The 72,089-nt window shown below is 44.4% G+C and overlaps 1 pseudogene; it reads right to left on the reverse strand.

Annotated features, from left to right (window-relative positions):
• Positions 1-27,470: 27,470 nt before the first annotated feature.
• On the reverse strand, positions 27,471-59,315 carry LOC129515166 (ATPase PAAT-like; annotated as a pseudogene).
• Positions 59,316-72,089: the final 12,774 nt, after the last annotated feature.

Genomic DNA, 72,089 nt, shown 5'->3' on the forward strand with positions numbered 1-72,089 from the left:
CAGAGGGCTAGAAATGAGGGGAGAGTAGGAGCCTGGCATCCAAGGTTGGTGAGGAGGATCTGGGACTCCTCATTCAGACTGATGCCTTCCACTTGGGATTCTCCCCAGGATTCTGCACTCATTTTTTTAATGGTTCTTCCTGCCTATAGGCATTTAATTTTCAACGTTCTCCACACTGCAGCTTTTTACCACTAGTCTGTTCACTTTTTAGCTTCCAGATTTTGTTATTTTGTCATCACTTTAGTGGAATTGCAGGGGAAAAAAGCATCATGGTTAGTCAAAATCTCCTAGATATTGATTGGTTAGAAATTTCCCTCCATTTGTTCTTACATCAGCCTCGTTAATGTGAAGAATTTTATTTATTTTTTTGAGATTTTATCTATTCGAGAGAGAGAGAGAGAGAGAGGCAGAGACACAGGCAGAGGGAGAAGCAGGCTCCATGCAGGGAACCCGATATGGGACTCGATCCAAGGTCTCCAGGATCACACCCCAGGCGGAAGGCAGTGCTAAACCACTGAGCCACCTGAACTGCCCAAGAATTTTAAAGCATAAGGGAATATCATTAATACTCTTTTTACACCTACAGTGGATTTTCTGTTTAGATTTTCTATTTGTATAAAATTTTCAAGGATCCTGGAATTTTCATAACTAATATGAAAGAGACAAAGTTGAGAGAATCCTTTACTTGCCCAAACATTTGCTCTCTCATGCACATACACCATTTGGTACGTCAGATATACACATGCCAACCCTCCAGTGCCTCATCTTTACCCTCTGTGAAATGGCCCAAGGTAAAGCAGGCAAAGCCTGCCAGGAGTGATCTCAGATGTGCAGGTGTGGTGGACCTGCCTACCTCCAAGCCCAGTCAGTCCTCCTCCTCCTTCACCTTTGACTGTTTGGCCTTCCCCCCAGGCTAGTCTCTGACCAAGAATGATTGAAGAAACCCCAGCTCAGCATCAAGTGAGTCCTCCTCACTGTGTCTCACCCTGTCCCCATCCCCAGATGTAAGAAAAGGAATAACATCCCAGTGGTTTCTTGGATACAGTGTTGATAACTGAGTCCAAGTCCCCACCTGGTAGCCTGCCTCATGTCCCAGTTTATGGAAAACTAGATCATAGCTGTGTTGCCTCAGAAGCCACAGTGTGGCCTCTCTCCAGTGCCAGCCCACTCACCCACGGAAGGGCTTCCAGATCTTACTTCCTCCTGGGAAGCCTCTCTGCAGCGGTTAACCTGTCCATGAGTTAGGACACTGTCTACTCCCAAACTTCCCTAATCAACCTGCTAATGCATGAAATTTCCTCTTCAGAAATATATTCTTTGACATGAGCCATTCAAACAAGAGCTTGAATTCATGAAACTTTTTCCATTCGATGGGGGAAAGGAGACAGTTCAGGGATGTGGAATTTGAAAGAGGAGAAGATGGAAACCAAAGCATCAACCCATCTCCTCTTCATAGCTTTATAATCAGCCCTGCCCCCTACCCTCCTCCTTCACACACTACTCATCTCAGATGATTGACCCACATGAAGCTTTGCCCAATTCCTTTCTGTGGGAATCCATAGTTGACCTTCTGTGTCACATAATCTCTTAGCCTGGGGTCTAATCCTATTTCTCCCCACATGTCTCAGTGTTAGAGTTTAATACCCTGAAGGTAGGGGTGTCCAGTTTACTGGCTTTTCATGGCTCCTATCTCAGGATAGTCTTGGCCTTTGCCAATCCATTTATCCAGCCCGTAGGTCTGAGCTCACTCTACCAAAAAGTCCACAAAGAAAGACCCCAAAAGTACGCTCATGACCACCCTTCCGCTCTGGATGGCAGCAAGGAGGTTTCTTTCTGCCATTAGTTCAGGAAAGACACCACGACTCCCTTCAAATTAACAATGTTTGGCCTCATGGGTATCACAACGTGTGACAAAAGAGAAAATATGATGAAAATGCCCAGCGCATGCCTAGCACATATTTGATGAGCAGTAGGTATTGATTCACAGACTCAATCCCCACAGCCAGAGAGCAAGAAGGAGCAAGTGGTTGAGGAAGCCTCTGGAGGCACCACCAGAAGGTGGAGCGGAGCGTCCGAGGAGGGAACCCTGCTCTGTGGAGAGTGAGGATTGTTTATTCCAGACAAGATCCTCCCATCCATTTCCATCTGCCCAAAATTCCAAAGCCTGTAAAAGCATTAAGGGCCCATCGGCCTGGAGCCAAGCTGGAGCTTCCTGACCTGAACAAGAAGGCACTCGGCCCCTGCAGGAGCGGCCAGGCCAGGGTGGCATATTTCAGCAGGCCTCCCGACCTCTGAGTAAATAAATGTGTGGAACAGATACAATAAACATTTGCTCCGGGCCTGAAATCAGATCTGCAGATTCCTCAGTCCCTCTGTGCTGGGCAGACTGTAATTACAGGATATGTTAAATTTTCTTTATAGCTCGTCCTGATGGTTGTGAGGTGACCACACCAGCCCGTACAGCGCCCCGCTCTGGTCTGCTGCCACTGGTAATGACAACCAGATGTTTGTCTGAAGTCGATCATCAATAGGGCTCTCGCCCCTGCATCAAGAAGGGCACCGTTTGCTTGGAGAAGCCATGTAAAGTGGTGATAAGCAGGAGTGACCTGCAACCTGCCGATGGAGCCGCCACTCCAGAATGAGATAAGCCATCTGACACCCTCAGAGGTGACAGGGGAGAGAGCCACTGACAAAAGCCAAACTTTACCCAGCACACGAAGTGTCTTTGGGTGTCACAGCCCTCCCCTGATGTGCCAGAGGGGGACTTCTAGAGATAGGGCAATTCAGAAAGCCATGGACATCTTTGCTGAGAATCTACAGATCTTATTCAGCTCGTGGACAACAATCCCTTGGAATTCCTGAGCCAAAGTCTTTTCCATTTAGGGGTGGTTTTCCTCTCTTGCTCAGAAATATTCACACAGAGTGTAAATCCACAAAGGTATAATCGAATCACTCCTGTTAGTAGCTAACATTGTAAATCCGAGTTCAAACTGGTAATGTAGGCACCAGTAGGTGTAATTATTAAAAGAAAGCATCCACATAAGGATTCCAGTTAACGGTATGAGATGAGCTCCCAGCATCTGTACTTTTTGATGAGATTCCCCAAGTGATTCTCATACAGAGATATGCTTTTGTAAAAAAGTGTTTAACTCCTGAATCAAACTAGTTTGGAGATGCAGAGAGAAGGAGCGTGTACAGCTCTCTCCACCACTCTTAGAACCAGAAAGGCTCTGGCAAGAGTCAACTCAGTCTGCAGCCTCTAAGCAGGGACACTGCCCCCATATGCTGCTCTAAGAAAAGGGGTCAGATCCATGTCAATGCAATTGTTTCAAGGAATCCGGGATATTTATGAGGAATGGGTTGGGTGTTCTGACAAACGAAATGCCACCAAAAAGTTTTATGTTTTCAAATGCTCCACTCGGAAACCTCTATACGAAGAATCTATTGATTCTTCTTTTCTTAATTTGAGTCTCCCTGACGCACAATGTCACATTAGTTTCAACTGTACCGCATTGTGATTTAACTTCTCCATGCTCACCACAAGCGTTGCTACCATCTAGCATCTGTTAATTCTTGAGAACTCACTGGTTTTCTCCAACTTTCTCCTCAAATTTACCATGATCATAGTCAGCACTTCCTATTACTAAATATATTTACTTTGCTTAACACGGTATTTACTTTTCCATTTGGTGCACACCTCTTTCTCACAGGTGTCTTGATTTAATTGAGTCACACATTAAACATTGTTGAGAGGATATCCGAGCCAAAATATTATTCTTAGATCCAGACAGCCCAGGGAAATTCTCAACTGAGTACTGTTCTAGAAGTACTGCTCTAATATGAAATATTCTTTTTCATATAATTAACTTCCTTTATAACAATGGTTGAGGAAAAACAACTAATGTGTCCCTCAAAAGCCAACCCAACCTCAGGGTTTAAAAAAATTTTTTTTTGTTTTTCTGGATATAATAACTGTATATAATTGTAAGAAATTAAAACAATACAAAAATTAGTTAAATAGAAAGTGAAAGTCAACCAAAAATAGACTGGAGTTAGATTTGGAGTAAGAATCAGGAGTGTCTTACACATATTACTAAGAAAAAGAAAACAAAGATTTTGCATTTTGCATCATAAAGACTTTCTCAAAAGGTAGCATCTTCATAAAGATCAAAATTCACCCTCTAATATTCCACCTTTCCCACGCCTGGACTCTTTCTCTCCCTTTTCTGCCTTATTTTTCTCCATTGCCCTTAACACTATAAAACATAGTAAATATTGTTTATTGTTATTTATTGTTTGCTTCTTCAGTGCTGTGTTATTATTCTTGTTTGCTTGTTTATTCACTGCTCTATCTCCAGCATCTAAGACAGCCCTGATACATAATAATTATTGCTCAAGAAACAGCTATTGAAAGTTGAATGAACAAATTCAATTCAGGTGCTATTACTGCTCTGAAGGCTTTGGTCACTTCCATTATTCTTGACCTTAGCTTACCAGAAAGTAACTTCCTTTCTTTGTGCTTCTGTTTCTGTATTATATCCAGACTTCTCCAGTTACATTTTTTAACACAATTACAACAAGCTGATCCTACCAAAGACCATGAGTCCCTTGAGGGTCAGAGCAAGGCCATTTATATCTTTATCCCCAGTGCTCATCTCCATACCTATCTCCTAGTTAGTGTCATAGTGAAGAGATTGTGGAAAGTAGAGCATAAATAATAAGACAGTATTTGGCATGGGATGGGATGGGATAGGGTATAACTTTGAATCCATGCCTCAGACAAAAAAAACTAAGGAGGGTTTATTTTAGCCTGATATGGAAGGTGATATAAAATTAATATGCACCAGCTCATTAAAAGCATGCTGGTTGAGGGGTGCCTGGGTGGCTCAGTCAATTAAGCATCTGCCTTCTGATTGGGTCATGATCCTGGGGTCCAAGAATTAAGCCCCGCTCAGTGGGACTCTCTGCTCAGTGGGGAGCTGCTTCACCCTCTCCTTCTGCTCCTCCCCACAACACACACACCATTTGTGCTCTTGCTCTCTTTCTCAAATAAATAAATAAAATCTTACAAAAAAAAAAAAACATGCTGGTTGAATTCCTGGGATGCTAGGGTTTCCCTGGGTTTCAAGTTCAAGCTGCTATACTTACTACTTTCCAAAAGACTTCACCAAGTGGTCAACAGGCAACAAAAAATGTGATGCATCTAGTTCAGTATTTAAAGATTTGTTAATGGGGATCCCTGGATGGCTCAGCAGTTTAGTGCTGCCTTCAGCCCAGGGCATGATACTGGAAACCCAGGATCGAGTCCCACATCGGGCTCCCAACAGGAGCCTGCTTCTCCCTCTGCCTTGTCTCTGCCTCTGTCTCTGTGTGTGTGTGGCTCACGTGAACAAATAAATAAAAATATTTTTTAAAAATAAAAAATAAAGATTCATTAAAAATGGATAAAGAAGATGCGGTATGTGCATACAATAGAATAGTATTCAGCTATGAGAAAGAAGGAAACCCTGTTATTTATGACAACATGGATGGACCCAGAGGGCATCATGCTAAGTGAAATAAGGCAAACAGAGAAAGACAAATACTGTATGGTACCCTTTGTATGGGGAATCTAAACATTCTCCAAACCTGCAGAAACAGAAGGTAGAATGGTGGTTACCAAGGACGAGGGGGTGGGGGATGTGGATGGAGAGACGCTGGTCAGGGAATACAAACTTGTAGTTAGAAGATGAATAAGTTCTGGGGATTGAAAGGAATGGTATTGTGATTGCAGTTAACAGTGCTGTTTCATATACTTGAAAGTTAGATCTTAAGTGTTCCCACTACAAAAGAGAAATGGTAATTATGTGACACTGATAGAGGTGTTAAGTAATGCTGTGGTGGGAATCATAATTCAATATATAACTTTATCAATTCAATATGTTTTACTCCTTAAATATGTGTGTGTTGATTATATCTCAATAAGGCTGGGGAAAAAATAAAGATTCATTACACTTAAAAGTCAAAGAATGTCAAGGATCCACTGAGCCCACCTACTGAATTCCTTACCCAAAACTCTCTGCACCACAAGAATGACTGCTCACTGCATGTGAATCCACCATCCACTCATCTTCAAACAATGAGTTAGAGTATAATTAAACGTACTGAGCTCCCACTTGGTGCCTTGCACTTTGGTGAATAATAATTTCAGCTACAAATGTCCATTGAACTCAGAAGCATCTGTGATGTAAGCTATTCTTTCTAGATCTCCTTAGTGGGAGTTTATCTGTTTATCTAGGATAATGATGCAAGTTTATGCTCAATTATTCATGGGCTAGTTTGCATCCTGTCTTCCAACTTCCTCTTAACAAAAAGAATCAAGCTAGGTTCAAGTACTCCTTTTTTCCCTAAGAGCTTAATTTTTTAGAGCAGTTTTAAGTTCACAGCAAAACTGAGAGGAAGTTAGAAAACTTCCCCTATACCTCTTGCCTGTACACATGCATGGCCACCTTCATTGTCAACATCATTCACCGGAGTCAAGTACTTAATAATAGCATAATGCCATTTATGGAGTACCTACCACAAGCTCTCATTCATTGTACACAATAACCAAGGTAAACAGCATTATACCCTTTTTGCTTTTGTGTAAACTGGCTTAGAGACCTTCCAAGTATTTCCAAGTATTTCCAAGATCCATGTGGCTAGAAAGTGCCTGAGATGCCATTCAAAACCAAAGTTGTCTGACTCGAAAGTTGTTTGGTTTCCTTAACTTCACCATTAAGACAATTTCTTACCTCTTTATACTTTATCTCCTGAAATCTGGTATAAGTTCACTTAAAACAGGACATTTAGCCAGAAAAAGTGCAAGTAACTGCTTACCGGGTGGGTTTTTGCACAGTCATAACAAATAAAGCACTGTTTCTGCCATTGCCGAGAAGGATTTTATGACACTGTCTCTGGTCCATCTATACATTCCACCTTTCCAGGCCTGTAGAGACACTTCTAGTCTTCTTTGTGGCTTCAGTGTTGAAACTGAAATGATCTCAATTCTGAGAACATTAGGAACACCTGCATGTCAATGAAATGCAAACATTAATCAAAACCAAATGTAAAAGATTCCAGGGTTGTGTGTCATCTGTATCATCCACACTCTGCTCCTCTCCCTCAGGAGGGATGATTGAGAGTTGATTACAAGTTCTTTTTGATGATGCTGCTAAAAACCATTTGAAAAACATCATCCCCTCTCTTCACAAGATGGATTATATTGGGCAACATGAAGTCATGATTACATTGCACTAATTTTAGCTAAGTCAGACGTCTTCGTGAAGGCATTGCTCATGCCTGTCAACCATGGCTGACTGAGTCAAAGTTCACCCAACTTTGGACAAAAGAGAAACAATCAACCACCCCCTGTCTCCGTGAAGGGGCTGCTGCCTTATCAAGAGTAAAACCAAGCCTGAGGCAGACGAGTCAGTCCATTTCTAGATCCCACAAGTTCTGCCCCCACAGCACCCCACTATCTGCTGGCTTTTCAGTAACACAGGCGTCGTAGAGAAGAGTGAAGCTACCTTATGGTCCCCCCCCCCAAACCCCTCACCCCTTCAACTAGGAACCTGGTCTCAAGAACCCGTGATGCTCATACTTGCCTCCCTCATGGTTTCAGCCTCTCCCAAATCAGAGCGGGTCTTGTTATTGCTCTTCTATGATCTGCTTTGAATTACCTTGTAATTCTAAGAAACATGTTGTAATGTTCCAAGGCAGCAATGCCCCAGGAGCTCTTCCAGAGTCTCAGGACTAGATGGGTTGTTTAGCAGTTGGATCGTTTACTTGGTGCTTTTTCTATTTTCTATTTGTTGAAGATTCTGAGAGGTTTGGAAGATGATTCCAATTACTCTGACAGTTCTAATTCCTAATCGATTTGCTATAAGGTAAGGGGACTCAAGTTATAATGCTTTGCATTATATCCTGACCTCCATATCATGATAGAGGAACCTTCAAAGCACTGAGGAATATCAGTTAAGGCTACCAACATGATGAGGTGCTGAACTGATCCACAGGTATTTCCTATGCCCTGGAGGTATTTGGTTCAATGGAAAAATGGGAGCTCCGCATTCTCACCTTCTTTCCCTAGTGACAAGAACCATGCTTTCATTCCTTCCAACTTTTCAGATCTCCTGGAAGCTAAAAGAACACTAGTGACTGGTGAGTAGATGGAATCTGAGAGGCCCTGGGACTAAGGCGACATCCAAGTCTCTGCTTTGCCATATACTGTGTGAGACACTGGCCAATGTCTCACAACTTCTTCAAGGTTCAGTTTCCTCATCTCCAGAATGAAGGTAATTGTAATAACTACCTCTCAGGCTTTGTGTGAAGCTCAAATAAGGGAATCGACACGAAGTTTCTTTGTACAACGCGAAACCAACACCGCTTGTTAGGGGCGGGGGACCTTTAAAAGCTCAATTCTAACATCACCTGTCACAGTTGGCAAGGAATTGTCATTTTCGGCATTATTTTAGAGACATAAATTAAGACCAGATGGCTCATAAAATTCCTTATGTTCTTCCAGCCAATCTGTAGCAGCACCTGCTAACAAACGAATCCAGATATTTAGAGCCAGCCTTTCAGGCCATAAGCATCCTATAAATGTGCAGCACCTATTACATGCCCACGTCTAGGCTAGATCCTCTGTGGGAGACACTGGGAGAAGCAGCTCCAGATATCAAGAGTTTTAAATCTTGTTAAACTCAATCCAATTAACTCAATCAACGAATCCACCAGCCCTCCCTGGAACATTCTACACACCCAGATCTGCCAAGGTGCCACAGGAGAGACATTCCCGCTCTATAGGAATTTGACATCTGAATCATTTCATGGCTTCCCTACCTTTAAAAAAGGGGGACAAGGAATGCCTGGGTGGCTCAGTGGTTAAGCATCTGCCTTCAGCTCAGGGCATGATCTCAGGGTCCCGGGATCGAGTCCCACATCAGGCTCCCCGCAGAGTCTGCTTCTCCCTCTTCTTATGTCTCTGCCTCTCTCTGTGTGTCTTTCATGAATAAATAAATAAAATCTTTTTTTGATGGGGGATAAGAGTTATTATAAGGCTATTAATAAGACAAGGCAGGAATCTACCTGGAAATGAGGAAGCAGGCCTCACCAAAGGTAGGCTTGAAGGTCAGTCATTACCTCAGGAGCTCTCAGGACAGACCTATATGTCACTTGGCCCTGGAGCTTGGAGGCTCTGCTCCTTATGAGGTATTATCAGTGAGACTCTCAGCCCCTGCTTCTTCTTGTTTGACCACCTTCCTGGTACTTCCCATCCCGGTAACCACTGCCGAGGGAGAGTCTGAATGGTCCTTGTCATTCCCAAGACAATGCCCACTTATGTTTCAGACAACCAGAATGCTCCAATTCATGTGGCATGGAAGTGCCCCTGGGTAAGGAAAATCCCAGATCTGCTTCCCCCAACAAGGACAGTGGATGCATTTGGTTTGCTCCAGAAGAGGCTGCGAGCCTGGCAAATACCATAACAGTCCTCCTGAGAAAATGACTTTTCTCCCTCTCTACTCCCCCATCCTTATCCCCTCAATGTAGAAAACATAGAGAGTCTGAAAACCCACCCAGTGAACTGGAATTACTGGGGGACAGTGTATAAAAGAGGCAGGAAAGGAACTCAGCCTCGAGGATGGATGACACCAGATCTCCAAAGAGATGGAGGCGTTCCAGATGGACAAACCTAGTTGAACAATGACAAAACTCCCAAAATGAGCTTCCCTACAGGCACATAACTCCCTTAAGTAGAGCAGTTAAGACTCACTGCTTCTTTTTTCAAGTTGGGAATAAAATAGCAAAGGGAAAGTGACCACTTTCATCCTGTGAAGGAGTTAATTTCTCTATTGCTAGATACTGACATATGTACTTAATAAAGCTAAAAGTCTTTTTCTAGACTCATCCACACTCCAAATTAGGCTCTCTTCATTCCGGTGGTGACTTTTCTCCCTTTCCAGTTTTGGCCTGCTGGTACAGTTCCTGAGAATAATAATAGCAAATTATAATACTAGCATTTACAGACAACCTTAGTGTCAGTTATGACATTCAGTTCTTTCTGTGTCTCATCTCATTTAATCATCATTGTACAATGCGTATTATAAAAGGAGACTCTACAAAACAAATCATTAACAAGAGAAGGAAGACCTTGCCCCACCACCAAGGAAGTAATATTTAAACCAAATTCTCAAATATCGTGTAAGAGTTCTCCTGGTAATCAAGTCTGGGAAAGACATTCCAGGCAGTGGGATTGGCATCAAAGAGATAGAAACAATCATGGGATGTTCCAGAAAAAGCAAGTGGTTCACCAACATGAGATGATAGGGTCCTTGTGGGAAGGGGTAGAGCTGGGACCAGACACGCTGGAAAAAGCCAAACTGTGGGGAGATTTGTATGTAGCGATTTTATCAAAAATCCAACAGGAATCCACTGGAGTGCCTTCACAAGATCTGCATCTTAGAAAGAAGATCTGGGGCAATGCGGAGCATAGATTCATTAAGCACGGAGACTGGAAGTCGGGGCAGCTGGCTGGGAGGCTATCACTATAATTACCCAACTGAGAGCAGACAAAGAATGGAATTGAGCCAATGATGGAGGAGGAAGAGGATCCACTGCATTCGGGAGATCTCTACCTCTAGGGCTTAGAACCCAAGAAGACTGGAAACACTACCAAACAAATGCCAATGGCACCAGGCTGTAGACGTGTGAGGCCAAGGGACAGTAACTATAATCGGTGCTGGGCAAGTTCAGAGGAGGAAGTGTTTCCAGCTGGGGAACTCCAGCAAAGCTTCCAGAAGGGGTGCTGTTTGAGCTTCATGGCAACAAATGAGTAGGGTTTTAATGGACAGAAATATCTCGAAGAGCATCCCAGGAGAGAGGAGCAAATGCAGAGATTTTGAGGGTGGAAAGCACGAGGCTGACTGGGGAGGTATTAGGACAAAAACCACACTGTGAGGCCAGCCTCCTCGTGCTGCCCCAGCCACCAGAACCCTGGAGCAGGGTCTTGGCAGCTGGCAGACGCTCCATCATAACCCCTTCTGGGCAGTGGTACAAGAAATGAGACATTGTCTTTATCACAGAAAACCACAGATAATGGTCTGGACAAGCTCTAGGGCTTGGAATAGCATTTCCTCAGCAGCACCCAGAGTTTGGAGGTGGAGAGACACCTCATCCAAAGGAGTTCCTGTTACGAATCTGTTAGGCTTTCTTACTCTTCTTTCCTAGTTCTTTTGGGCAAATGGCCCTGCCTTTCCCAACACTCTGTTCTGAGTCTTCTCTCAAATTGTTTCAAGAATGAGTCTTCCATCCTCAGCAGAAACCAAATGGCAAGGCAGGACCCGTGGCAGTGAGCGACAAAAGGAAGTCCTCCCCTCCTGGGGCTCCCTGTGTCCCCACCTGGGCCTAAAGGCCTGAGAGGCCCGCAGGCTGAGGGCCCACTTCCCGCCCTCCTCCCACCTCTCTTTACTCACCGGCAGCCCAGAGAGCTGTTTAACAGTAAGTGAAACATTGATCCTTTAATTCTCAGCTGTCTGTGATCTGAAAAAAATAACAGTGGAGAAAATATCCTGAGGACGTCAGAGGAAGGGAAATGTGGAGAGCAGATGCCACAGTTTGGTTTTGTCCCCGTTTTATCTTTTAAAAATACATAAAACATGAATAACGAGGGAGAAATAGTTCCAGCTTTGGGGAAAACCAAAAAGGGGGTGCTTTATAGTTTGGGTTGCACTTCCTACATTTTAACTTGTTCTGCTCCTCAACACACTTCATGAAATCACAAAATTCTGGAGCCGGGATCGAACTTGAGTGGTGACTTATTCCAGTTCCCAGTTTTTCAGTTGATGGATGAGCATCCAGTCTACAAAAAGCCCTTTCCTTTCATACTCAGTATAGAAATTTTCCCTCTTTGCCATGCTAGCCTCATTGGACCGTGCGGAGAGGCAGAAAGGTTTTGTTAGGTACAAATACTCATTTGCTGCTTTTGTTCATTGACTATCTACTGAGCACCTACTAAACACAAGAGGGTGTTCTGAGGGAGAGTGGAAATGCAAACGTGATCCCTGAGTCTCACTGACATGACCAGTCTTACCAGAGAGGGTAGTATGATGTCACCGTATCCAGAGGACACCCAATGAGCATGGGATGGGGGCAAACAGGTGAGAGAGAGAAGCTCAGCCAGATGGAGGATAAAGTTGTGGTAGAGCGGACCTCATTTTAACTTACGCAGTAGAAATATCTACCCATACCAATATCTGTGTGCCGTTCTTTGGTTGTGAAAGGATGTCCACAACAACCTCCTGGTTTATCTTCCTCACAGTCGTGTGAGGTAGGTCTTATTATTATGCCTGACGTATACATTAAGACATGGAGGCCCAAGTTTTCAAAACTAGTCGGTGACTGATGTGGAAGTCAAATTTGGGCCTTGGGACTTTTAGATCTCTTGCTCTCTTCTCTTCCTGACCTATTGGCCTATTATCATTTCAAAAAATAAATAAATAAATACTAGTATAGAGCATCTCTGGTGTCAGGCGCTGTGGTTTATGTTTGGAGAGAGGCTGTGGTACAGAGATGAGTAAACCTTCACAATCGTGTAGTCTAAGAGAGGAAGAACCATAGAATCATACACAAAGAAAAATGTGGGGTTTTTGTTTGTTTGTTTTACAAAACTGAGTCACCAAGTAAGTAAAACGAGCAGCGATTGGTACAGGAGTCCGAGGAGGGGAAAACCACCACATCCTGGGCTAATGTGGTGTCATGAGAAGGATGGGCCAATAGAGCTTGCTGTTTGGGAGTAGAGGTCAACTAAGAAAAAAAAAAAGGAAAGCCATTAATTTTGTGTGGAAGTGCCTAGGAGAGCATGAGCTGTGGAGTCAATCAGAGATGGGTTCACATACTAGTTCTGTCCCTCTGTGGCAACTTTGAGTAATTCACTCAAACCCCACCAGACCATGTAGGCATTCAGTGAGATCACACACATAAAGCATTTATCATAGTACCTGGAATACACCAATTCTCAATAAATGGTGGAGATGGTAGCGGTGGCAATATCACTCTAAGATCATCACCACCACTGTCATTTTCTCCGACATGCCGGAGAGGATCCCTCAGGCCACCCCCGACATTGCTCCCTGCCACTCGCCCAGGTGCGAATCTACAAGCCTCTTAAGAAAATGTGGCTCTCTTCTCACCTCCCCTCCTGTCCTGGGTCCCCTGTGCATGACGTTTGCAGAACAACCATTTCTACGATATTGCATTTCCTTCAGGATCTCCCTATTTTCTGGAACTTTCTGTGGAATTTACATTCCTCTAGAAAGGACAGCCCTTCTTCCCAAGGAAACAAACAGTGCCTGCTACACTCCCCAGTGGCCCCTCAGCAGATAGGAGTCAGGGTACCCTAGGACTTGTCTACTCTCCCCCTGGAGGTTCTCTCTTGGTCTGCTATTACTTACTGCATAACTCTGGGCTGCACTATTAGCAGTCAAAGCTGTAGGGGACCCAGCTGCCATGAAACAGACACATAAAGGAAAAATGTGAAGCCAAAAATGAAGTGCTGCAGCTGAAATCTGTGAAGGAGGCAGTGTTTCTATTTAGAGTCCGCCAGCCTCCCCAGCAGGACTCCATACACCACTCTCCTCCCCCAACCCATGCTCCCTCAGCCTCTTCCTACCCTCCAACAAGTTGTCAACTATTCCCTGAAGGAGAATCCAGAAGGTATGCCAAAAAAAGGGCCTTGGCTGAGTGTCAGGACCCTGGGGTCCAGGTTGGACTCTGCCAGTGATGAGCTGTGGGAACTTTGGCAAAGGATTGAGTTTTTCTGAGCCTTCATTTGTAAATGACTAGACCAACACTGCAGCTCTAACCCTGGGTGATTCCGCTGCTGTGCTCTTTTCTTAGCACATATTTTATAGATATACACACACTCACGCATGTGCACGCACACACTATCACTCATCAGTGAATTATATTATTTTTAATGCTTGTAACGGTTATCCAGCTGTCAGTTTGATGTTAAGAGCAAAAGAATTCTCATATTAACACTATGGACAAAGTTGACTTTCTGTAAGATACAAAATCTGACTCAAAATTATCAGAAAAAGGGGAAGCTGTAAATATAAAACATGTAGAGAGTATGAATACATAATTCACACAAAAGAAGGTACAAAGAGTAAAAGGCACTGGGAATATGTTTTATCTTATGAGCAAAAACATAAATCTATATATAAATTAATAAATATAATAATATAAATATGATATACTAATAAAAGTAATAAACAAATATTGGTTAAAATGATATCGATATATTAAGACAGATTATAAACTCTTATTAATCAAAACAGAAATTTCCACATCAGGAACAAATAGATCAATGGTACAGAATAAAGAATTCATAAATTACCATGTGTGTGGGTGCCTGAGTATGAAGGTGGGTGGGTGTGTACCTAACATATGATAAAGACAACAACACCAACCAATAAGGGAATACAGATCGTTTAGTAGATGGTTCAGGAGAAATCGATTCCCACATGGAAAGCTATAAAAAGTCAATTCACAAAAGAAGTAGCACAGATGTCTAAAAAAGCATTTAAGGAATGCTCAAACTTGCCAATAATCTGAAAAGTCAGATTAAAGCAATGAGATACAAAGTGGTAACTTTTACAGTTATCAGAAAGCAAAAACAGCTGGTGAGAGTGTAAACTGGAACTGCCATTCTAGAAAGAATCTGCCAGCATTTAGCAAAACTAAATGTTTATTTTTCTGACCCAATGAATTCACTCCTAGGTATAAATCCCAAAGTTCTACCATGGGTCTGTAACTGTGCATATACAATAATGTCTTCCGTGATGTTGTTCGTAGTTGCAAGTAGTTGGAGGCAAGCTAGTTTTGATCACTAGGGCTTAATGAATAAGTCATGTGCAAGAAATGCAATCTATGGCACAGTGTGCAGTAATAAATGAAAAAGCGAAGACAAATCTCAAAAAATATCCAGCAAGCAAGAAACAAAATGAAAGTTATAACACAATTTCATTGATATAAAAATAAAAAGAAGAACATGATACATACAGAGAACCACAGTATATTATTTACAAAAACACAAATTCAAGGACACATTAGAATGGTTTTCTACCAAGAGCGTACTGGTAAGGAGTCAGTCAAGAAAATACAAACCCCCAGGCAAGAGGGATTGAGGTGCACTCAAAATCGTTGGAAGGACTAGAGGTGTGAGGGGCAGGGAAGACCACCACTAGTTCCCAAGTTCAGTACCAGCCTCAAAAAAAACAGGAAATTGATACTGTCACCCATGAGGACTAAAGGAAATGCCGCCAATGGTACAACTGCGTTTTCACAGAGACAAGTGATTTATGGGAGAAGGCCTGAGGTTGCTGCAAGGTCTCATATCCGCCAAAGCCCACACATGTGCCTGCAAGTGGGGAGGAAAAATAATGTTCTCCTAATTCTAATGAGGGCATCTCTCAGCAGTGAAATATAAACTAGAACCCTTCTGATCATGGAATCTGGAACATGTAAGCTTCTAGCTTGGTGATATAGGGAGCACCTGAAAGAGCATAGGAATGGTGCTGAATACCAACAGACATTCTTCTGGCTGCCCAGGACCCATTCACAGCCTTCCGTATTTAACTCCCAAACAACAATAGTATGAGCAGCACACTTTCCGCCTAATATGATGCAGTTACCCCTCGTACAAATAAAGAGGCATTCACCTCTCCACAAAGAGATTCCCAAGTGGAATATCATCGTCGCGACCATTGTCTAGTTCAATATCACTGAATCAATTTAAAGGCATGGACTTAATCACCAACAGCAGACCTTATACTAAAATAGTAGAGGAAAGGAAGAGGGGACACGGAAATTCTATCTTGCTTAATATAGACAAATAAAGACATGTGAACCTATACCTAAGAATATGAATGCTGCTATAGTTGTCATTTCTACAACTGATCCCAAGATTATAGTTGATATTTTAACTCTTATTCCACTACCTATTCCATGATTTTTTTGTCCTTCAACAGCCACGTCAGCTGGCCATATCCTTGGCCTAGGACAGTGACCCAAAACTTTACTCCTAAAGGGCCTTCACATTAGTGGCCCTGCCTGCGTTGGGCTACTATAGTCTTTTATTAAATTCTTCACAGCATGAAAGTACTAGCAGGCACCCCTAACTCCTCCAGAATCCACATATATGCTTTCTGACTCTGTTTTAAAGTACCAACCCTATTTAAGGATTGGTTGCTGTAGACAACACAGGAACCCCTCCTTCTGTGTTTCTTGGTTCAGTGACACGAGGAGAACAAAATGGAGAACCTTCCATTTCATTGTAATAAAAACCAAAGGTAAGAAAAAAAACTACTGAAAGCAGCCAGTTTCCCTCTTGGGAAGAAACAACTTGAATGACAGTTAACTTCATAGCAGAAACCATAGAAGTCAGAAATGAGTGGCTTAACATTTTTCAAGAGCTAGGGAAAAAAAATCTCAACCCAGAATCTTATTACTATTGAAAATATCCTTCAGGGATTAGGGAAAATTAGACATTCTCTGATAAAGAAAAACTAAAAGAAGTTATCCCCAGCAGACCTGTCTTAAAAAAAAATATGTAAAGAAAATTCTCTAAACAGAAAGAAAATGATGAAATAAGGAACTTTTGGGACATCAGGAAGGAAGAAGAATGTAAAATATATATATATATATATGTAGATACAATAGGCTTTCGTCTTCCTCTTGCATTTTCTAAATTATATTTGATGGTTGAAAGAAAACTTATAACACTGTCTGACGTGGTTCTAAACACGCATGTATATGTGTATGTAAATATATGTAGAGGAAATGTTGAAAAAACGTGTATCATAGATGGAGAGAGTAAGGTATATTAAAGAGAGGTAAGTAAGGTACTTCACTCAAACTGGTGAAATGATGACAACAGTAAATTGTGATGTCTCTTTGGAAGATTAAGAAAAATATTTATAATACAAACATTGTATTGGGGCCATCTGATGTTTCTCCCCTAGGGAACCCGCTCCACACTTCATTCTAAGGATTCTAGGTCCATAAATGTGTTTAAGAATGGAAATTAGATCACAGGCCATAACTACCTATTAGGATGACTCAAATGAAGACCTAAAATATTTTTATTGATGCATATCAAGACTTTAATAGTTTTCCATCTATTGATTCTTGGGGGAACATGTTCAATTACATTTCAAGGATTTCTGGAGATCAAACTCTTATTATCAAATTTAACCCTGCTTCCCATATTGGTAATCTGCTTACTTGGTCTCTGTCGTTTGGGAAGAAGTACATTTCAATGGCAGTGTCTCCTGCCCTCATTCTCAACTTTCAGAGAGAAGGCACTACATTTCAAAGAATGCCAGTGCCCCCCTCACCAATGTATGTTTTATGCCTTTCTGAAGGGAATGTCATTTGGACTCTTTCCAATGACCCAATAATGAGATGGGTAAGTGAATCCTGGCATCTCAATTTATTTACTATGGAACAGAGTTAAATCCAGGCTTCAACCCGGATCAGTGAACTTCTGCTGCTGCATAAACAATCTTTCAAAAGCCGTAGATTAAAACTGCAAAGACTACTTCTGTGGTTCCTGGGATTATTGGGCAGTTCTTTGGGCTTAAGGATGAATGATTTAGGATAACTTCATTCACATATCTGAAGATTTGCCTGAGATGGTTGAGACTTTTCTCCAAGTCTCCAACTTATCACTCATCCACCAGTAGCTAGTCTAAGCTTGTTCAAATGGTGGCAGAAGGGTTCCCACCGGCAAGAGAGTGCAAATCCCAAAGCCTCTGCTTGGATCACGTTTGCTAATGTCCCATAACCAAAGCAAGTTATATTGTCAAGTCCAGATTCAAGAAGTGGAGAAAGAGTGAAGTCCCATTACAAAAGGTCCCATTATCCTTAGGGATACAGGAGTGGAAAGAATTTGAGTAAATCTTGCAAACCAATCATCACAGAGTCAGCCAACAGAGAAGAATGTAAAACCATTCCCAACCCTTGAAATTGACACGCTGAACCCATAATCTTTTGATAATGCACCCAAATCAATAACTTTAGCATATTCCATGTTCATTTTGAACTATCTCATAATAGGGGGGATCAAGGAGCATCAGCCATCTCTTCCCCAATCAGACTTGTACTTGTCCCTCTGGGTTAGGCCGGGCTCTGCCTTTAGTTACAGGTCTATAGGTAATGAGAAGTGGCAGGAGCAGATTTTGAGGAAAACTAAGATCTACTTATGAGAGAATTGCCCCAGGCAGTTCCAGCAAGCTTGTGGGCTTTTCCAGCAACACTAGTCTCCTCAGATAAGGGAGAAGCCGCTGGGAAGAGAGTGCCAGTCAGATGTGGACTTTAAGGTAATCAGATCCATCCAACTTTTCCCACATGTTCCCAATTCACTTTTTATGGTCTCTCCCTTTGCAAAGCAATGTCATAATTTTCACATGTGACATTGCAAGGCTGTGAATTCAACCTACGACATAATTCTATAAGACACGGGATCAAATTGTGGATCTGATTTTTTTATACATTGGCCCGGCAGCCACAACATCTAAGAGATTCTTTTAGCCCAGGCATCCACACTCTCTGGCTCCTCCAATTGTGCTTTAATCAGATCATTTAAACTCTCTATAGCAGTCATAAGCCATTGTCCCACTCCATAGTCCCAGTAGTCTTTATTTCCATACTTAAAGTTTACTACAACAGCTACTTAGTCACTCAAAGTCTCATCTTCAAAAGAAAATTTGTAGGCAACAACAGGTGATCCTTTAAATAATGCTTTTGTTATTGCATGCCATGGATTATTAATATCCATGCCACCAGCAATTATGTCACCACTGCTTTCAAACGTAACTAGGTCAAATAACAAATCCCAGCTTTCCATATGTAAAAATATATTTCCTACAACCACTGCTGATACCAAATATTTTATCAGTCAAGATTCGGTCAGGAACACACTAACACACAATGTATTTCAAGGAGGAAGGGATTTAATACAAGTAATTAGGTACTTAAAAATCCATAGAGTTGATGGAGGAGTAAAGGTCAAGGAAGAATGTTTCTACCTCTTGGAGAATTAGTTTTCTGCCAACCAAGTCAAACACTGCAGGAATTCCCTCTTGCCTCTGATGCAGTAAAATGCTGTAAAATCTCATCCGTCTAAATCCTGATGTCTGCCTACCACAGAGGGAGGAAAATTAATGACATCTGCATCTAGTCTGCCTTCCAAATCCTTTATAAGAATTTTTCATTGGCAAAATATAAAGTGGAACTTTACTGTCAAGAGATTCTGAACATTCTAATTCCCAAGGATACTTGGGGAGAACATACAAGAAAGGCGGGATTTTGAGACCGAGTAGGAGTAGAAATTGAAAAAGAAAGAGAAAAATAAATTTAGACAAAAAAGAGGCCCTGTATAGATGATGACAATGTGCTCTGAATTAAGGAATATAAATAAGGGAATTATCTGCCCCTGAGGTCCGGTGACAGGAAAATGAGAAAAAAAAATAAAGAAGCTCATTCACTACATATAGATAGAGCTCTCTGGGAATTTAATATATATATTCATATCAAAGTTAAAAAATTATATCTTAGGGATCCCTGGGTGGCGCAGCTGTTTGGCGCCTGCCTTTGGCCCAGGGCGCGATCCTGGAGACCCGGGATCGAATCCCACGTCGGGCTTCCGGTGCATGGAGCCTGCTTCTCCCTCTGCCTGTGTCTCTGCCTCTCTCTCTCTCTCTGTGACTATCATAACTAAATAAAAAATAAAAAATTATATCTTATACTTCTTCCTTATTCAAAAGAAATTATTCAAAAGAATAAGGACATATTGTGGACATTAAAATCCTTTTTACCATCCTATATGAGAAAAGAACAGTTGATTTTGCATTCTCAAAAGCTACATCCTGAGAATTTTGAATATTCCACATTTGTGGATTTGTTTACTCTTCCCTTGATTTTGGTCATTTTTTGCTTCACGCATTTTGAGGCTATGCTATAAATTATATACAACTTAGAATTTTTCTGCATCCCTGTTGCATTGACATTTTATCATTATCAACTACCCCCCTTCTGCTACAGTAGTACTCTGGACTTTGTCTTCTTTGTCCAACAGAATAGATACTCCAGCTTACTTTAAATTATGATAACATCACATCTCTTTCCATCATTTTATTTTCAAAACGTCTGTATCTTTATACTTAAGGTCTGTTTCCTCTAGGCATCATTCAACTGGTTGTGACCTTTAATCCAGCCTGTCATCTCTGTCTTTTAATATTGCCATTTAGTACATTTATATTTAATGTATCTACCAATATTTTGTACTTAAACTATTATTATTCTACTATTTGTTTTATAATGCCTCACCTTTTATATTTTCCTTTTACTCTCTTTTCTCGCCCTTTCTTGAACAAAATCTCAGTAGTTTTTTTTATTTTTTTAAGATTCTGTTCCCCACTATTGGCCTGTTAATTATACATTCTTTTACTATTTCTCTTTAGCAGTCACCCTGATGATTAAAACATCAAACCCTGACCTTATAAAGTCTAACATAAATTAGAACTTTTATGTCCCAAAATAAAATATGGAGTTAAAAACATTTTAAATTCCAGAGCACCTGGGTGGCTCAGTCAGTTCAACAGGTGGCTCTTTATTTCAGTTCAAGTCATGATTGTTATGTTCTAGGATCAAGCCCCATGTCAGGCTCCACACTTAGTGGGGAGTCTGCTTGAGATTCTCTCTCCCTCTCTCTCTGCCCCTCCCCCTGCTCAAGCTCACACTCTCTCTAAAATAAATAAATAAGTCTTTTAAAAGAATTTTTTTATTCCATTTATCTTCCTCTCTTTTTGAGCTTTGTTGCCAAGTATTGTATTCACATATATTTCATACCATGAGACACTATTTCTATTTTTTATGAAAATAATTGTTTATATTTATCCATGTATTTATCCATTATATTGTTTTGTGTTTCTTTCTACAGTTTTTTCCCCAATCTGTAATAATTTTACTTCTTCCTGAAGAACTCACTATAGTGATTTTTAGTATAGATATGCTGAGTTGTTTCTGTTTTTTTAAAATGTGACTTTTTTGCCTTCATTTTAAATATTTCCTTTGAGTGTAGAATTCTATGTTGGCAGTTATTTTCTTTCAAAAGCAAATATATTATACTATTGTCTTCTGGCTTTGATTGTTTCTCTTGAGAAATGAGTTAAAGCCTGATTTTCTTCCTTTTTAAGATTCTTTCCAACGTTTTTCTAGCTGCTTTTAAGTTTGTTTCTGTTTGTGTTTTGTATTTGTTTTTCTTAAGTCTTACTATGATATGCCTAGCAGTGGATTTCTTTTAGCCAGGTTGGGATTTGCAGGATTTGTAGTGATTCTTGAATCTGTGGCTTGATGTCTTTTGCATTAAGAGTACAAAATTCCAAAATTCTATTAAAAATAAGATACAGGGATGTCTAGGTGGCTCAGTGGTTGAGCATCTGCCTTCAGCTCAAGGCATGATTCCAGAGTCCCAGGATCAAGTCCCACATCGGACTCCCCACAGGGAGCCTGGTTCTCCCTCTGCCTGTGTCTCTGCCTCTCTCTCTGGGTCTCTCATGAATAAATAAATAAAATCTTTAAAAAAAAGATAAGATATAAAACATCAACTTAGTGGACTCCTCTAATCTTAAAAGTTATATTTATTTCAAGTTCTGGAAACTATGATATACTAGAACATAAAAAGTAATATATAAATTACATCTGAATTAGAACTACAATTATTGTATAATAAGTATTATATGGAAAGTTTGGGAAGAAAATAAATCAAAATTATGAACAATTATGTTAAAGTAAAAATTCAATAGGAAATTTTTAAAAAGCATTTTCTTTAATGTCAATTCCATTTTTACAAAGTAGAGTACTTTTATAGGAAAAAAACAATAAAATTTTGTAAATGTTGGCTTTTCATTTTAATGATCTAGTAAAAATCTAGTAAAATCCTAATGATCTTTTTTTGGAATTATCTTTGGAATACAAAAAAACTACTCTTTGGAATACAAAAAGCTAATAGCAAATGGATATCAGAATTACCTGTTGGTGTCAAAGACTCCCAAGCTCCACTCCTCCCTTTTGATTACTGACTAACAATGTAAACTAGTCACTAATCTTAGTGAACTTTTTGTCTTAGGGGTCCTTTTATAATCTACAGAAAATTATGGAGCTTCTCCCCAGAAAAATGCATATATGCCTACCTACAATCAAATTTATAAATGATTTCCGTGAATTTATGAATCCCCTGAAAGCCAAGGATACAGATCCATAGTCATGAGGCAAAGTCCCCTGCCGATGAAGACCTAAATCATCCAAGCAGTCCTAGGATCAAGCCCGGAGTAGGGCTCCCTAGGCAGAAGGGAGCCTGAATTCCCTTTGCCCTTCCCCCTGCTCATGCTCTCTCTCTCTCTCTCTCCCTCTCTTTCTCTCTCTCTCTCTCTCTCTCTCAAATAAATAAATAAATAAAATCTTTAAAAAATAATAAAATAAACAAAAATAAATCCTCCAAGCATGAGAGTCCCCATCTGTCTAGATCCCTGAGGAGTCTCAGGAATCTAGTATAAGAACAGCCCCTATGGAATATGAATAATAGTGAAAGGGAATATAAGGGAAGGGAGAAGAAATGTGTGGGAAATATCAGAAAGGGAGACAGAACATAAAGACTCCTAACTCTGGGAAATGAACTAGGGGTGGTGGAAGGGGAGGAGGGCGGGGGGTGGGGGTGAATGGGTGACGGGCACTGAAGGAGACACTTGACGGGATGAGCACTGGTTGTTATTCTGTATGTTGGTAAATCAAACACCAATAAAAATTAATTTATTAAAAATAAATAAATAAATAAATAAATAAATAAATAAATAAATCCTGACCAGGGGGTGCCTGGGTGACTCAGTTGGTTAAGAGTCTGCCTTCGGTTCAGGTCAGGATCTCAGGGTCCTGGGATCAAACCCGTGTATGTGGGGAGGGGGTGGTGTCCCTGCTCAATGGGAAGTCTGCTTCTACCTCTGCCATTCCTCCCTCCCTCTCTTTCCCATAAATAAATCTTTTTAAAAAATAAACTAAAATAAATCCTAAAAAAAAAAAAAAGAACAGCCCCTATGATCCAGCTCCTCACTTCACACATGAAAAACTCCAAACTCAGACATGCACAAGACTTGTGCATGGTCCCAGAGCTACTCAGTAGAAACACTGGAACAAAACCCTTGTTCCCTCCTGACTCACATCCCAGTGATCTCTCCATAACTCCTTGATTTCTCAGACTAGGCAACACCTGGTCCCAGAGGTACCAAGTGGTTGCCCTATCAGAGACTTCAAGGTAACAAGGCACATCCTGAAGCATGAGCTTTCTTTAGAAAATTGATCTAGATTTGGAATAAAACACACTCGGGTATATTATAGAGTGCAAATTTTGCACAAAATTATAAGAAAAATACATCATTTTTTTAATGTATTGAGCCTTCCGAGAGTCACCATTGATTTTAGAGCCAAATCCCCTATAAGTGCTTTTCCATCCCCTCTGCCCTGCCCTCCTCCACACCGTGCTGCTATCATGCCCCTGCCTTCAGTAAGTAGCCCAGACTACCAGCTGTGTGACTTCAGGTAAGTTGCTTAATCTTCCTGAGCCTTAATTTCCTCTTCTGTAAAATGGAGAGGATGGTAGTACTCACATCCTGGGATTGTTGCTTAAAATATTGCCTGCAACACTGCCAACTACTCTATATATATTGTCATTGTTTTTACCGTTAGTACAATCGGTTTGTGCAATCACTGTGCTAGGTATAATCAGCCTGTGAAACAATAGATGTGAGTGTGCTTGGTAAACTAAAGCATCTTCCACGTATAAGGCATCATTATTAACATAGTTGGCTCGGTAGCTACGGACAGTCATAGGTCATAAAATTAACATGGACAGAATATTTACCCTTTATGAAACCCTGACAGTTGTTCTGTTTGGGGAATTGAGAGAGCTGCCCCAATAGAATCCCAGGAGAAGAAAGCTGCCTCAGAAGAAAGATGACCCTTAGATAAACAACCATAAACAGATTTCAGTATCATCATTAGACCAACAAATCACCCTTCAAAAATGCCAGCTGACAGCTCCATGATCCAGTACTGATGGGAAAGAAACCCTGCTGGGGTGAAATAATTGAGGGAAATATGGCCAGATTAGATGTCATCTGATGAGTTTACATTCTATAATAATTTAAACAGTCATTGGATCTCCATCCCTGCCTTATCCAGCTCTGCAATACTTAATATTTGTGGCTGCTCCTGGTGGCTCTCCCTCAGCCCTAACTTCTGGCCCAGGGTTTAAATAAATTGCATTTCCTGAGTGTAATTTGAAATAAATTAGCCATGGGATGGCTGCCTTCCCACCAGGTTCCCACCAGGTTCCTGGACATAGCGCTTCATTCTCTGTCTCTCTTTTTTTAAGATTTATTAATTTGTTGAAAGAGAGGGCATGAGGAGAGGGGCAGAAAGAGAGGGAGAGAGAGAATCTCAAGCAGATTCTGCACTGAGCATGGAGACCTAGGCGGGGCTCGATCCCATGACCCCAAGATCAGGATTCTGAGATCACAATGTGAGCAGAAACCGAAAGTCCCAAGCTTAACCAATTGTGCCACCCAGGCACCCCCACACCTTTAAAGAATAAAGTGCTTTATTCTAGGCACTTAGAAGCACATCTTAACAGCAACCAAGATGCGCCAAGAGAGAAGAACTAATTGTTGGTCTGTTGGCCCCATCAGCCAGGAGGAATCGATTAAATTACCAGATTGTGCCATGTGCCTTGTTTGCAGCATGAAAAGCTGGGAAACAATTCTAGGGTTTGAGCCAGAGCAGAAGAGGCAGCCCCAAAAAGGGCCAGAGCACAAGGCTGCCCCAGGGTTTGTCGTGGTCCATGTGGGCCATCCACCTCCCTGAGTTCACGCGGCAGCCGCTCCCCTCTGTCTGGTTGCCTGGATCCCTTCACCAAGTCCCACTTTCATATTTTCATATTTATGAGTTCGCATAGTTGCACTCCACCATTCATTTCTGCCTTTTCCCCATCTGTTTATATGAGGCAGCCACATGAGAGGAAAAAATAAGACACCCTAGAAATTAATTCCATGAAGTAAGAATTTACTGTCTCTGCCACGTAGGGGAGCATAAAAGAAGGGGAGAGGTCGTTCTGTAATTCATTCTTGAAAGTGTGACAGCTGCTGGGTGTCTCAGGTCGGGGGTGGGGGCGGTGAGTTTTATTTTCCAGGACCCAAAGTTTGTCTTCCTTCTTGATCTGTGCAGCAAGGGCCTGCTTCTGAAAGACCAAGTTCATCAAGCACTCAGTGTGAATATTTAGCTGGGTGACTCACTCAGTGTTTTCACTGTCACTGAGGATGAGTCAATGTCAAAGTTTGAAGGGAGCTGAGAGTTTATTAAATCCAACCACATTATTTCACAGATGAGGAAAACAAAGGCCAAAAGGATCACTATTTGCCTAAAGTCATATATCAGCTATGTGGCAGAGCCAAGACCAGAAGCCTCAAACTCTTCACTCCCCAGGCCAGAGAACTTTCCCAAAATGTGCCTCTTGAGTTCCATGCATCCTTCTCTTGTCTTGAGTCCCCCATGGAGCTCAGACTCAGAAAAGCCCCATCAGTGACAAAGAGAGCACAGCTTCTACGGTGTAGTTCCGACAACTGTTCTAGATGACAGGCATATTCCCTATGATCCAGAAAAAAAAAATTCCAAAGAATATGTTCTAAAGAATACAGACATGTATAAAGTTGTATGTAAAGATAGCTTTGCAATTAAAAGTATGGAATTCATATTATTTTAAAGATCTCAAAATTATATATAGGATACCAAGCTTCACATTACAGAGATTCGAACAGCAAGTACCAATTGTAGCTAATCAGATCATAAAGTGGGTTTACCTGTTTGTGTCTTTTTTTCTTTTCTGTAGAGTAGGTGCATTTATTTTTTAGATGCAAATACACCACCCCTCAAGGCATATAAAGTAGTTGTCATTTCTGAAAATTGTGTCTACCAGAGAAATACACAATTTCCTTGATTCATATGCCTTCCTCCTTCAGCGCAAGAGCCTCAGCACTTTACACTTTAAACATATCAGAAAAACACCCAGGAGAGAAGAACCACCAACGGCTCAAAAAAGAAGAGTTCTTTATACTTTCTGGGTTTATTGAGATGCAACAAGATGACTTGTTTCATGTCAAACACTAAATCTAAAGTAATAATCCTCAGAAATATGCCAGTTCTGATTTTTTCCTTCTTATCCATAGTATAGCTCCAGTGTGACAGGACATAAAATTAATGGCCCCGGTGTAAACTAACGTTGCAGAAACATCACATCTATTTTTTTATCTGAAATAAACAATATAAAATGTAACCTCCATGATCTGAAATTCAAGGTTGCAACTCTTAAGCACTTGGTTTTCCAAAGATAATCAATTAGAAAAATATATCAAATACTAGAAGTATTTTTTTCGTACTCCTAAAACATAAGGTCTTTATAGAAAATAAAGCAGTATTTTTTAATATTTTTTTATTTATGATAGTCACAGAGAGAGAGAGAGGCAGAGACACAGGCAGAGAGAGAAGCAGGCTCCATGCACCGGGAGCCCGATGTGGGATTCGATCCCGGGTCTCCAGGATCGCGCCCTGGGCCAAAGGCAGGCGCCAAACCGCTGCGCCACCCAGGGATCCCATAAAGCAGTATTTAAATCAAACACACACACAATACAGATGAATGAGTTGAATTAAAAATCCTTAAAAAGTTTTCCCCTTGTCGGGCTCTGCCTGGAGCAGGGAGTCTCCTTAAGGAGTCTCTCTCTCTCCCTCTCCCACTACCCCTCCTTCCATTCACTCCTGCACTCTCTCTCTCTCCCTCAAATAAATAAATGTTTCTAAAAAAAAGAAATCTTTAAAAAGTTTAAATGTTTAAGCAAAAATAAAAGTGAATAAAAGTAAAAAATATTACAAACAAAAATAATTCATGACACTATCATGTTAAACTTAGTGCACTGTATTAGATTTACAGTAACAAGAACAGTTAAAATGAACACCGAGGGCACCTGGGTGGCTCAGTCGATTAAGCATCTGCCTTCAGCTCAGGTCATGATTCCAGGGTCCTGGGATCAAGTCCTGCGTCAGGCTCCCTGCTCAGCTGGGAGTCTGCTTCTCCCTCTGCCCTTCCCCCTTGCTTGTGATCTCTCTCTCTCTCTCTCAAATAAAAAAATAAAATATTTTAAAAATAAATAAATAATAAAATAAAATAAAATGAACACCTAAGATGATGGTCTTCAAATGACATTAAATGCTATCTTTGATTTTTTGGGGTTTTGGCTTCATAATAAGTATATAATAAATATCTTTAATACCTTGTCCATGTTGAGCACTTATCTTTCTCCATTTGAAAGCCCTTCTCCAGAGTCACACTTAGAGCCATCCCAGTGGCTGGGGAGTAGAGACTCAGCAGTGAGTCCATTAACAAAGCAGACTTCGTATCTACATGTTCCTGGAGTTTGTATATCCGCTGATCAACATAGTCCAGAAGTTTCTTTTCCCATTGGTCCCATCTTTTCAGTAAGAATCTTTTCCAAGTAGGAGCACCCAGATTGTTCCTCCATCGCAACACCAACAATGTCTTCCCTGGCCTTTAGTGATGCTTTCCCACCACTTGGCATTACGACCCTCGCAGAGATGGTTAACTCGACTACATACACTCTGCAGAAACACAGCAACTCCAAGGTAGTTATATTTGACTTGTCACTTGCTTTCTTTGGTGGGGAAGAAGAAACTACATTTTTAAGGTCCCTCCCAAGAAGAGAACGATTTTGTGGCACAATCTTACACCGTGATGTTTATTTCCTCCAGGGGAGCTGCAGACTTCTCTCAACACAGCGCTGGGTCTTCAGTCACAGTTCCAGATGTCAATCCAGTTCCAGAAGGAAAAGGTGTGGAGGGTGCCATGTCCAAGGCTCCAGAAAGAGAGGACAATTGTGTGTCAATTATATGCTTGTATGTCCTGTATTTCCCCAAAGTGACTGAAACTGCTCTCCTGTGGGAATATGATTCTGCTGCTAAGATTGAACCATATTCATTGATTGGTGAGCACCAGGTGACAACTTTGACCCCCACAGACTCCATGATAGTTCAGACCCTCTGGAAGTTCAGACCCTCTGGAAGTTCAGACCCTTGGTGCTAGGGCAGAAGAGGTCTTTGAAGAACCTGCTAGAACCTTCCTTGTGGACACCATAACTTTCCTGAGGAACACGTGCTGCTTCCTGCAGTTGCATAGTAGAGCAAGTTTATTTTACAAGCATGACTGGAGTACTCCAATTGTAAATATTTTTTGTAGAAAATCATTTTGTACTCACTGCATTAGGGTCACATCTCAGGTAAAGGAAGCAGGGATTTTCATCTTGGCTGATCAGGCTTCTCTTCAAAATCACCAGATGTCGGTCCCCAGGCCAGTGGCACCAGCAGCTGCTCCCAGCCCAAGTCCCTGGCGCCCAGTCCAGCCCAGGTGAGAGAGAGGCTCTGGGCCAGGGCTCCACCTGCTGCATCCCAGGAAGAGGCCAGCAGCGGGCAGTAGGTCTGTCCCGTGTCCTCACCCTGGGCTCTAATATGCTGCCGGCCCAGGCCAACCCTGAAACTTCTCTTTGTGTTTTTCTATGAGTTTCTTCCCAAGTTGTATATACAAATATGTTTGTATTTTAATGTTTTAATTGGAGAAAATATTACTTAAAGTAAACCAAATGTTTTAGTAAACATTACATTTTGCTCTTGAGCAACTCCTCTTCAGAGTGCTCTTCTGAAACCAGACTTCTAGTCCACGAAGTGATTGGGCCTCCAACCACCACCACCACCAAACTACTGACCCATTCTGATAGCCTGCCCCTGGAGGCTGCATCCTGAGTCCTATGCCTCCTCCAACGTACGTGCTTTCAGGTCTACTGAGCTCCTGCCATGAGATGCATTATCACTCAAAAAGCCAGCATTTTTGTCAAGAGTTCCAGCATCCCAATATTCCAGCATCTGATGTCAGACAGAACCATAGTGCTAATTTGCCCTGACAGGTGCACTGACAATGACTTGAACCATTCCTATGTCTGGTGTCCCAGATACATACTCAAGTTTGGCCTTCTTTTGTCCTTGCTGGAATCCCAGTTCAAGGCCCCTTTCCAAGTTCCAGCATCTTCTGATGGCTCTTCAGATCCAGTGGTTGATAACCTAGCATACTTTGAGTCCGTATCCACTGGAGCCATGACATATGGAATCAAATAAGGCTGAGGTTCTTCACGAAGAGCTCCCTGGAAGAGGGCCTCATCATCTGACACTCAAAGCATGGCAGAAAGCTAGCAATAATTTAAGGGTTTGTGTTTAAAGAAATACTTGGCAAGGATGGCTGAGCTTTAAATTAATAAATTCTAGGGATCCCTGGGTGGCGCAGCGGTTTGGCGCCTGCCTTTGGCCCGGGGCGTGATCCTGGAGACCCAGGATCGAATCCCACATCGGGCTCCCGGTGCATGGAGCCTGCTTCTCCCTCTGCCTGTGTCTCTGCCTCTCTCTCTCTGTGTGTGTGTGTGTGACTATCATAAATAAATAAAAAAATTAAAAAAAAAAAAGTTAAATTAATAAATTCTATTTCACTGTAGACACAAACCATGGGTGTCATCTATAAGGACTTGGCACTTTATGGCTCCTGGAGATGGCACCATATCAGAATAGACCTTAGTCATTTGACAGGAATAAGATGAAGACAACACATCACCCAGCAGTGATGCTTCCTCCAGCCCCTTATCATCTCGGTAATTTTAGGAATTTATAAAAGAGATTTAAACATAAATTTTGGGTTCTCATACATCTAAAGTTGTTTCTGAGGAATCTTTAAAGTAAAGGAAGCGAGCTCAAGAAGAAAAATCAAACCAGAGCTCCTAGGCAAGTTAGCTTCCCTTAAGCCCCATTCATCCATAAAAAATATTTTTAAATAAAGTTTTCCCTCCAGAGTATGAGAGGGAACTCTTAGCCAGGGTTCATGTGATGGAGGCATGGAGCAGGGGCAGTGGAAAATGAACATCCCTGACTTGCCTTGTGTGAAAGGAAACGATAGCTCTAGTTTTGCCCATTAAAATCAGGTTAGCGTATAAATTTTTGGCAGGAAATTAAATGATGCAAACAAATGGAGATAGCAGTATCTTAATGCCCAAAGCAGTTTGTCTTTAAATATAATAATATAATAAAATGGGGGAGGTAGTTTGCTTCTGAGCATCTGTTTTTATCTCAAGAGAAACTATCAGAGACAAGAGAGTACAATGGCTTTTGGAACCGTGTGAACATGAATCAGACAGAGCCAGTATGAGGAGATGGTTCTGGAACTCTGGGTCTAATGGTCAGACCAAGAGGAGGGATGGTAACTCAGGGCACAGCTTTGAGAGCTGCAGCAGCACACGACAGGACCTAGCTGCAAGCCTTTCAGGATCATCCACGTCCTCAGTACTGGAATACCTCAACCCAAGACAGGCCCATCATTCAAGGTCATTGAGCAGGGCTGGGTGATTCTGTCACCGAATCTGATTTCCTTAGCACATTCTACAGCTTCAAGAAGGCAGACAATACAGGGGGAGAAAGACACTTGGGGCCAAGACCAAGAATTGAATTTCCTGTAAAAATAGCAAAGTACAGAAACCTCTAATCCCTCTAGTTCTCCCCGGTAAGCTGTACCCAAACCACATCCCAAAGATGTGGGGGAAGCAACTTGGGGATGGATTCGGTGGTCAGTGAGTTGGAGATGATGCAAATACCTGATTGCAGATTAATAGAATATTACTTCAGTTATGATTTTTACTATTGTTTTTTCTATCTTACATATAAATGCATTGATAAAAATTCTATAAAGACATACCAGTCTCATAACGGTGGCTACCTCTAAAATGTGTAAGTTCTAGGAGAGGTAGCTGAGGAGATATGCAAAGGCTTCCAGGACTAGGTGAGATTAATTTTGAAGACTCTGTAGGAATTACCAAAGCAAACAAGGGAAAGACAATATTCCAGCAAAGAGCTTAGCATTTTAAGGTAATGATCAGTAATTCAGTAGAGTCAGAATATAGGCCACTCAGGAAGACCTGATAGGAGATGAGATTGGAAAAGGAGCCAGGCATCTGATCTCGATGGGCCTTGTATTTAATTCCAAATAATTTCAATTTCTGCCTATGTCTAATAGAGAGCCTATGTTTGATTACAAGCAATAGAAAGATCATCCAAGAGTGATTCAAATAATAAGCACGTCTATTTTGTTATGTATTCATGCTGATCCCAAGTGGATAGGGTGGAAAGCAAGAGGGGATGGGATGCAAAGCAGCTACCCAGCTGGACAGGAAGCATCAAGCCAGTGGTCTCTGAGATGGTGCCTAACGAACCCCCAGGGCAGCAGTGAGTTGAAGAAAGGAGCCAGGTGGGGAGGAACTCCCATTTAGGGGTGCTGATATGCTTGGCCAACCTGATTTGGAAAGAGAGCCAGAATTCATCCCTGTATTGCCAAAAATGCTTTGCAAGAGTAGACAAAACTAACCTAGGGTGGAAAAAAAAAAAGTCAGACCATTATTGCAGGAGCAGAGACTGGTGGAGAAGGAGCATAAGAGGGATCCCTGTGTGGCTCAGCGGTTCAGCACCTGCCTTCGGCCCAGGGCATGATCCTGGAGTCCTGGGATCGAGTCCCACATCGAGCTCCCTGCATGGAGCCTGCTTGTCCCTCTGCCTGTGTCTCTGCCTCTGTGTGTGTGTGTGTGTGTGTGTGTGTGTGTCTCATAAATAAATAAATAAATAAAATCTTAAAAAAAAAAGAATGAGGGAAACTTCTGGACTGATGGTAATGTTCTATACCTTGATAGGGGTCGGGGTTATATGTGTGTATCAATCTGCCAAAACGGATGGAAAAGTACACCCAGAGATTTGTGCTTTTGTATAAAGAATTCACCCTCCACTGAAAAATTTAAAAATAATAATAATAATAGAAAACACCCTAATCAGACACTGCATTCTAGTTCATGAATGCAAAGCAAAGGATTTAGGAGTAAAGTAAGCTGATGAAATGCACGACTCTGAAATGTTTCAGAATAGCAAGTAGATTTGTGGACAGATGAAGACATGGAGAGGTAGGCTCAAATGTGTAAACAAATGCAGCGCAAGTTAACCACATAATCTTGGTGGTGTTCGTCGTAAAATTCTTTTGAGCAATGTTTAGAAATCTGTTATATAAAATATAGGAGGAGGCGGGAAAAATCCTACAAAAATCTCTTCTCAGAGCCTTAAAACCTACACACTGGGTTTCACACAGTCACGCCCCTGGCACAAGACAAACCTGACTATTCCGTGATTCTATCGTGCCACAATCCCAGAAACCCAAGTTCCCAGGAAAATCCCTTTGCTGGATGGATGTGTAGACACCATCTCCCAAGTTCTGACCACAACATTTCAAACAGAGCAGTTTTCATTCTCTAATCAATAGTGGCCATGCAGTAGTCCTTCACCAATTGCAAGAACTAAATTCTCGAAAGCCCCATCGTATGTGAACTGAAGAATTGAAGACCTTATTAGAAACATTTGTGCTGGAAGACAGAGGTTCCAAAAGAACTTTAAAAAAAAAAAGCTTTCCTAAATATTTTCATATTTAATGAGACACAAAAAAACAGCAAAGTAAATACATAACTTAAATTTTGAAGTATTTGGAAATAATCATTAGAACCATAAAATTAAATATTTATTTGCCATCCCCTTCTCACCAGACCATGGTTTCTCCAACTCAGCACTATTAGCATTTGGGGCCAGATCCTTTTTATTTGGGAAAGGGCTGTCCTATGCGCTGCATAATGTTTAGTGGCATCCCTCGCCTCCACCCACTAGATGCTAGTAGTTGGGGTTTTTTTAATATCTATTTATTCATTGGGGCGCCTGGATGGCTCAACTGGTTAAGCACCTGCCTTTGGCTCTGGTCATGATCCCAGAGTCCTGGGATGGTGCCCGGACTCAAGCTCCCGGCTCAGCACGGAGCCTGCTTCTCCCTCTCCCCCTACTCCTCCCTCTCATTTCTTATTTATTTGAGAGAGAGAGAGAGAGCACTTGAGCTGGGGGAGGGGCTGGGGCAAGGGAGAAGCAGACTCCCTACTGAGTGGGGGACCTGAGATCATGACCTGAACTGGAATCAAGAGTTGGACACAGCGACTGAGCCACCCAGGCACTCCTAGATGCCTGTAGTTTTCGTCGTAGTTGTGACAACCATAAGTGTCTCCAGACAGTCCCAAGTGTCCCCAGGGGAGAAACAGCCCCTGGTTGAGAATCCCTGAACCAGATCCTTTCCCTGGTATTCTTTTCTCAGCATTTCAATGAGATGCTTGTAGATACATTTTGCTTTGTTCTGAATAATTCACATACCAAGAGGCACCTGTTCTGTATCAAGTCCGTCATCCAACTGTCCAATGTCTTTCTGGTTTTATGGTTCCAAGTTGTTCTGTCTGCTTCAGAAGGAACATAGGAACGTTGGAGCTTGAGACAGAAAAAGCTTTCACTAATCTTTATCTAAATAATCTGTTCAGCTCACTGCTTAGATGCCTTTAACTCCCCACCTCCCTCTTCCTCCCTTACACACACACACACACACACACACACTCACACACTCACACATGCATGTAGAAAGACTCCCCTGCACAGAATACTTCATGCCAAAGTCCCTTTCCTAAGCCTCTCTCTCTCCTGCTCTGCATCTGGCATGATGTCTCTTTTCTATTCCCTAAAACACATCTCCTAACTTTTTCTAATTATTCCCAACTTGAGTGACTCACAATTCTGGGCTTTTCATAATTTTAGTAAGACATGCAAAAGCAAACCTAGACTTCTTGGAACCTTGGGGAAAGAAACCAACGCTAACAGGAGAGGTGACCCAATATTCTGCATTCAATCCAAGGTTTATAGGTGCCAAAGTTGACGTGACTATCCATGCTGCACATGTAGGCGCCGGGACCTTTCTGGGTGGGTATTCTCTTTTGCCATCATGAGCAGTACAGGGTCAATCCTGGTATTGGCAGGGGAATCCGTAGGACTCCTGTTCTGACCTAGGAGGGAATACAGCTTTTTCAGTGGAGCCTGCATCTCTAGCAATTAGGAGATAGTACAGGAAATTTCTTTCAAATGGCAACAGTGGGGCCCCTCTGGATGTTGACCTAGCCGGAAATGCCCTTTGGGTCTCCTTGGGGCTTAAGTGCCATGACATCTCCCAAACCCCCTGTGTAGTATCTTCTGTCCAGACTCTAAGTGCAAGGGTGTCACTGACTGTGTTTGCTGGCAGGGGGATTGGATCTCCTCCTGATGCTGCCGCCCTCCTCTCCAAGACTCAATGCCCTGCTGGGTCAGAGACTGACAAGACTTCAGATCCATTGCATTTTCAGAAATACTGGATAGAAATACTCAAGTTATCCCAGCTCTTGGAGACAAGACAGAGCGACCTCCCACATCCTTGGAGAAGCACCTCTCTCATCCATAGTAGCTGTAACATTGTGCTGCGTCATCCTGACGCCGGCACCCTCCTCTTCCCCAACAGACTACAAGCTCTGTGAGAGCTGGACTGTAGGTCTCTCACCATTGAGCTACTAGCACTGATCACAGCACCTAGAACACAGCAGATGCTTGCTATGTACTTCATGAGTAGAAACGAGGAGAAGCATAGCTTCAAGAATATCGAAAAGTTTACACTCCCTGAGTTGGTGCCAGAAGAACCAGGCAAAGGGAGGTAAGAATAAGTTTGTACATTTGATAAAAGAATTCCTGTTCCAAGAAGTAGGTTCAAGCTAACTAGTTTCTCATCCTAGACAAACCTGACAAGGTTTCTGTGACTCTGACATTTGATTTCTGGTCCCACATTTGTTTAGCCAGAGATGAATGAAAGTCACCATGACTGCCTTCACACGACAGCTTCTTCACAACCTCCCAGACTTCCAAGGCAGTAGTAGAGCATCCCATGGTTTTCTAGCCATGTACCCTCTTTATCCGCCATGTCACTAAAACCCTCTTTATCCACCCTCTTTATCCACCATGTCACTAAAACCCAATTATAAAACTTGAAGATACTGTGGGTTCAGTCTGGAGCTGAGGAAGGATTTTTCTTTCTTGGGCCTTCATTCCTCTCACAGTCAGCCAATAATCCCTTTGACTGTCAGCCAATCCACTGACCCTAAGTCCAAAGATGGAAGGTTGACGCCAAGGGGCGTGGCCTATGATTGAGTCTGCCTAGGCTGTAACTTCAGCATGGCCTGACTCAAAACTTCTTTTGCAAACTATATTCCCTTTAAATATGGAAAACAGAAATGGGAGTAAAATTGGCAAAGCAACTCTGGAAAATAATTGGGCAGCATCCGCTAGAATTTTAAATCATCTTACCCTATAATTCAATATTCTACTTCTTGCTTGGAAAACACATGTGTGAATAAAAGAATAATAAAAGTAATAGAGCATGCACAAGGATGTCAACTGCAGTGTTTTTTATAATACTGAAAAACTGGAAATGAACAAAATGCCCACCAACAGGGGAAGGGCGAAATAAACCCATAGACCCATACTAACTAACATTGGTTGCATGCAGCAAATGAAGTGCAGGTAACCTCTTTTTACTAACAGGAGTAGGTCTCTAAGACATATTAAATTTAAAAAATGCAAATAACACGCTAGGAATCCCTTGCTGAAAGCACACACTCAAACACACTCCTAACCTAGATATTTCCTATGAACACAACAGTAGGTATGTAAGTCGACTGGGAAATGTGGGGTAAGGTACATATCAATCCACTGGCCATGCTTCCCTTGGTGTTGAGAGCAGAGGGAAAGAGAGAAGAGCAAAGGACCTCTTTTACGAAGAGAAAATATTCATGCACTCCTTGAAAAATTAACAATTAAACACAAAAATGGGTGGGGAGGAGCTATGTCTCTCCACCTCTACAGGGGAAGCTATTAAATGGAACTACCAGGAAAGAGCAGCTCTTAGTATGGCTGCAATGATGGAGGGTAGGATCGTCCCTTAATTAGGCAGGATGGCATGGTTGAATGAATGTGCTGATAATGCTCCCACTGCAAAAATGTAAATCCTTCAGGTTGAGAATCCTTCAACTGGGAAGGGATGCTGTGTGTTAGGTAGAGAGTTGAACTAGACCCCCATTTGTGTTTAATACCTAGAATGCCGTGTAATCATCCAATCTGTAATGACAACAGGCACAGTCTACTACCAGGCATGAGTGTGCGCCCAGCACAGCCCTAGGTGCTTTACATGCAGCCTCTCAGTTAAGTGTAGTTATTCCTACTCTACGAGTGAGGAAACCAAGTTCATAGTAAGCAGTGAGCTGAGGTATGGAGGCAGATGTGCTTCACTTCAAAGCCCACTCTCTCAACCACTATGCCATAGAGGCCATGGGAATTCGGGGACTCTACACGCTGGAAGAGGGTTAGGGTGTTCACAGTGGGCCCTTCTAACAGTTCTGAAGTTCTAACAGCCCCTATGGCTTATTGGGGACCATGGAATAGTTTCTCCACGTCCAATAAAATGAAGCTGCCCCTACAGAACATTTTTCTGGATACGGCATTCCTTAAATTCTGTCCCAGGAGCTGTGTGATAATGAAGTTTCATTGTCATTTGAAAGAGGTTGGTGGAAAAGGGAAACGAGTCCCAGGTGGGGCCGATCTGAATGGTGCAGCAGAGGAAATGCTGTCCCCATGAACACAAGCAGCTGGGTGTCTGGACGCATCATAAAATTTTATTGTGAAATGCGCAGATGATGGGCCCAGCTGCAAAGCATCAGGAGTGTTTATCATGATCTCCCAGTGCATTCTGGGTGTGCTCCCCTTTGACACTATTTTTTGTGGGTTTAACCTAATTGAGATGAAGACATCAAAATTACTTCAAGGTGCAGTCCTGCTGGGAGGCACGCCATGGGCTTCCCTCTCTGAAGCTCATCATACCATTTGTCATGATGGCTAGACAAGCAGTGAGAGGAGTAAGTATTAAGCATTAACATGAGAAGATGACATGACCTGGAGGTTAGTAGACCTTTGTTGGTTCCATCCCTATCTGACAGACGTCATGTTACCAAGCCCACAGGGAGGCCGAGGGTTCTATTGGCCATACTTCAGCATTGACCAAGATCACCAAACCATGCCATACAACTATGCCTGCATTGTTTGTGTTCCAGAGAATGAGATAATGTACAGCCCCAAAATAGTTTTACTCTGTCCACCCACCCCATACACTTTACAAGCAGTTCTATCCTCAGTAATAATCCCTTTTCTTAGGTAAGGCTGTGCCTCTTCCCTTAAAGACCATGACATTCTCTATCAGGGTTTCCCCTATGAGCCACAGAATCCGGAAAGTGTTGGGGTGACTATTTTCTCGCTCCCAAAGATAGTACATAATCGGTTCTATTTCAATTGCAGAGGAAAGAAGTTGAATCATTATGTACAATAGATGCCTTTGACATACAGCTTAACTCTCTTACTGGATCCCTGTTGAGAAGGGCTTAGGAAGGTCTCAAGTGTCACACGCCGTAAGATTAAGTCATAGAAGCTCATAAGGAAAGAGCTTCTTACCAGTTGGCCAGTTAAACATCCCTTTTTTATTTTATTCTTTTGTATATCTTTTTATTGGAGTTTGATTTGCCAACATATAGTATAACACCCAGTGCTCATCCCGTCCAGTGCCCCCCTCAGTGCCCAAAACCCTGTGACATCCCCTTTTTATACTTGAATTCTCAATGGTACCCTGAAAAGTAGTCAATTAGCCTCTACCTGAACAGCTCAGCAGCAGAGGCAGCAAACACCATGAGGGAGGAGGCCTACTGCTAGAAGCTCTTCTCTGGATGAGGTAGGAATCGGCCAGAATGTAGGGTCCCTTGAAAGCTAGATCAACACTTGGGGACCGCATCCCATAGGTAGAGGTAAGCCATCAGTCCCCAGCTCTCTGCAGGGCCGGAGCAACCCCAAGCCTGTTCTCTGATTCTGCCAAAGTAATATAATGGTATATTACTGTAGGGACTAGCACCCACAGAACTGCTGACAAGTTTTGAAAACTGATGTAGGGCCAGCAGGTAGATGCTATCAACAGGTAACACCATTCGTCTCACTCACGGAGATTTACATGGCAGGGCAGACAGCGCCCCGAGGAATGCTATCTCTGCCTGTAACCTGCCTCCTTGGATAACTTGCAAATACCCTGTCCTGATGTCTTATCTTGTTTTCTCACATCAGGCCTGGGCTGAGGTTTCAGGTGTCAAGCTGCAGCCAGAAGGGAGATTTATGGTCCTGTTATCAGCTCCAGACAGCAAGAGGCTGTGGTCACATGGTGGGGGAACAATAGCCGCGCAGGGAAGGCCGCGAGGACGGCTGCTGGTCACCACCTGGAGTCACCTGTGCCCACACAGTCCCCAGGGGCAGGTGGACTGGGCTGAGGGTTGGAAATAGAAATGCCCCGTGGGTCCTGGGAAAACAGCTCCATCCACGCGAGTGCTCTGAGTGCAATCATTTACTAGCTCGGATGGTTATTGCCTATGGCTAAATCCACTGTCACATATTTCAGAGGTGCTAAATCATCCCAGCAGTGTATAAGATGGAAAGCCTATCACAGCTGCTTAGGACTGAAGAGGTCATGATAAATGGGGAGTGAGTGAGAAGACCCCTGGGGGCTCACTCGTGCCCACGTTCAAGCCACAGAAGAGGCATCCTGTTGGCTTGTCCCATGTGACAGCTGGTAGTCCCCCACCCTCCAAGGGCAAAAAAGAGATATTGCAAAACAACTTCTACTTCTCAGGCATGGGCAAGATGAGGAGGCAGTGACAAATCTCATTATTACGGCAGCCGTGCATTTTCATTTACCATCGTGGGACTCCACCTCATTTCTAACAAAACCTCTTCAACTACACAAATATGTAACAACATATAGTATATGATCTACATTATCTACACATAGCTATAGATCATATTATAGATTGTAGATACAGATTGTAGATTATAAATATATATGTATTGCAGATACAAATTTTATCTATAAGGTCTATAGCTCTATATGTAATCTTTTCAAACATTTTTTTAGGAATTTATTTATTCATGAGAGACACAGAGAGAGAGGCAGAGACTCAGGCAGAGGGAGAAGCAGAATCCTCAAGGGGGGGCTGATGCGGGACTTGATCCCAGGACCCCAGGATCATGCCCTGAGTCGATGGCAGATGCTCAACCGCTGAGCCACCCAGGAGTCCCTCTCTATGTAATTTATATAGCATTTGATAGATGTCACAAAATATAGTACGATGAGCTAACAGTTTCCCCATCCCTAACTGCACCCTCATGTTGCTGGACCCTGAACACACAACCCCTGCCACCACCACCCTGACACTATGAGTGGGACACACTAGGAGAGCACCTCTCTCATTCCCTTCCCTTACCCACAGCTCTCTCGGAGCCTTCAAGTGTGGGCAAAAAGGCGAGAGCAGACTTTAGTTGACTTCAGGGAAATCCCAACACTAAGCAACAGAGAGAACCATCCAAATCTCCCTGCCTTCCGCTCAGGCTGCCAGTAGAGAATTTAGATTTGCCAAGGAGATTCTTTTCTAGGCATTAGGCTAAAGTCACCACTTATTCCCCTTGGTCTGCTACAAAGATATCGTCCGCTGAGTCAGGGCCTGGGCTGAACCTGAGCAGGTGACCCCAAAGGAAATGGCTCTAGTGTGCCCACGAGCAGCTGTCTCCTCCAGAGCCCTGCTCAAACACAGTCTCTCCAGAGACTCTTCCCCAGTTTACCCTGAGTAATTGAGCAGAGGCTGGACCACACACAACAAATATTTACTGCGTGCCTGTTACATGGAGAGGATGATGTCAAGGAGCCATTTCAGTTCTGTTCAATTCAGCCTACGTTTATTCGGAAGCTTTTGTTAGAGAAAAGCGGAGTATCATGGGTTCAAGAACAACGTCTGAGCCATCCTACTTGATCCACATCCTGAGTCACCAGCTCCTTTGATATTTTTAAGTGAAATGAGTTAACACATCCAAAATAGTTAAAACCATGCCCAACACAAAATAAGCACTCAATGTATGTTAATCCTTATTATGAAGACACAGTGGCTAAGCCCTGGGGATGTAACGACCAGTGCATTGTTCTCCGCCCCTCTAAGAAAATACAATCTATGGAAGAGAAGACACTGAGGCAGAGCATTTCAATACAGCGGAGTTTCCCAACCCGTCGGCCATGACACACTGATATACCCAAAGCGCTTCACAACTCTACTGCCAAATTGTGAACAATGTTGAAAAGGAACATTTGCTACAGTGACTATAATACAGTTATGTTCCTCAGCTAAATCATTGAGCCGAGTGGAGAGATAATATTGTGTAGACCAGGGAACAATGCCACACTTAGACCAAAGAAAAATCACAGCTTACTAGTAAACATAAGAAATGTATTTGGTAAGTGGATAAGAAAGTGCTGTTGGGCCACAGGTAATTCTATTTGAACAGCAAGAGTACTCGAGGATACTTTGATCTGCTAATAACATAGTGCCCAACCTTTAGTCAGGCATTATGGTTAAGATACAAGGACATTTATTATATTGCAGAACAAAAATTGTCAAGGAAGGTGGTTCAAAGGTTGGTCCAGCAGCTCAATTACATCACGCAATCCCACACTCATCCATCTTTCCAATCTTCAAACCTAAACCCATCATCTTAGTCTTTAAGCATCTATCCTCTGGGATGCAAAGTGGCGACCATCGTTCCAGCCATCACAGGTAGACATTTTCAGCAAAGAATTTCCAACGAGTCTCTTTTCTTAGGGTCACATTGCCTCAGGTGCCATTGCCAATACTGAATCCTATGGCCATAGCCTCACTAAGAAAGAGTCTGGGAAAATAAGTGTCTGACTTCTTTGGCCTCTATTTGGAAGATGAACTTCACCAAGAAAGTGTGCAACCAAGAATGCCTGCCTAGTGAATAAGTGAATTGCCCAGAAACTGTGGCTGTTTATTCAAACAGTGTGAGTTCTTATTGTGCTTGTGCTATAATAGTACTTGTGTAGTAACTATTATTAACTTGTTGAGTGTGGTTTTAAAACATTTAATCCCTTCAAGTGCACAGCCAAATATTCTAGTATTTCAAAACGCACCACAACCATGGAAAGGCTGAGAGCACTAGGTCAGCGCGTGGCAGTAAATGCCAGTCACGCAAATGAAATGCTATAGAGGAAACTGGGAAAGCAGCCAGGAGATCATATGTATATTCATAGACTCATTCATTTTTTTTAATTAGTTTTTGACCATTTGCTATGTATCTGGCTCCATTTTATAGCAGTGAGGAAGACGGGGTTCCTGCCTCTATGTCATTTAAGTATTTTGGGTGTGACCTAATGGCCTTGAGCCCCCAAGACCCAAAGATTCTACGTATCCCAAGTTCATGGGAGTTCTTATGGATCCTATGCCCTCTATCCCTTCTCCCATCTACCCCTATCTCTGTGTCCTTATACTCTGCAACGTGGCAGTTGTGTCTATTGTCAGCAAATATCCTTGCGCTTATAAAAGTGTGTCTTGTTTCCAACAGGGCTGCCAAACTTCAGAAAATAAGAAAAGCAGGACTTAGGTTCATTTTGTGCCCGATCAGAGCGCAGGCTCTTCATCTTCGCAGTGACAAGCTGGCGGAGGAGAAAAGTGCAGACTGATGCACTCATCTCAGCTTTGGTCGTTAGCAGCCACATAGCGAGTCACCTTCCGAGCCTGGTTCCTCATCTGAAGATGGGCAAGATAATAACCCATATTGCCACATCATGCTCTAAACAGTGCTAATCGTGGTAAGAAGCCCAGACAAAAACAGTGCACGGTGGCTGGCCTGGTGTAGACCCTCGGCGTAGGGCAGGCTAGTGACAGTCCTCACTGCTCTCCGGCCTTCTAATCTCATTTGCTACTTGTCAGATGAAACCGACCCTCTGCAGCAGGTGGCCAGGCCAGTCAATTAGTGCCTACAGATGGCACGGTGATCTGCTAATTGCTCCAAGGCTTCCAAATTCTAAATTGGTGTGGTGGCTCAGCTGCCAGGAACATCAAGTATTCCCCTCTCCTGCCCCTGCCCTCAGCCCTGCTCCTGAGCATTCCAGTGAAAACTCTGATTCTCTGGAGATGGGTCAGCAGTTTGTGCTGTTATAAATAAGTCGTTTGGACCCTGACCTGACACTTATGAGGAAACAGAAGGTATTTAGTGCCATCTTTGATTTCTTTTTGCCCATCCCCATAAAAAAAAAATTTAATCTATGGGAATTTTGACATTTCTCTCATGGTTGAGCTCTTCGGCTGTCACCCAGACTATCCCCTGACTGAGCACAAGGTGAACAGAGGACCCGAGAAGAGACAAGGAATCACAAGAGAATGTCCCACTCAATTATTTATTCAAGTGGCCAAGCATGGTACATACTCACTGCCATGATTTAGCCAAATAAAAAAAAATAGCTGCAGATTTCTACCTAGATAAATATATGCTGTATTTTTTTTTCCAAATAAATAATCAAGCCAGTTTCCTAGCAATTCTAACAACCATCTGCTTTTGTGAACTCTCCCATCACAGGTGTCCTTCCTGACTCTGAAACCACGGCATGGGCCTGGGCTTCCTGCTAGGAAGTATGGGTAGTTTGCCATTTGTTGGGGAAGAGCCTCGGCACATGTTTTGTCATTGCCGGTCTGAAAACACGGCGCGTTACCCATACATCAAAGCATCAGTGTGTCCCTGGCACCTCCTCTGCTAGGCGCTTAGTAAATGGTGGTTGACTGTCATGGAAAGTCGTGGAGGAGCAGAGCAGAGAGGGAGAGGAGACAGATGGACAGACAAGGCTCCCGTTTGACAGCCCTTTGGAGCATATGTCTGGGCAGTTGTGTCTCCTTAAATAAGAAAAGTGGGAGAAAGAATCCGAGGAAAGGCCAAGCAAAGAAGAGCCCAGTTCTGCCCAATGTCATTTAAGAGCAGCATTGACAGGACGAAGGTCCTTTGGAAGTGATAATGCCATATGGTCTCATTCATTTGGGGAATATAAAAAATAGTGAAAGGGAATAAAGGGGAAAGGAGAAAAAATGTGTGGGAAATATCAGAAAGGGAGACAGAACATGAAAGACTCCTAACTCTGGGAAACGAACTAGGGGTGGTGGAAGGGGAGGTGGGCGGGGGGTGGGGGTGAATGGGTGATGGGCACTGAGGGGGGCACTTGATGGGATGAGCACTGGGTGTTATTCTGTATGTTGGCAAATTGAACACCAATAAAAAATAAATTTATTTTAAAAAAGGAAGTGATAATGCCAAATTTGTGCCAAACTTCAAAAGCAAGTGCTGCTTTGCTGCTTGCGTTGGTCAACTGAGGCTGCCCAAAAAAAATACCAGAGACTGAGGGGTGGGGTGGGGGCTTAAACAGCACAAGGAGGCTGCAAGTCCAAGATCAAGACACCAGATCATTTGGTTCCTAATGTGGACTCTCTCCCTGGCTTGTAGATGTCTGTCTTCACACCATGTCCTCGCACAGCCAGCCGGGAAAGAGAAGAGGACACTAATCCTACTGGCTCAGGATCCTCCCCTTATGACCTTATTTAACCTGAATTATCTCTAAATATAGTCATTTAGGGGAGAGGGCTTCAACATGTGAAATTTCGGAGGACACGACTCAGTCCATTGCACGGCTGAAAGAGCTTGCACTTTCCGAAGGCCCCTCCGTGTACCCTAGACGTACCCTCAGCACACGCTGCAGGACACAGGGCCCCAGGTTGGGGATTCCTGCCTATTGGAAAGTTGTTAGAAACGAAGAAAGGAAGAACTAAAATCATAGCACAGGACAATGGTCGGTGGACTTTGAGTTATACCAAACTTTTCTGGAAGGCCTCTGTTATAAAACAAGGCAACATGCTGCTCATCCCTAACATTCTTCTTAGGGCTGTCTTGTAGAACTCCATTTTTCTCATTTAAGGAACACTACGTGGTATATTCCATATATAACTTCATAACTCTGAAGATGATAGTGCTTCAAGGCATGGAGAAGAAAGGGCCAGGGTGCTGTCTTCCTCTCCGATTCCACATACATTCTACTTAACTCAGCCAATATTTACTAAGCAGCTACTACAGGCCAAAGATTATCCTAGGCGCTGACAACGCTGAGGTTTAGGAGAGTTGAGCATGGGCTACACTACCAGGTCTTTCCCCCCTCCCCATCCCTTGCCGGCCTTGAGGCTGTGCCTGGTAGAAGCATAGAACTGGAACAGCACGTCCAAGTGACCCTCCGTCCACCCTGGTCTGGAGCCCGAATGGGGCCAAGCTCCCAGGCTCACAGACAAGCGAGTCAAGGACATGATGGAGGCAATGTCTCTGAAGAGCCGGCAAGGCACCCCCCTGCCCACGCCAGGTCATTTGCCTCATCTCCTCCTCTCCTGGCTTCCTTCTCTCTTTGTTCTCATTCGCCTCTCCCTGGACTATGCCTAAAAGGGCTCACGTGTGCTTCCTGGAGACTGACGATGCACATCAGTGAGAAGTCTTGCAATAAAAAAAACTTACCTATCCCAATATTTCCCAGATGTATTTCTTTATTGTAGCAGGTGCACAGCCCTGTGGGTGGCTTCTAAGGTTGCTCATCAGTTTCCAAAGATTCAAGCCAACTCCTTAAGATGCCTTAATTGTAACTCTAAAGATGATAGTATTTGCTTTCAATTCTCTCCCACTTCTTAGCCATGTCTCCTCACTTCTGGCATCCACCAGGTACCATCCCTACCCCCTCTCTGCACCTTGCCACCTTAGATGCAGATCTTCTTCATGATCCTCGGATACAGAGGACCACCAAGCTCTATACTTTCCAAACAAAACTTGATGCTCTAGGCTGGAATCTCCAATCAGAAACTCTAAAAAATATTTATCTTGAAGAAGTTATTAAAGAGAGAAAGTTCACAATTAAATAAGTTTACATATTAAGAAGAAAAAATGAGCGGGAAATATCAGAAAGGGAGACAGAACATGAGAGACTCCTAACTCTGGGAAACGAACTAGGGGTGGTGGAAGGGGAGGTGGGGGGGTTGGGGGTGACTGGGAGATGGGCACTGGGGGGGGCACTTGACGGGATGAGCACTGGGTGTTATTCTATATGTTGGCAAATTGAACACCGATAAAAAAAATAAATTTGTAAAAAAAAATCCCCTCTTGGATATTTATAAAATGTATTATTGAAGGTTCTGAGAAGTCCTATATTAGAGAAACTTATCTAACGTCACTTTCCCAAATGCATTTGACCACACACCCCCTTTTTAATAACACCTAACAAGGAAGGAACTACCAGTCCCCAGAATACCCTTCGAGAAACTCTGCTGCAAACCAGTTTTCTCCTCTGAACTCCTCCTGTCCCATCAAATCCCTCCTCTTTGGTGTCTCATTCTGTCAGCATAAGTGGGCTAAGGATGACACATTGAGTTAATAACAGCAGCACACTATTTGGAACTAATTTCTAGTACCCCGAATCCTCCCAAAAAAAGCAGCAGCATCTTCATTTTACAGATGAGGACACTGAGCCCTAAAGAAAAGAAACGAACTTTCTCAAGTCTGGCCCAGCCAGGAGGGGTCAAGGTGAGAGTTAAATCCAGGTGTTCTAATGACTCCTTTTTAAACCAACCACTCTTTAAAATAAATAAATAAATAAAAATAAAATAAACAAAAATAAATAAACCAGCCACTCTTGTCAATAAGGGGTTAACGTGCTCACTTTCCAGAGCTGTTTACATTTTAAAGTCAAAGAGAAAAAAGTACTTTAATCCCAGAAGAATGAAGTGAATCCCTACTGACAGGAATCTGTGGAAGACTTTGAGGAAGCCAGGGAGGCCCGTCTTCCTTTCCAACCACAGTGCCCCCTCCCCACGGGTGCAAGGAAAGGTTCACCCACTCGGACAAGGGGACCTCCCAACTTCCTCCAAACTAAGTTGCAAGGTGATGCAAATAGCCACGGATCTGTAGAGGGGCACAGCTATGGAGTGGGGCTGTATGACAAGAACTCAGGATGCTCCGATCTGTGCAGCCCACAGACTCTGCCTTCTATTAATAGCTTGGGTTATGGTTTGATTCCAAGAAGGCCAAACTGAAGCCTACTGCCCATCATACGTGAGATGTTTCTAACAAAAGGGATATGTCCGCGTAATGCTAGCTGTACAGTGCCGAGCGTGGGGTCTTTCAAAAACCAGTGGTTCACTAGACATTTTCTTTCTTTTTTCTTTTTTAAGATTTTATTTATTTATCCATAAGAGACACAGAGAGAGAGAAAGAGAGAGAGAGGCATAGGCAGAGGCAGAGGCACAGGGAGCCTGATGCGGGACTCGATCCCAGGACCCTCAGGATCATGACCTGAGCCAAAGGTAGACGCTCAACCCCTGAGCCACCCAGATGCCCCTCACTAGATATTTTCTGAAGCTGGTAATCCTGAGAAATCAGTACCCGTTTCAGCACAGTTTTGCTCCCAGATGGTTGGCAAATCCCCCCAAGTGCTCCGATCGGAATTTGGGGTGAGCTTCATTTGAAGAGATTTTCCAGGCGGCATCCCTTCTAATGTACTCTAAATTCAAATGCATCGTCAGTGGGGCACCTGGGGGGCTGGGTCAGTTAAGTGTCCAACCCTCAATTTCCGCCCAGCTCACCATCTCAGGGCTGTGGGATCGAGCCCCACCTCGGGAGGAGCCTGCCTAAGCTTCTCTCTCCCTCTCCCTTGGCCCCTTCCCCGCTGCTCTCTCTCTAAAATTGAAAAATAATAATAATAATAATAATAATAATAATAATAATACAAATAGATAAATAAAAATGCATCATCCGTAATGATAACGTAGTCTGCCGAGAAGCAGCTGTGGAATGTCCCTCCGCCGCCCGATGGCCCTCTCATCAGGCTGCCATCCAGCTCTGTTTGTACTTCTCCATCACCTTTATTTGTTTAAGAGGCCTGACAAGGCAAACACGCCTGATGCGCTGTTTACATTGCAGCTTTCACTGGAGCTTATTAAACTCATCGTTACTTCATATAAGCCGCAGATATGTGGCTCGGACCAGTTAGTGTTGACAGTAAGTAACAGACACCCTGTCACAAGGTAACATGTTTATACACTCCACTGGATGCCTGGTGGATTTTGTCCCTGTAAAACTATCACAGATAATGAAGCTACTATCAGATAAGTGACTATAATAAATGACCACAATTAGGTCTCTGGTTGATGAGAACACTTGGTGGTCTCTCCAGCTTGACTTGGACAAATCCCAGGCCAAAAAAAAAAAAAAATGGGGATGGGGGTGCAGTGGCAGGGAAGGGGATCAAAACTCAAATGCAAATGAGATGGATCTACTAGAGCACCGTTTGATTTCAAGAGGAGAGAGAGTTGGAAGGGATCAAGTGTTCATCTTCCCTCCGTCCTGACCCTCTTGGCCTTACCCTCTGTCCATCGCAAAAATAAATAAATGAACAGAGAAAATTCTAGAGTCAGGTTCTTACGTACAAAGATCTAACGCCCTGGGCCTGCCTCCTCCCCCACACGTCCCCCAGGATGCCTAGAATGGCAAAAAACATCCCAGGATGTCTACACACGGGGAGTTTTCTCCAGAAGAAAGGGCCCATCTGGGGCAGTTACTGCACCCACAGGAAAAATGGGCGAGGAGACTCAATCCCCGAAGGGTTCTTGGCATGAACTTCCCCATAGTGGGACGGTCAAGGCTCCATCCATCCTTGTGCAGCTCGCAAGGCGTGACTGTAATCACTTCTTTAAGGGGTTTTTGTTACAGCAGGCAGGCTCTCATTACAGGCCTGTGAAATTATGGCACAGAATCGAAGTGCTCTGATGAAAAGGTCTTTAAAAGACATTTATTTTCTTGTACGGAATAGTCATTTCTAGGACCACTCGTGGATTTACAGTGAGCTTTATATCTATAGGTGTATAACTTAAGAATGTGCTGGAAGCAGGTGTGGAGGGCCCCTTCGGAGGCCTTATAAGATGACACCGGCCCAGTGGAAACCAACGGGCAGGCAAGCAAGCACTGTGTGCACTGGGCAATTACTTTGCTTCCGTGACAATGACTTGGTTTACACCATGTCATGCTGGCTCACCCCAGGTACCTCCCCACTTTCCTCAGCCGTCCTCCCCTACTTCCCTCCTCCTTGACACCCCGATACTCCTACCTCTGGCTCCTCGAATCAGCCTCCTCAAATCACAGCTGCACTTTAAAAATCTGGCTAGAGGAGAAATATTTTTCTGTAGCAGCATCTTTGCTCTGGGGGAGGGGGGTCTATTTTCCTTTGATTTAATATTCCTGATAATAGTTTCAGGGGAAATTACCCTGTATGGTCGAGTGATTCCCCCCAGGAATAAATGCCTTGGGAGGTGGAGGGTGGAAGTGGGGCGGGGGTGATTGATGGGGCTTTTTGTATATCCCTGTTGCCAGAAGACCTCATAAACTCAGGAAAGCTGCCCAGGCATCATTCTGTTTACCTTTTCACGACTTTAAAGGTGATTTATTTGACCTTTGAAAACTGGGATCATACTTCTTGCTGAAAACAGTGCACATTTCAGCATAAATGGTGTCTGTCAAGATGGCAAGGTCTCTAGTTTGAGGTTCTTTATCACTTTTTTTCTCCTTCTAATCTGAATGGGAAGCGTCTGCTGGATTCTTGGTACAAACATATTTGAAGGACATTGTCTAAATATATGGAGATAAGTGTGTGTTTATGTACCACACGTACCTATAGTTTCCATAACGATTTTTAAAACGAGTTATAAATGCCCTGGGTGTGTGGGAAAGAGGAGATAGCCTGGGTAAGGAAAAGCCTTGGGATTCCAGACAGGACCTGAGTTCTTCACTGGCTGGGACCCCCTGACTGTATAATTTAGCATCTTATAAGTGACAACTCTGGAGCCAAACCACTGCCATTGGATTCAAGCAGCTCTAACACTCAGTATATAAGCTTGCACAAGATCCTTAAACTTCTCTGCACCTTGATGGCATTACCTGTGAAATGGAAATAATAGTGTCTACACCTCATACGTTTGCCATGAAGATGAAGTAGGTGGAAACATGCAGATTGCTTACAAAAATGCCTGGCATATAGAAAACAATAAATGTCAGCTATTACTACCATCTGGAAAGGGGGTTAAATAATTATATCCTATGACAAATACATCATTTAGGAACTAATAATAAAATAGACAATGCCAAAAAATAAAATAAAATAAAATAAAATAAAATAAAATAAAATAAAATAGACAATGCCTACGAAGTACCCGGTACACTGTAACATGCTCTACCAATGCCACCCCCACCCCTGAACTGAAGACAACTCGTGAAAATCCCATTTATGTCCCTAGTACTGAATGCTGTGACTAGGTGGGTTTTCGTAACTTCTTTTTAATCAAAATATGAAGCCATGCAGCATTTTATTTGTATCTTCATTCTACATGTGAAGAAAGTGCAGGTGTAAAGAAATGAATGACTTCCTCGAGGTCACACAGCTCTTCAGAACACATGTGCGTTCTGATTAAGGTTCTCTAGTATCGTAAAATGCTATTTATTCATCGATGAGCAAAGGACCAACCAATAGCTACGGGTTCTTCAGGTTTGTGAGGCCTGCTTCCCAGCAGGAACTAGTTTCCCCCTTCAGAGGGACCCGACCAGCAGGGGAAGCAGTTCCTAGAACAGAGTGAACGTCATTAGCAAGGTCAGTGTTCCCCTGAGATCTAACGATCCAGAGAGGAAACGGAGAAAAGTGTCTAACAGCACAGACTGGATCAAGAAAATTGCTTTACCAAGTGTACTCTTGGTTTTACTTCTAAGGAACCTTAGAAAGGACATTTGGTATCAGTAAGATTTCTATTTTAAAACGTTTTATGTCTTTTTAGAACTCAATCCATCAATAGAAGAATGAACCACTGCAATGTGAATCCATTCTGTTAAAATAAAATTGGGTTTATTTCCACTGATGACTTTGCAAGCTTTCTCGACAAGTGGCCAGCAAGAGAGGGTGGGGGCACCCGAGTGTCGGGGGGACATTTGCCTTGATACCACCACACATTTTGCAAGTCCAGTTCAAGTTTGTGGTACGGCTGATTTTCTGGAAAGCTCCCCAGGAGCCCCATAGGTGCCAAGGGAGGGCTCAGGGTACAACCAATTGACGTGCCCTAGAAAGCCGCCTTCAGTGGGCAGAGGACACAAGCCTACCAAAGAATCAGAAGACAAGTCCTGGGGACAGCTGAAACAGTCAGTGGGGGTGACATTGGTAGCAATGAATGTGTGCCCCTTGAAACCAGCTAGAAGGCCATCTGTTCTGGGAAAAGACCCACCTGCCCCAACACTTCCAGGGCCTCCAGAGCAGACACCACCCCGTGGCCGTGCACTTCCCACACTCCCAATATCCCCACCTCCCAGGCACCTCTGGAAACATGACCACTGGCAGAGGCTGCAACAAGGTGCCCATCCTTGACCTTGCACAAGCTCAGCTCAAACCCGCATGGACCGAGGACTCTGGGGCTACCCACCATCCTCTACAATGACAGCCCATAATTTATGAGCCACTGCATTTCTCTTCAGGACGTGACGATTGCATGTGTTCTACGGGGACAGCTGAGGACCCATTAATCTTCCCCCTGGCAGGGAAGAAACTGATGGTAATTTAATTTAACTGGATGGGTGAGGTAGATATAAAAGACCACAAGGTAAAAATGACAAGATTATTAACTGCGCCCAGAGCCGTCGGTTCAGCAAGCTGCCTCAATAAATGGAAGCGGGTTGGTTAAACGTGGCCCAAGGTTCAAGCAAGGTTTACGGAGGGGAGGTACTGGCAGATGTGGGTAATGGCAAAGCTCCACATTTCCAGGGAGAAAGCAAAGGACTTTTGTGGTTAGAAGAGGAACTTGGGCCTCGACCAGATTAGCAAGCAGGCTAAAGTTTAAAAGGTCAGGGCAAACTCAGAAATATTTCTCTCCCACACCCGCAAAAAGGAAACGGTTGAACTTAATCACCAAGGTCCCCCTTCAAATCCTCCCCTGACCAACCTCTCATTCCAGCTAACTCAATTTTTCCTCCTGGCCAAGTTGTTTTTAGAGGCTGAGTGACAGCTCTCTGCCTGAGGGGGCCTGCTCCTGAGCTTCTAGAAGGAGCACCTGCCCCAGGCCATCTCTGGGGGCTTTCCACACACCAGCCCACCCCAGGGGGTGGGGGGGGGTGGGCAAGCATCAAAGAAAGGGCTGTTGGTTTCCCTTTGTAGTATCCACCATAGATTCCCTCCATGGGACACTTCCAAGGTATCCACCTTCCCACATCAGCGTGGAAGAAATCCCAGCATCGAACAGCGCTGCCCCCAAGTGCAGACCACAGTAAGAGAGGAAAGCCTCCACTTTCTCTGCTCCTGGGCTGGCTCAGGATTTGTGCACAGAAATGTAATAACAAGCTTCCAGGTGCTTCTCAGTGTGCTGGCTCCGTGCCCCGATCCCAGGCCTGTCCAGACCCTGCCCCTTGCCCCACCTCCAGGTCCCATAAGTGCCCACGGCGAACTACAGATCACAGAGTCACACAGGTCATCCCAAATGAGGGCAATGTTCGCCTTGGGAGGCCGATAGGTATTTGATGCCTTATGGTTTGCGAAGCACTCATCTGAGATGATCGTCCCATTGTCCTTGGATGTGGGCAGAGCGAGTAGTCGTTCTCCACTTTACAGAAGAGAAAGCTGATATGCGGAAGGATTGGGTTTACCAGAGTCATAAAAAGCAGGACACGCGTTGGGAGACTTCTACTAGCACTCATTTCACTTTAGTATATAATATATGCACATATAAGCATGCATTTTAATATTTATTTACATATGTATATATTTGTATAAATGAATATCCGTCTGTGCCAGACACTGGAACTCACCTCCTCAAAAGTCATTGTTCCTCTTTTCTTAGTCATAGAACCAGAACTATGTTCGGTATTGGCCAGAGATGCATTGGTCCCCAAAAATGGACCCAGCTTCTGGTTTCTGACCCAGGAGATGAAAGAAGTCTATTAGAGGTTTCTAGAAAGATTTTCCTTCCTGATTAAGAGGGAGGCGCCGTGAGGGGAAGCTCTCTTGCCCCACGTTGCCCATCTTCTCTGCTAGCGAACATGGACAGGGGAGGGCAAAATGCTAGAGCAGCTGCAGCTTTTCGGTGACAATGAGGAAGAAGGCCAAGAACATCAAAGGGATGACGACCCAGAGTTTTGACATCATTAAGCTACGAAACTAGCCTTGGTAATGTGCAGAGCACCACACTTGTAGTTTAAGCCATTTTTAGTTGAGTATTTTGTTTACTGGAGCTAAAAGCATTCCCAGCTAATATGCTCCTGGACCAGATGATGAGCAGCTCAAGGACAGAGGCCATATTTATGTTTGAGCCCCCTTTGGAATCTAGTCCAGAAATAGTCACTTAACAAATGTTTGCTAGAAGAAAGAAAAGAGTGTTCTCTTAACAGATATATCCCAATGTGATGAACTTAACAAAACCAATGAAGAAAAAATTAAATCTTCACTTGCTGGCAACCACTCAGTCCTACATTCCTATGGCTGTTAACTGCCACCATTCCTCTGCCTCCTTTCCCAGAGCTCTTCTCACCGCCTCCATACACCACAACAACTAAAAACTTGTTTTTTTCATAAGACTGAACAAGTCAGTAATGCATGTCTGCAATGAAGGTATTTTTCTGATTTAAAAATAGAATCACTTAGAGGTGATATTTCCAAGTCAGTGAGGAAAATAAATGATGAAACAATCTAATAATTATTTGAAAAGAAAATAAAAAGATCCCTGGTACTACACACAGAAATAAGTTTCAGGTGAATTACTGTCCCCTATATTGCAAGGTAAATAATTATTGAATCCATAAAAAGGAGCAGCCCTAGTGGCTCAGTGGCTTAGCGCCACCTTCGGCCCAGGGCATGATCCTGGGGACCCCAGATCGGGTCCCACGTCGGGCTCCCTGCATGGGGCCTGCTTCTCCCTCTGCCTGTGTCTCTGCCTCTCTCTCTCTCTCTCTCTCTCTCTCTCTCTCTCTCTCTCCCTGTGTCTCTCATGAATAAATAAATAAAATCTTTTTAAAAATAAAAAATAGAAAATAAAAAGGAATCCATAAAAAGATCTACAGGATATATTCATATCATGTCACCTTTGGAATAACTTTGTAAGGCAGAAACCACAGAAAAACAATTAAATGCTTAATCACATGAAATTCACATTTTCTGGGGGCACCTGGGTGGCTCAGTCAGTTAAGGGTCTGACTCTTGATTTCGGCTCAGATCATGATCTCAGAGTTGTGAGATTGAGCCCCACCTCAGGTTCTGTGCTGGGCATGGAGCCTACTTAGGATTCTCTCTCTCCCCCTCTAAAAAAATCTTTTTAAAATATATGGGGCACCTGCCTGACTCCTGGTTCCAGCTCAGGTCATGATCAAGGCCGTGAGATGGAGCCCCAGGTGGGCTCAGCACTTAGCCTGGAATCTGTTTGAGATCTTTCCCCTCCTCCTCCCCCCTCACTGCTCCTTCCATTTGCTCCATCCCTCATTCGCACTCTCTCTCTCTGAAATAAATAAATAAAATCTTTGAAAAAATAAATTAGAATTAAAAATTAAATTTAAAAAACACACATTTTCTGAACCCAAGAAAACCACCAAAAAGCAAAATTGAGAAATAACATTGAAAAAAAATATTTGCATACAAAGCATTAATACCTTAAGCTATATAGAAATCTTGGAAGCAATCATGCAAAGAAAAAAAACACCCCAATAAAAAAATGTACAAAGGCCACTAATTCAAAATTGCCTAAAGAAGAAATACCGACAATCAAGAAACATATGAAAATGTAGACTTTCTGGGCAGCCCGGGTGGCTCAGTGGTTTAGAGCTGACTTCAGCCCAGGGCATGATCCTGGAGACCCACGATCCAGTCCCACGTCAGGCTCCCTGCATGGAGCCTACTTCTCCCTCTGCCTCTCTCTCTCTCTCTCTCTCTCTCTCTCTCTCTCATAAATGAATAAAATCTTTTTTAAAAATGTAGAATTTCACCGATAACGAAAGATATTCAGATTAAAATGAGACCCCCTTTGCCATTTTGTGCCTATCTTATAGGCAAAAATGTTTTTCAGGATCATATCAAGTGTTTGGAAGAAGTTAGAAAACTGTGGTACCCATAAGTGCCTGTTGGTACTAGAAAACAGAAAATAAAAGAAAGAATAAAAAAAAGTAAACCGTTGATCCCTAATATTATTTTACAAATTTATCCTACGGAAAGATTAATCCTAAGGAAATGTATCCTAAGGAAATACGAAGATTCACCCATAAATATGCTCACTGTAGCATTATGTATAAAAATTAAAATTGGAATGAACGTAAACATGTGTGAAATGAGAGCATATGTGTACAGAGCAAATACCGTTAGCAGGAAAGGCCCCCCACACAGTGTCAGGAGAAGCAAGCAAAGCAAGCAAGTCATGAAACAGAACAAGCATCTAGTTATAAGATGGAAGGTGGTAGTGAGATAACCACACAGAATTTTTTTTGCCTTTTCTGAAGTTTCCTAATTTTTCTGTGAATCATATGTATTGTTTTTATAAACAAAAAGTTATTTTTACGTAGGAAAAATAATCACAACCTCCCTTGTCCCAGTATCACAATCCTAGTGGCATGCTGTTCCCAGTAGTATTTCAGGTCATAACACATCAGTTCCTAGACTTTTTACAGTATTGACACACACACACACCTAACAAAGATACAGCACTAACAAAAAAATAAAAAAATAATAATATGCATTAGTAATAAACCCTTCTGAGTAAATACTGGTAATAAAAATGGCAAAATCTCCACAACTACTATATGTTGGCAAAATGAACACCAATAAAAAATAAATTTATTTAAAAAAAAAAAGAAAAAAAATCTCCACAACTACAGCCCTTTACAGACACTATCTTGTATGACCCTACAAGAACCCTTTGAGGGAGGGATGGGCAAACTGAGGCTGGAAGGTCAGAGTGGTTTGTCCAAGGGAGGGAACTACAGGTGCGGGGCCTCGGGCTCCACCCCACACTTCGGTGCTTCCACTGACTAAGCGTGATGCTCATACCTGGGAGTTGCATCAACCGCGTGGCTCCCCAGGGCTGTGACCCTGGGAGCCAGGGGCCTGACAACTCATCCCACCCACTGTCTGGCCCCTAACTCCTGGCATCGCTGGTGCCCCGAAGTGCTCTTCTGCTCCCTGGCTGCCTCTGCGCTGCAGCTACAGGGTGGGGGGGAAAGTCTCAGCCACCCCTTCTTGGCCTTACGAGGCTGGGCCCTCTGAGCAGCACCTGCTGGGGGCCGGGAATGGGGCAGGGCTGTGCTGGTCACACCCGAAGCCTTACTGAGAAGTCAAGTCAAGAGGGAGACCATGGCTCAGCCATTACTGCCAAGGGGTCTCTGATGTTTCATGGCCTGGGAGCCCTTTCCTTTTCTTTCTTATTTCTTCTCTTCTTTTTTTTTTTTTTTTTTTAGTTGAAAATTGGTGAAGTTCTTTATTCTAAGATTTTTTTAATTTAATTTAATTTAATTTCTTAATTCATGAGAGACACAGAGAGAGAGAGAGAGAGAGAGAGGCAGAGACACAGGCAGAGGGAGAAGCAGGCTCCATGCGGGGAGCCCCACGCAGGACTCGATCCCAGGTCTCCAGAATGACACCCTGGGCTGCAGGCAGCACTAAACTGCTGAGCCACCAGGGCTGCCCTTAAATTTTATTTAAATTCAATTTGCCAATATATAAACCCAGTGCTCATCTCATCATGTCTTGTCTCTCTCTCTCTCTCTTTTTTTTTTTTTTTTTAGAGAGAGAGAGAGAGAGCACACATGCACGGCGGCGGGGAGGGGAGTAGAGGGCAGAGGGAGAGAGAGCATCTCAAGCAGTCTCCAGGTCCAGGGCGGAGCCACGCAAGGCTCTGTCTCACCACCCTGAGATCAGGACCCAAGCCAAATCAAGAGTCAGAAGCCCAACCGACTGAGCACCCCCCACACACAGCCAGGTGCCCTACCTGGGTGGGAGCCCTTCTGAACCTCAAGCCAGGGATCCATCAGCAAAAGGACCTGAAAATCCAGCTATTCCATGTGGGACAGCTATTCCTTCTCTGACTGCTATCCTGTTACATCAGTAATAAGGCTGGTCCTAATAAGCTCCTGAGGATGAGCTCAGGAACCCATTTTGATAGAAAATAAAAGAGGTTCATGATCAGATCTATTTTTGTCCCGTCTACTAGCATGACAGACACACCTGAACTGTAAGCCCCAGGCCATTAGTCATGCTTCCAAGGAAACCCATGCGCCTTTCCGCATATTACCCACCCAATCAGTAGTGCCTGGCGTCCCCTGAGGCCAGAGCCAATGTCATCACCCAGAGGCCACCCATGTCCTGTTTGCTTCCCCACAGCCCAAGCCATTGCACTGGCCCTCATCCCTGCTCTGGGGCAGGTATCCACTGCACCCCCAAGGCACTTACTGATCATCCCGTGACCCACTGTCTGCTCACCCATCTCCTCCACTGCATCCTGAGCACCATGCCTCACTCACCCCATTCCCTCGGTGTCTGGCACAGAGGCCCTACATGGTCAGCAGGGTGCTCCAGGGAGGGAGGTGCTCCTCGTCAGTACTCTCTGGAATCCCCGTTAAAAAGCCAACGAACTGGAACTCGCAGCCAAATGACAAGAAAGAAATGAGAATTACAGACACTTCTGCTGTGAGATGGAGAATATAACTGTGAAAAACTAACAAATACATACACACCTACACACACACACACACACACACACACACACAGCATCTCCTTAATCTGGAAAGGACCAAAGACATGAGGAAGATGTTCACCAGACAAACGACACAGTTGGTTCCTGGAAACCTGGGGTGGCCCAGATGACGTGAGCAGGATACCCAGAAAATTAACTGTGAGGCAAGTTCTGCTAAGAAGCTGGATTATTTGGATTATTGAGTTACCGTCATTACTGAATAATTATATAACATTATTGATGATTACATGAACCAACTCAGAAAGGGCAGTGCCTGGTGGTGGCATGTTTCCACATTTGTTGGATGGAGACCACGGCACAGCCAAATAAACAGCCAGACCACCGAACAGGAAAGAAACGGCCTTGATTCTAACCCCCACGCTGCACACATGTCAGATCGGAACCCGGAGAGGAGAGGAGACACACTTCAAGAAGTATTTCTCATTTACCTGGAGAGCTGGGTCTAGAACCCAAGTGTCTCAGCTCTCCAGTCATTGGACAGGGACGTTCTCCCGCAGAGTAAAAGCAACAGGGCAAATTAGCAAAAAATAATTTGGAAATTTCATAGAACTCGGTCATGGGGAAACATTCACTTTTGGTATAAGATGCTTAAAAGCTTTTTTTTTTTTTTTTCCTGTTTTTTTTCCTGCTGCTACTGCAGCTTTTTATCTGGTCTGTGTAGGTGAAGGGGAAGGGGAAAGGAGCAATCAGTTGGGAAAGGTAAAAAGCACACAGCCTTGCTTCTACTCTTCTTTCTGCCCTGGACCCAGCCCCAAAAGGTCTGAGTGCACTGGCAGCTGAAATGGATCCAATCCACAGAGAGCTACAAGGACCTTTCACAACCCCCTGGACCTCAAGGTGAAAGTCAAAGCCAAAAAAAAAAGAGAAAGAAAGAAAGAAAGAAGAAAAGAAAGAAAGAAAGAAAGAAAGAAAGAAAGAAAAGAAAGAAAGAAAGAAAGAAAGAAAGAAAGAAAGAAAGAAAGCCCTTCCTACTCTGAGAGCAAAGGTTCAGTGTCCCCCTTTGCTCTGCCCAGCCTCCTAGAATCTCCTCTTTGACCATGGAGACGGATTTCTTTCGTCTGCCTGGAATGCCAATCCTGAAACCCTAGATTTGCCCATGAGACTTGGAACCCCCACCCCATTCACATTCTAGCCCTGAGCCTCTCACCACCTCTGACCCCTAGAATCATCCTGAGTCTAGATCCTGACTCCTAACCTCACCATGTCTCAGTAGCACCTATAGGCCTTCCTAGAGATCCTGGTGAATCATCCAAACACCTAAGTTGGCAACCGGGGAGGGGGCAAAAAGTGGCCAGTGCTAAGAAAAATTCTCCAAGCCAGTTTTTTTGCGTATCTACAAATATCCTGGACTATTACCATATAAGAATTAGTGAGGACGATACCAAATCATCCCAGAGGTGGTTGGAAGAGTTACTTTGAAATGGTGGTTGATTTCGTTATTGTGTTCGTAACCAAATAGAGAAAATCTGCATGTTTCATCTTCAACAATGCTGGAGAGCTCAGACCCAAGCCCAGGCTCGCCAGGAAGGATGGTGTGAGTTTGGGGAAGTTACTTCACCTCTCCCAAAATTCAGTTTCCTTAACCGGAAAGTGAAAACAATAATATCTCCCTCATACAGAATATTTCTTCGGATTAAATCGGCTGTGACACAGGGCCTGGCACATAGTAGGGACTCGATCAGAAACTAGTTCTCCCCTTCTGTCCTCCTCCTCTGCAAATTATTCAGAATGTGTAATCAGAGCATGAGGAAACTACCACCACCTGGTGTACGGGTCTCAAAACTGCATAAGCAGCAGCAAAGGTGAAAATACAACCTCCACTCAGGAAATAGCTGAAACTCTGAAAAACCAAAGTTCAGAAAAGACCAAAAAGCTCTGTCCTTAAAATACTATCAATTCTATATGTGGGATAGAGGCCCCTGGAGATGCTAGCCTGGTGGGTAGAACTGATCCAGGCAAACTTCCCGGACGAGGTCCACCTTATTTTGAAATGTGAGAGATAAAGGAGAAAAGATGTGGGCTGATTGAAAAAAAAGGAATACTTTCCTGTGCCAAGTTGGTCAAGTGGGCAGAAGGGGGGATCTTGGAAGCAAAAGAGGAAGGTCTTGGAGGCCTCGGGGTGGCAAATTATGTCAACTGGAGCCTCTAGTCCAATGAAGTCCAATCCAGCCTATTGAGCCTTTAGGCCCTTTGATCACAGAAGAAAATAAGAGATAACCTGAATGGCTTGATGTCAGTCACCGCACTACAGGCCACCCTCCTGGACAGGCAGCTGATAGACTCTAAGGTCAACATCTCTAACCCATGGATGTCCTTCCCTTGGTCAGGACCTGCTTCCAGGGGCAGAAGGTGCTGGAAGCAGCCATGGAGGACCATAGTGACAAAGAGCCTCAGAAAAGGGTGGAGATGTGCTTCTCCTTAAATATTCCCACAGAGCAGGGAGCAGAGGCTGCATTAGGCAGGCAGGTTTCTAACCTGGCTCCCTGTTCTGCACCCCTTACTCCACATTCTGGCCGCACTCATGATGAAATGCGCTGTGCCCTCTTTCTTCTAGATCTTTGAAGATAATCCTCCTTCTGCCTGAAAAACACTTCAAGGGTCCCAGCTGAGAGATGATATTTTCCAAGAAGACTTCTCTGATCCCACTCCAGCACCCCAAAACCCCCTTATCTTAGCATGGATTGTTACGTTGTGTCATAATTTCTTGTCCTCTTGTTTACTTGTCCTTCTTGTTTCCTCTTGTTGAAATGTAGTGAAACTACATTTCACTCTAAGTCCCGAGAAGCAATGGTTTTCTTGCCCGTTGCTGTTTCCCCAGGACCTAGTATAGTGCCTGGCACAATAGGGTCCTTGATAAAGATTTAAGAACGTCCACTAACCCCCACTCAGTTAGTTCTGAGTAGCCCAGAAATGAAGGAACTCAAGACAGGAGGGACCTAGAAGCATCCATCTCAGCTGCCCTGAAGTTTGCTTCTCATACTACTTGGGTCCCGGCCAGTGCTCAGGCCAGTACCACCTTAGAGCAGGCTGACTTTGGCCAATATCACCCCACCTGCCCTACACACACATCTCACCTAGGCTTTGGGGAATCCAAGTCACCCTGCCCCACTTCCTGCAGTGTATTCTGAGTATAATGCCAAGGTGTTGAACCACCTTGGCCACTGAACTGGGTGTGGTGTTTCAACCACGAGGCTGGTCAAAACAGACCATGCACAATTGTCTCAGAGACTTGATTTTTTTCTAAATCAGGAGATTTTTCTAACTCCAACAAAAAAAGAGACAAAACTACAAAGGTATCAGGCAGGAAGGACTAACCCAAGGACAACCCAGAGCCCAGAGACCTAGACAGTCACAATGGGTACTTCCATATGTTCCAGGTGACATCAGGTCAAAAGAAACATCTGGACAGCTCTGGAGTGGGAAAGAAGACACACGTGGGCAGCTTTTGGAAAGAAGAAGCAATGAAAGCGGGGAGAGACGCATGCCCAACCATGAAGGGCAAGCAGCATCAGCCAATCACTTGGATATGACCCCAGGCATTTCTAGAACCAGTTGCCAAAGGAACCTCCTCCTTTCTTCCTATGGCTGTCCCTCTGCAGCAGCACGAGGACCAAGCTTGGTCTATAGTGGTGCTCCAGAAACATGCTGAATGCAGGCGTTTTTCTGTGTCTCCACCCACCGTTCCCTCTTATCAGCATCATGAAGAAAAAAGGTTCTATCTCCCCGAATCTTGAGGATGCATGATGGTGCCTCTGTTCTGATCAGCCTTGTGGTGCATAAAAGGTCCCAGGTAGGGGCAGAGGCGGCAGGGAAAGTGTGCAACAGAAAAGTCTCAGAATAGTGGCTTCGCCCGCAGTGGACTCAGCAACCTCGCTTCCACGTCACAGCACCCACATTTTTCTGTCCATATCATACGCGGCTCTTGGGCTACATGTGGTTTAGTCGCCCATCTCGACCAGGAGACCTCCCGAACTGTTAGATCACTCCTCCTCTGCAAGCACCACTACCATTTTGCAACTCTCCACTTCTTTAAAATCCAAAGGGCCATGTGTGCCCAACCCCCCCAATGGCCCAGTAAGATGATTGGCCAGGGGCTAGCTATCACAGCGCAGTTGTCCTAAGCTCCTGGCTCCCACCCCTTATAATCCCCAGCCCCCCAGTTCCACATGGACCATGGCCTTGCCTGCGCTCTTGCCCCACAGGCCGATTATGACATAATTACTCCTGCCCTGTGACCGTGGGTCTAGCCAAGCCTGACCCTCACGCTATCGATTCGCCCTGAGTCATTTATCAACAGGGTGGCTGACTCCCCATGTCTGAGTAAGCAGGAGAGGCATTTCATCAAGACATTTGACACCTTCCTTTGAAGGACAAACGAAGGAATATATGAATGCCTCTGATTAACATCTAAAGGGAGCCTGGCCGCCCTGAAATTGCCCCTCCATGGAGCAGCTCTCCGTAAATCCCACCGGCTCTCACTGGAGGGACCTCTACCATTTCAACTCATTTATCAGCAATTCCATCTGCTTCAGTTTGGGGCACTCCATGTGTCCTTGGTTCTGTAGTGTCAGGGCCCGGGGCTGCTCCCTCAAGAGTTTCTGGCCTCCACGAAAGGCCTAATCCAGGCCTGTCATCCTTCCCAGTGATAGCTAGAGCAGCTGCTATTTCTTCCTCCATAGCATGGTGGTTGCCAGAAAGTCTAAGGGGCCCACCATCTGATTTCCATGCTTGGAACTAAATCTGTGTGTGCATGATCTTTCCTTGAAACTGCAGGAGGCAGCTATGTCCCTCCACCTTTTACTCCGAATAGATTTAACGTCTTCTCCACGAGTGGTGAGCTCATCCCTGATCCCATTCAACTTCAAAAGGCCAACTGTCTCATTAACCTAATTGTCTGACTCTAAGTCACTTGCTTAAATTACCAACGAATGGATGGCCATTTCTGTCCAAACAAGATATGTTAAAGCATTCCCACTAAAAAGAAATTGCTTTCAACCATGACAGATGAATGTCTCCTTTAGAGGATTATTATAATAATTGTGGTAGATATGCTTCTGAGCCCTGAGAAATTTTTAAAAGAAAGACATAAGTGGTAAATTTGTGTAAATCACAAACTATGGAAGCTTTTCTCAGGGATAGCATTTTGAAAAGTTTGCCATTCAACCAAGCTACGCTAAATTATAAAGACAATCAAATGTCAGTACTATAGAACAGTTGTCCTTCTGGGGGGAAAAAAATATCCCTCAGGAAAAAGTATACTGAAACTATCAGTAGCCCCTGTTGGCTACATTAAACCTAATAAAATTACCAATGATAAATTTCTATTCAATGAGGGTTCCCTGCTGTGCTGCCTCTGCTGGCTTTACTCACAGGGAACCAGGCAAGGAGATTGAATTATTAGTTAGACTCATTTTATTGGTTTGAGCTTTGGGGGGCAATGGGTTATACGGGAGATTCTTTTCATGTTTTGTTTTTTTTGCTTCAAGAAGCAGCTGGTTTTGTCTTTAGTTTCAAATGTCAATACAAAAAAAAAAGAAAAAAGAAAAAATCAGGGCAATCATTAGAAGGCAGGAATTTGTCCATGGGACCTTCGCAACACACCTGATGTCAATCCCAGCCGGTCTGCCAGGATGGGTGGCTCAAGTCTCACTGGGGAGAGAGGCGGAGCAGAATGGTGGTGGGCACAGAGGATAGGTGGGTCCAGAGGAGGGTGGGAAGGGGGTACCCTTTGGAAGTGGCAGATGAGGAAGAGAAGCTGTGAAGTGTGTGGGCCAGGAGCTGTGGAGCAGGAGCAGATGGCTGGGCCTTTGCAGCCCTTGGGGCCGGCTCACCGTAACCCAGGCCTGGCCCCAGCCTCTTGCTGATCCAAGCCCGGTTTTAAATTTCCATATGGAGATGGCAGCTACGGTATGCAAGGTATCACAGTTCCAGGGCAAGTCTCCAGAACAGCATGGGGTTCCTGAAGACAAGATATGCAGCATAAATGCCTTGGGCTGGAACCTTTGGATGAGAGGCAACAATGTGCATTTCAGAGCATAGTTTCCTGAGTGCCTGGGATCCCATTACGGCTCCAGTCCCTTTAAAGTCAACCAAAACAGCCCTCTTCCACCTTAGACTAAGGCACTGGGGATATGAATTGAAATCCAAAACCTGGGCTGAAACTCAGCCTCAAATCTCTCAGACCATGTCCTCTAAACTGGCAGGACCCAGACCCAGGCCCCCATGAAAACGCTGGAGCATGTGTGTAACCAGAACATGAGCCCCTAACTGTAGTCCAAGACCCTCCCCTGAGAAACACAGCTGAGTCCAGGACTACACTGGTGCCCACCGCTCAGCAGTGCTCCGGTATTTCTGGGCACCTTCACGCTGGCTGTTCTCCACATCCATGCTCTGCTCTGTTCCCAGGAGGCCGACTTAGTTCATGGGACACACTGGTAGGAGATCAGGGCAGGGAGCGTGGTGGGGGGAGCACGGAGAGGTAAAAAGCCTTTTTCCCTCCTGTTCCCTCCATACAGGGACAGGGGACACCATGATGTCAACAGCTATGCCCTCTCTTCCCCAACTGCAGCCTCCAGCAGCTCTGCTTTATGTGTGGGAGACTGAATAAAGACCCCCCAACCATAACCAGTCCCTAATCATCAGAACCTGTGACTGTTACCTTCTACGGCCATAAAGACATTGCAGATATGATTAAGGATCTTGAGATGGAGGGTTATCTGGATTATCTGGGTGAGCACTAAGTGCAACACAGTATGCTTGTAAGAGGGAGGCAGAGAGATATCTGACCTAGAAGGAAACACTACGTGACCAGAAAAGCAGAGATTAGAGAGACACAAACATAAGCCAAGGAATGCCAGCATCAACCAGAGCTGCAAGAGGCAAGATTTTCCCCTGCAACATCCTGAAGGAACCCCTGACTTTAGCCCAGGGAAACTCATTCTGGACTTCTGGCCTACAGAACGGTAAGCGAATACATTTCTATTGTTTAAGTCACCAAATTTGTAGTCATTTGTGACAGTAACCTTAGGAAATGAATGCACTTCCCCAGAGCCTTAGAGCTGGGATGCTTATGGATCTCCAACTGTCGCCGGTCCTTCTACATCTCTTGTGGGTCCTCTGAATCCCGTCCAAAACTCACTGAATAGTCCTTCTTGAAAAAGTCTTCAAAAATCTGCCGAATGTGCCTTCTGTTTCCTGCCAGAATGCTATCCGATATATTCTATTTCACTCAAAAAGAGTTTAGATAGAATATCAAAAAATATAAATGGCATGAAGGTTTTGTTTAATGAGAAAATTTGGGGGAAAAAGAAAATAAGGGTAAAAAAAAATATGATGCTTGGATGAGTATTAGTATTCAAAATCCACAGCAAGGGGACACCTGGGTGGCTCAGGGTCAGCCTCTGCCTTCGGCTCAGGGCATGATCCCAGAGTACCGGGATCGAGTCCCACATCGGGCTCCCTCCATGGAGTCTGCTTCTCCCTCTGCCTGGGTCTCTGCCTCTCTCTCTCTCTCTCTTTCTGTGTCTCTTATGAATGAATAAAAAAATCGTTAAAAAAAATCCACACCAGGGATCCCTGGGTGGCGCAGTGGTTTGGCGCCTGCCTTTGGCCCAGGGCGCGATCCTGGAGACCCGGGATCGAATCCCACATCGGGCTCCCGGTGCATGGAGCCTGCTTCTCCCTCTGCCTATGTCTCTGCCTGTCTCTCTTTCTCTCTCTGTGGCTATCATAAATAAATAAAAATTTAAAAAAAATCCACACCAAGTATACGTACAGCCCTGAACACTTTTCAGAAACTGGCCTGCAGAGCTCCCCAGCATCCAATGCAGAGAAAGGCATGACCAATTTTAGATTCCTAGTTTCTAAACCAGCCTGACAGTGGGAATCTCCTGGATATCTTATTAAACATCCAAATATCCAGTCATTACCTCATCCAAGACCAACTGAAGCGAAACCTAGTAGAAGAGCCATCCGAACCTGGATTTTAATGAATATCTACGATGAATTAGACCGCTCACAGAATCTGTAAGATAGGAACACAATATGGGAATTGTAGACAAGGGCAACAGTGTTAACGATGTAAGAAGAAAGCCATCATCTCAAGACCTAACAAAATCTCCAAGGGAATATCTTTCCAGCTATGGTCGGGCACTATCTTCTATACTAGCACACGCAGATGCGAGGGAGGCCTTAATACCAGGAGGGAGGCCAGGCTGAACATGAAGCAGATACACAGAGGTGAGAAACCCACACAAAACAGAGCCAGAGCCCTGATCAAACCATGCCTGAAACTCACACCACCACTATACTTTTTTGATCTTGCGAAGCAATAAAGTTTTCTTCATCAGATGTGCCATCTTACATTGAGTTCTTTTACTTACCTCTGAATGCATATGTAATATACCTATTGTATTTACCTCATATTTCCAATGGATGATTTTTTTCAATTAAAAATGACAAAAAAAAACACTAAATTCTTGGAGAAAGATAAACTTCACCAAAAGGAAGCATTTGATTTTTTTTTTTTTTTGGTAACTACAATTATTTTAGGGAATATGTTTTCTCTCTTCCTGCTGCACTGTACCAAAAACATTACTAAAAATTCTGACTTTTTTGTTTTCTTCATGATAGCTGCCCAACACAGGGTTTTAGATGAAACCAGAGACTAATCTGTAGCTTATCTTTCTTTATCTGCTATTGTAACAACTGTTCAGACACTGGAAACATTTCAAAGATCCAGTGACTTAACCCACCAGCCATCATTAACTCCCTAAATGTATGATGAGCATGCATTTAGGGGACATCACATCATCTTCAACCCCAGGGGACATCCAGTGCTTAGGCAGCAGCCAGCTGTTGGAACCCAAAGGGTTAGAGACAGAGGCATCAGTGGAAATGGCATATGTGGTGGAGCCTGGTTACATTTTGAGGACTCCAGCTGTCTTTTCCCAACCAGTTCAGCTATTTTGATGTTTTTTGTTTTTTTTATTTTTATTTATTTATGATAGTCAGAGAGAGAGAGAGAGAGAGAGAGGCAGAGACATAGGCAGAGGGAGAAGCAGGCTCCATGCACCGGGAGCCCGACGTGGGATTCGATCCCGGGTCTCCAGGATCGCGCCCTGGGCCAAAGGCAGGCGCCAAACCGCTGCGCCACCCAGGGATCCCCAGTTCAGCTCTTTTGAATGACTGACTAATTGATTTCTTAACTGGAATGGTTAACAGGAGACAAAAGTATTGACTAAAATTCTAACCCCTGGAATCCCATTCCCATCAACATAAAAATATTACTGAAGGGGAGTTATTATTTAATGGCTACAGAATTTCAGTGTTGTAAGATGAAAAAAGTTCTGGAGATTGGGTATCTTAACACTATCGAGCTGTGTGCACTTAAATGCTTAAGATGATAAATTTTATGTTTTGAAAAAAAATGTATGTTTTGTTTATTTCACCCACAATTTTGTAGACAAACTGATAGATACAGATAAAGATCTGAAAGGGGAGGGGAATTAAATTTTCTTCTCACCCAGTAAGGTTTGTATTTGTATATGTAATAATAATAATCATCATCATCATCATCATACATATGTACAGTATGTAATGCATATAGTAGTTAGCAGTTTCAAGATGCCAGTACTTAAGTACTCAAGCATTTTTCACTTATGATCGAATTTAATTCTCACAGTAACCATATAAAGAAGGTATTGTTATCATCATTATTATTATTATCCCAATTTACTGATAAGGAAACTGAGCCTTTATCAGTTGCAGAAAAACTTGCAACACTAACCCAGAGTCCTCTAGGCTAAGTTGAGATATGAGCCCATTCAGTTTCTCCTGAGCGTAAGCTCCCCACCACCAGCCATACTGCTTGTCCATAGTTTATTGTCAGAAATTATCGCACTAATTTGCAGAAGCAGAAATTGACACAGATTAAGAAAATGGTCCACCATCATGAAGACAACAAGTGCAGAGTCCAGACACAAATTTAGCCTCTCTACGTCCAATGTCTATGTCCAAGGTGTAACCTTGAAGATGCTCTCAGGAGAGAATCTCAAACATTATTCGCCTCAAAAACTCCTGAACAGGCGGGATGAGCACTGGGTGATAGTCTATATGTTGGCAAATTGAACACCAATAAAAAAATAAATTTATTAAAAAAAAACAACTCCTTAACAACCTTAAAAAGTATTAAGGGAGCTAAAGGACATTTATTTGTGTGATCATGTCCATTTACATTTACCTCAGATTAGCACTATCCAGGAGAACTTTCTATGATGAAGGAACATCTGCACATCTGTACTGTCCAGTGTGACAGCCGCTGGCCACACGTGGCTCTTGAACAATGCGATGTGGCTAGTGTGGCTGAAGAAATCAGTATTTCATTTCATTCTAATTAATTTCAATGTAAATAACCACACTGCACAGATACACATGGACAGCCAAAACGTATTTTTGGAATCTACTAGAATATGCACACACTGCATCAGCCATTAGAGCCATGACACCACCACGCCTAATGTGACCTTTGGGAAACTCCATTGCACCCTTGTGGAAAAGTCAATAACCCTTTATTGTGGGAATGGTTTTGACTTCCTGGATCCTCTGAATGAGTCCTAGAGACCCGGAGGGGTCCCAGAACCACACTCAGAGTCTTAAGGGGGCCCGACAGGCGCTCAGCTCCTTCCTGCTCAGAAGGATCCATTCTTCACCCACTCTGCCCTGGGCTCCTTCCCCACATTTGGGGGCAGTCCTGCCTGCCCCCCCAGCTTGATTTCTCTCCCTCACGGACCCAGGCTCGGGTGTGCTGGGGCTGGCCAGGGGTGAAGCGCCCTATCACCCCCAAAGCAGAGGAGGGGGAGCTGGCAGTAAGGAGAACATAGATGGTGGCACAGCTTTGCTGTGGGAGCATTTCTGCTCAGAGGTTCCAAGCCTCCAAGGCAGCGGGGATCAAATCAAGAAGTAGAAAGAAACTTGCAAAGTGAAATTCAAGATGCTGGAAAAGATGGAAAGGCCTCTTCTCCCTGGGGTCTCCCGCTTCTCCCCTCCTTCCGGCAGGCAGGAAAGAGGAGGCCGTTGGAGGGGGAGAGGAGAGGGCTTCAGAGGGTCTTCTGGGGCAACTCAATCAAAGAAATTATTTTCCCACAGACGAAGCCAAGAATATCTTAATGGCTTTTTCCTGATTGAGGAATAAATCTATTAATTTATGGCCCAGCCCCAAACCGGTTGTGTCAACCCCGCCCACCGCCTTTAAAAAAAAATGTGAGAAATGTTTCAAAATTCCACTCATTTTCATGATCCCCATCTTCTCTCTCCTACTTCTTCTTCCTCTTTATTCACCCCATTCTTTCGTAATCCACCCTGCTCCATTTTCTTCGCCCCCCACCACCTCTTCTGCTATTTTCAAATGCATCACCACCTCCATGGTTGGATGCACCCCACGGAGAGGTGCTAACGCTTCGGAGACACGACTGCCCACCTCCCCCGTGCAAAGGGAAGACACCCACAGAAGTCATTTGAGGTCCCTGGAGAGAAGTCCTAAGGGTCCAGGCACCGTGCCGCTTGCCCAAGGGGCCCGGTGCGCCCCAGACGCATTTTGGCCAAGCCTGGGCTCCCGAGAAGTACACCCAGAGCAGCGCCCGGGCCCAAGGGCACGAAGTGGGTGTCAGAGAGACTCACAGTGACTGCCACCCAGCACTTACCACCCCAGGGAGGGGGGATCGCTGAATGGCCCGTCTCTAAGGGCTGGGCCACCCCGGTGTGGACCTGGACTGCTCTCGGCTCCTAGGGAAGGGGGCCAGGGGCCGATCCTTCCCAGGAGGATTAAGAGAGGGTAAACCCACCCACCCGGGGCTTTCTGCGGGAATTCAGCTGCTCTGGAAATAACGTGGTTATTGGAAATAACTAGTGGTTTCATTAGTTCCATGACTGAGATCCTGTAGGCCGCGGAGGGAGGGAGATGTAAACTCCGCTTGCCAGCTACCTGTCCTTCAGCGACTTAACTAAGCTTTCTTTGCCGCGGCTTATTCTTCTGTAAAATGGGGATAATGTCAGCAATCACCTAACTGGAATTTGGGGGGAAAAAGCAAGCAAGTCAAGATATAGAAAGCTTTTTCCCACAGTGCCTGGCACATAGGCACCCCACCATCCGCTAAGTGTGGTTTACAGGTGTTCCCCGCTATTATTTAATTAAACTGAGTTAGGCTGAACCCGCCTTCCAGGGCTAGGTGGTTACTCCACGATGACACCAGTGCTGGTGACAACATAAATAAAGGGACCTGCAAAAAATAAAAATTAAAAATCAAAAAAAATAAAGGGACCTGCTTGCTCCGGGTGCCTGGCTTAACTCACAGCTCCCCGGTCCCCGGAAAGACCTGTGGACCCGCCTGGTGCTAAGCCAGCAGGATTGAAGCAAGAGCACTGGAACCTCAGCTCCTGCTCTGCTCCCGCCGCTGCCGGCGCCCCCTCCAGGACCCCAGGCCCAGGGAACTGTGTCCCTTCGCCCCGACTTCCTGATGGGTCCTTAACCCGGCCGCCGGCAGCCTGGAGAACAGAATGAAGCCCGGGCGCACGGGCGGAGGACCGAGCCCTGGCCCCGACCGCGAAGCTGGGAGGAGACGGCGCGGTGGGCGCACGGGGGCACCTGTGCACACTCGGGGCCTCCAGTCCCACTCCGCACCGAGGCCGCGCTGGCGGTATAGACGCGCCTGGCTCACCGCGCGTCGGAACGCAGGCCCCGGACCGGGGAGGCTAGACTCGCGGAGCTGGGTCGCGGCCCCCGCCTCCCCCCCCCCAATCTCCCCAGGACTTTGATTTCCAGCCGCGCCCTCCCGGGGAGGTTTACGGGCTGGGCGCTGCGGAGAGGAGAGACTCGTGGGCACCACACTTGGCCGCGGCCCCGGGGCGCGCGGGGCCCCGTCCTGCTGGTGCGCGGGGCTCTGGAGCCAGAAAGTGTACACAGACCATAAATCTCCTGCCCCGCCCGGCGCCGGGCCCCTCGCTCCGGCCCTGGGAGCTGCGGCCGGCTGCAAAGTGCTGCTGGGACCCGCCGCAGCTCCAGGCCGGTCGCAGCCGTCCAGCCGCTGCAGGGGCACCCCCGGCAGCCTGGGGACTCGGGTCACAGGCTCACCCGCCGGGGCGGAGGGGGGGGGGCGGAGCGGGAAGCAGGCGAGGCCTGTAGGGATGCGCACCTCAGGCCAGGTGAGGATGGAAAGAGAAAGGAGCGACTAGGAGCACAAGGTGGGGGGGGGGGAGCCTCTGAGCCTTCTAGAACTATCAGATCTTTCCACGTTGGGGTGGAGGAGGACAGCAAGTGCTCGCGGCCACCATTCCCTTACAGATGTGTTTGTAGCGAGCTCTCCCCGCCTTCGCTCGTCAACCTTGTGCACCGGCCAGGGCGCACCGGGAATGCGCTCTCCCTGCGGGTGCAGCCAGAGGATTCTCCGCGGATGTCTCTGTGGGGGTGTCTCCTCTCACAACGTTAAGTGGATATATGAAATAATGAATGGAGTGATTCACAAAATTAAAAGAGAGAGAGAGCAGAGCTGTTCTTCAAACTTTGAACTTTTCTTTGAAGAGAGAGAGTCGGGGAAACACACCAGTTCAGGATTGGGACCAGAGACCCCAGGGCTTGGGGGGTCAGAGGCTTGGCCACGCCCCTTGCCAGCCAGTACCCGGATCCCATTACCCCACCCCGCTGCTCCTGCGACTGGCTGGCTGTACGTCTGGAAGAATGGGATCTTCGCGCCCCGGGTTGCAGGGAAGGTTAAATGAGATACAGGATTTTCGATTCTCGCTTTCAAAGTGGGAAGGGACTGAGTTTGTTTCCTCCGTTTTCCCTTGCACGCCTCCCCCACCCCGCTCCCAGCTTGGGTGCTTTCCAAGCAAAGACGCGTCCGGGACGGAAGAAATTAGCGAGGTAACGGTGGTAATAGTGGTGACAGTTAAACAATTCTCGCTTAGTGAGCGCCTTCTGTTTGCCAGGGTGCGCGTGCCCCAGACCGTGCCTGCGCCCGTGCCTGTGCGCGGTATCAGGTCCCCCAACCTCTGCAGACGGGAGGCTGAGCTGCCTGCAGGTTGCTGCGCAAACCCACCGGGACGCAAAAGGGAAGGCTTGGTGGGAGAGCTGGAGAGGACTCAGAAGGCAGCCACGGGTCTCTCAACCATTCCTCTGCGATGGGAAAACCCAAAGAGGGGGAAAGAGGTGAGAAAGAAAGGTTCTGGTGGCTAAAACTGTGGGTTCAGACCACGCGCCTCAGGGTGCCTTCCTCTGGCTCCCGCCAGCAGCCGCGGATGGTCTCCAACCCGGAACCCGCCAGCACGCAGTAGGGGCTCAAAGGGTGTATGCGTGTGCTGATGGGTGACATGAGGCTCTGGGGGCCCCTGTGCACCGGCACATCTCGCTTGGCTCCTGAACAATGTTTCTGATGAGGATGGCATTTTTCTGGCTCTTTTTCTTTTTTCTTTTTTTTCAAATTTTAATCTTACGAGGCCATTCACTTTTTAAATAATAATTTTAAAAAAACAAAACTGCCTTTCATTTCATTTTGGGTGGTAGAGGAGACTGGAGGCCACCACCTCTAGAGCAGCCTGGCTGGCTGCCGGAGAGCTCAAGTCACACACCTTAGGGGCACCACATCCACATCGCCTACCCTGGCTGCCCCGAATCTCGCCACCGTGGCCCAGCTCCCCTTAAAATCCTAAGTGGAAGCTTGCACAATCGCGAAGGGAAAGGGAGAGCCGGGCTCAGGGAGTGGAGGGGGAAACAAAAAATGGGAAGGGGTAGGGATGGCCAAATCGGGAAGGAAGACAAGGGAGAGTCCAGACCCAAGGAAATGCCAACATGTACATTCCAGTCGATGTTCCATTTTAAAATCGTGTGCCACAGAAACGTCTTGGGTTTGACTCTTTTCTATTTTTTCGCCTATTTCTTCAAGCACGAAACTGCACTCTGAAAGAGAGAAGTCAACAGAGGAGGCAGCAACCTTGCAGGAGACGAGAACAAAGGGATTTGGCTTAGATCACCCGCGAAGGACCCCAGGCACCTTATGGAACGATTTTTCTGGGCGCTGCGCACCCGCGGGGGGCTGATGTCGGGACCAACCAGAGCGAGGTCACGACCTGCGGGCCCTCGCTGACCTTGGATTGGGCTCT

The sequence above is a fragment of the Nyctereutes procyonoides genome, unplaced genomic scaffold (genome assembly GCF_905146905.1).
Source record: "Nyctereutes procyonoides isolate TBG_1078 unplaced genomic scaffold, NYPRO_anot_genome, whole genome shotgun sequence".
Lineage (NCBI taxonomy): Eukaryota > Metazoa > Chordata > Mammalia > Carnivora > Canidae > Nyctereutes > Nyctereutes procyonoides.